At 34.2% G+C, this 72,089-nt stretch overlaps 6 protein-coding genes across 6 annotated transcripts; 1 reads left to right on the plus strand and 5 right to left on the minus strand.

The window, feature by feature from the left end:
* Positions 1-3,359: 3,359 nt before the first annotated feature.
* Positions 3,360-6,307, minus strand: LOC139432352 (uncharacterized). Its single transcript, XM_071200833.1, has 2 exons — positions 5,211-6,307; positions 3,360-4,152 (listed from the first exon to the last, which is right to left on the minus strand). Exons 1-2 carry the CDS (start codon positions 6,305-6,307, stop codon positions 3,360-3,362), a joined length of 1,890 nt encoding a protein of 629 aa, XP_071056934.1.
* Positions 6,308-24,457: 18,150 nt separating this feature from the next.
* On the minus strand, positions 24,458-27,584 carry LOC139432353 (uncharacterized). The gene is made up of 3 exons (XM_071200834.1): positions 27,530-27,584; positions 25,875-26,251; positions 24,458-24,481 (listed from the first exon to the last, which is right to left on the minus strand). Exons 1-3 carry the CDS (start codon positions 27,582-27,584, stop codon positions 24,458-24,460), a joined length of 456 nt encoding a protein of 151 aa, XP_071056935.1.
* Positions 27,585-28,002: 418 nt separating this feature from the next.
* LOC139432369 (uncharacterized) lies at positions 28,003-32,590 on the plus strand. The gene is made up of 2 exons (XM_071200868.1): positions 28,003-29,266; positions 29,331-32,590. Exons 1-2 carry the CDS (start codon positions 28,711-28,713, stop codon positions 32,501-32,503), a joined length of 3,729 nt encoding a protein of 1,242 aa, XP_071056969.1. The 5' UTR covers positions 28,003-28,710; the 3' UTR covers positions 32,504-32,590.
* A 3,447-nt stretch (positions 32,591-36,037) lies between these two features.
* On the minus strand, positions 36,038-37,615 carry LOC139432370 (uncharacterized). The gene is made up of 3 exons (XM_071200869.1): positions 37,490-37,615; positions 36,354-37,430; positions 36,038-36,299 (listed from the first exon to the last, which is right to left on the minus strand). The coding sequence occupies exon 2, from the start codon at positions 37,428-37,430 to the stop codon at positions 36,453-36,455; it is 978 nt and encodes a 325-aa protein (XP_071056970.1). The 5' UTR covers positions 37,490-37,615; the 3' UTR covers positions 36,038-36,299; positions 36,354-36,452.
* A 5,920-nt stretch (positions 37,616-43,535) lies between these two features.
* On the minus strand, positions 43,536-44,691 carry LOC139432371 (uncharacterized). The gene is made up of 2 exons (XM_071200871.1): positions 44,587-44,691; positions 43,536-44,521 (listed from the first exon to the last, which is right to left on the minus strand). Coding segments are annotated over exons 1-2 (900 nt in total). The 5' UTR covers positions 44,588-44,691; the 3' UTR covers positions 43,536-43,622.
* Positions 44,692-56,350: 11,659 nt separating this feature from the next.
* On the minus strand, positions 56,351-58,573 carry LOC139432354 (uncharacterized). The gene has a single exon (XM_071200835.1). It carries the CDS (start codon positions 58,571-58,573, stop codon positions 56,351-56,353), a length of 2,223 nt encoding a protein of 740 aa, XP_071056936.1.
* Between the last annotated feature and the right edge of the window lie 13,516 nt (positions 58,574-72,089).

Raw genomic sequence — 72,089 nt, forward strand, 5'->3', positions numbered from 1 at the left:
TATGTTGGTTTGTAGTGTATTAAGTGAGAGTTCTGGACCGCAGGAGCAAGGAGCACGCGCATGCGCAGTTCCAGCCGTGGCGTCACACGGTCGACTGAACTAAGCAGAAAGAAGAGTTCTACACGCGGCCATTGTTAAAATTTACCTGATGATCGATAGATGGCGCAGCTTAAAATTTACCTGATCATCGATAGATGGCGCAGCATAAAATTTACCGTGACAGTTCTGGATTAAAGGAGCAAGGAGCAGGAGCATGCGCAGTTCCAGCCGTGACGTCACGCTCGAATGTAGGCAGTATAAACGACTTGTCGGATACGTTGTTGATTGCTAAAATAGGGGTTGTTTATCTGATAGGTAGTAGATGGCGCTGTTGTATTTTTAAAATTTAAATTTACCTGATGGGTGATAGATGGCGGTGCTATATTTTTAAAATTTAAATTTACCTGATGGGTGATAGATGGCACTTAAAGACATGCCTTACAAAGCGCTCGCGCAGAAAATTAGGAATATATCGGAAATATGTAATACAATACCCAATCAACCCAATTTATTATATTAAAAATTACATCTCAAAAGTTTATACGCAATTAAACAAATAAACTTTAAAATTTGTGGTACTTTTTTACAAATTCAATTATATGAGCAGGCTTCGGTTTACAAACATTCATAGTACCTTTATACACTAAACATTGATCTTTTAACTTCAAAAATTTGTTGATCGGCAATATTCTTAGCGGGTCGGGTAAGTAAAAACGGTGAGAAACCCGCTTCAAACTGTACCACTACGGAAGGTCAGGGGCACCTCGTAAGACGCTTCGCATGTAGAATGGCGTCAAGTAAATCCAACTGAAGTTCGAATAAATTCCTTTTCAGTTTGAACTCACACAGGCCCAAAACACTGAGATGACGAGACATTGTGGTTTATGTTCGATACGTTGAGTTTATAAAGTTAACTGAACTATAAATTACCTTCGTATAAAAAAGTTTTTAGAAATAGTAGGTACTATTGTTACATAATAATAAATTAAGCAGTTTTTATTAAATCACCTGATTTGAATCACTGATTGAATCACTGATTTTTATTAATCAGGTTAAGTAAAGTCCAATGCACCACGCTAACGGAACTGTTAAGTTACATTGTGGTTACAATAATGCTGAGCAATAGAATTATTGAAGCAAGGAAAGTACATACCGATAAATAGAAATTAAAAACGCTAATTTTAAGGAACAATTTTAGGAAGCAATCAACTAACAGTTTAAATTTAAAATAATAGGATTTATTAACATTTAAATTGCCTGCAATGCAAATAATACAAATTAAAAAATAGATTTAAATTAAAACCGCATGAAATTTAACTTCGAATACAATGGTTGAATTCAATGCATTCTCATTAAAGGGTTTAGCCCTCCATAACCTCAAACCAACGTATTTCGAATTTTAGCCCTGGAAAAACACATCTTATCAAAAGTTTCTAGACAAATATTATGTAATAGGTAAGAACTATGATGTTATCACAATCGCAAACCAACGTCTTGTGTGTTTCAATAAAATATTTTAAATTAAAGTAAATAAACGATATTGTCTTTAGGTATCCAACTGTTATGGGATGAACCCAATCCTAACCACTTAACGGACACCTTATTCTTTATTCTTTTTAACACTTTTTCAACAAGATATACATTTCTCATTTGTTAGGTACTAAACAAATCCCTTCTTTAATGATGATTTAAAGAGGTCCCATAAAATAAACTGGTTTGATAAAAAAGTAGTCTGTTCATCAGTAGCTTTGATTGGAGCTCTGTTACTTAAATACATCAAGTAAGATATGGGGTGTTATCCAAAAACAAGGTTTCGGCGGTGTAAATTAATGAAATATATAATACTTACTTATTTAAACGAATTGAGCTGATAGCTGTAAGGTGAAATATGTATAAATACTTTAAAGGTTGAATTTGAGCGGTGGAAGACAAATAGAAACAACAACAATTATGTGTTAATATATTTATTATTTAATTTTTAAGTAAAACATAAATTTTATAATACAATTACGGCGTAAAAAATTTATATCCATACGGAGGAACATCGAATTACATATCGGATTTCTTGAAAAACAAATATCTAGAAATAGCAGGTGTTATTGCTACATGAAATGCGAATTAAGCAGTTTTTATTTTTAAATCAAAGAGGTTAAGTAAAATTCGTTCTTGTTTCAATAAAATATTTTAAATTAAAATAAATATAATTTTATTAAATAAGTTTTTTAACATTACATTTATTTAATATACTTAATCTATATGAAATTAAACAATCTAAATATAAAAAGTATAATGAATCTCTGACATACTAATTACAAAATGTATTAAAATTGTACAATAAAACTATCAAACTTAATAATTATATACTTAAAATTACATTAACATTACTTAACAAGTTATACTATAATGACTCCAAGCGAATGTATTAATTCCATTATCACAAATATATCGCTTGGAGTAGTTTGGTGAAAGAACCAATTTATTTTGTAATACAGTAAATGTACTGTGGTTAAAACTTCTAAATAATATTTGTTTTTTAAATAAAGCCGATTTGGAATTTAGACAATCTAAATAATTTTGAAAAGAGATGTGATGTTTAACAACGGCCTACTTAACGTCTTTCGATTTTTTTGGTATACCATTGACCTCAAACCAACAAATTCGTCCATTATGTTTCCACAATTCTCATCTTTCATTTTACCTATAACTGCTTTACTTTGCGAAGAGATGTCAAACCGATTATCGGGACTTGCTAAGAAATAGTCGAGACCGGCGCGGGAAAAATCTGAGACGCTTGTATAGTCACTTAAAAAACCGGGTGTTAGAAAAACTGTAAAAAAAAGGAAAAGTCTTACTGTTCTTGTAAAAAAAGTAGAAGTATCTCTTCGAATAGAAAATAAAAGCCGAAGTGCTTCTATCGAACGTGTGTATCTATTAACACAATTGAAACTACTTTTCACGAAAATTGCACGGAACGATTTATTACACTTTTTGATGTCAACAACAACTCGAGAAACAACTGAATAACAATAACTAATAAAATACGGAACGGCCGACTAATTAACTTAAATTATAAAAACTTTGAACATTACCGCCCGCCTTGCCGATTGGCAACAGAAAATTAAAAAAAAAATATACAATAATTTGAAAATTGTCCATAACTGAAATGATAACAAACTAAATAAGAAAAAATGACCGCAGGAAAACAAACTTTTACATTAAATGAAATAAGGAAATATTTAGAAAGAAATTAACAATAAAAAGACTGAATTAAATGAAACTGAAATGAAATGTGAAAAAATAACTAGAATTCAATAACATTACTAATTTGTACAATCTGGAAAAATGCTTAACTTAGTGAACGGACGAACAAGCGTTGAATTTGCGGTTTTGAGCGTTGCGACGCGAGCGTGACCATCGGCACCGGAATGAATTTGAAGAATTCTTGCTAGAGACCATTTCGCCGGAGGTAATCTTTCATCTCGGATGAGTACAAGCTGTCCAATTTGAGGAAGATTTCGTTGATTGAACCACTTCGTAGCGTTCTGAATAGATTGTAGATAAAACCTTTCCCAAATCTTCCAGAAATCATCGACCATACGACGAAGAAGCTGCCATCGAGAGAGTCTCGATATCTTTTCATCGAAGCCGGACGGCTCCGGAACAACGGTGAGAGCGTTACCGATGAGGAAGTGACCCGGAGTCAGAACATCAAAATTGTTCGGATCGTCAGATATTGAACATAGAGGTCTTGAATTTAGCACGGCCTCAATTTGAATCAAAACGGTGTTGTATTCTTCATACGTAAGAAGTGTCGATCCGATAACTTTTCGAAGGTGGCCTTTAACGGATTTTACTCCGGCCTTCCACTTTCCACTGAAATGTGGTGCTCCGGGAGGATTGAACTTCCATCGGGTGTCGTCGCCGCTCAAGAGACTAGCCATTTCTTTCCATTCTTCGGACGCTGCAGAAAACATGGAACGCAGCTCAGGGTCAGCTCCAACAAGATTCGTGCCACAGTCGCTGTAGAGATTCACTGATACCTCTTCTTCCGGAAAATCGCTTGTACTGAAGTTGAATAATCTGTGGCCACCTCTAAATGGACGGCTGAAGTGGCTAAACAAACAAACAGAATAAGATAACCTTTATACGTCTTACTACCACGTCCTCGAAGATGCTTCAAATGAAAAGGTCATCGTAATCAACACCGGTGTGTAGAAACGGGCGGGATGATATGACTCTTGAAGGCGGAAGTTGGCCCATCAACTGCTGGCTGATGACTGCTCGTTGTTTCGCACAAATCATACATCGATGAATGAACGAACGGACAGGTACTCGCCCTCCAACGATCCAGAAATTGCGTCGGATTGAAGATAAAGTTAGTTGAGTTCCTCCATGCAATGTAGCTCGATGATGTTTGTCGATCAGAAGAATTGTAATTGGCGAATCTTTTGGAAGGATGATTGGATGCTTCTCATTCCAATAAAAATTTGAAAATCGAAGGTGCCCGGTCACTCGTAGAAAACCTTTACCGTCTATGAACGGAGAAAGTCGGAAAAGAGAACTTGAACACGGCACTACATGGCCGTCCGTTAGAATTTGAATTTCGTCCGAGAAATGAAGTTGTTGACACTCGCGCACCCAGAACATTAAAGAGTCGTTCAGTTCATCAGGAGAAAGTATGTCTGAAAACTTTGAATTAGTCTTTACTTTATGAAAAAAACTCTTACACCAAGCAGTGACTCGCAGAAACTTGTTCAACGGCGAATATTTCAACTTTAAGTCCCATCCTTTTTTCATAGCAGTTGCGGTGTTGGATGTATAGAACGTGCTTTTGGAATTTCTTTGGCATCCGAATTGGGCCGAAGAGATGGCCATTCTGAGGGTGGTGAGCGAAGCCAAGACGGTCCATTCCACCATAACGTTTCGGCTTCAAGTTTCGTCACTGAAATTCCACGGGAAGACAAATGGGCCGGGTTTTCTTTCGTCGGAACGTAGCGCCAATACCATGAGAAAGCTCGTGAATTTCTGTTACTCTATTCCGGACGAAATCTTTCCATCTTGAAGGATGACTGCAGATCCAAGAAAGTGCTACCGTAGAATTGCTCCATAGAGAAATTGGAACTTCGTTGAAATCCAGTGTTGCCCGAACGCGTTATATCAACCGAACTAACAACACGGCGGCGCACAATTCAAGTCGCGGAATGGTTACGCGTTTAAGAGGTGCGCTTGAAACGCGAAGATACACTACCGCACCAAAGGCACTCGAAGCATCCGCGAACCCGTGCAATTCAATCGAAGAACAATCCCGAGTAATTCCAAGCCATCTCGGAATGCGAATTACCGGACACGTTTGAAAAGAGTTAATGTATTCGTTCCATTGAAGAGAAAGGTCATACGGAAGGATTTCGTCCCATTCGAGATTACAAGTGCACAAATTTTGCACAAAAATCTTCGCAGTTACAATGATCGGAGAAAGCCACCCGAGGGGGTCGAATAAATGCGCAATGAATGATAGACCTTTACGCTTAGTAAGGTCCCGGAAGTCAAAATCGTCATTATTGAAACAAAATAGAAAGTCATCGGTCGAATTGTTCCAAAGAATACCCAATGCGCGAAGGGAATTGTTATCTTGAACACGCAGCGTTTCTGTATCAGATAGAAGGTCTGAAGGAACATATGCGAGCGCTTCTGAAACATTTGAAATCCACTTTCGCGCTAGGAAACCGCCCGCCCTTGAAACTCGATTTAATTGAAAGATTAATTCTTGAACTTCATCAATGTCATTAGCACCGGAAATGATATCGTCCACGTAAGTGTCGCGAAAAAGAGCAGAAGAACCGAGAGGCTGCTCTTCAACATGTTCTTCCGCTAACTGTCGAATACAACGAATTGCGAGGTACGGCGCGCATGAAAGTCCGTACGTTACCGTTGTCAGGTCGTAACTTTGAAGAGGTTCCGAAGGATTTTCACGCCAGACGATTCGTTGGAACTGCCAATCATCTTGATGAACGTCAATCTGACAATATATTTTCTCTAAGTCACACGCGAACGCGACCGGATGGCGTCTCCACCTTAGAAGAACATCAATAAGTTCACTTTGATGTTTCGGACCAGTATGAAGACAATCGTTTAACGATAATCCAGATGATGTTTTTTGTGATCCGTTGAACACGACACGAAGCTTAGTAGTCGTACTAGATTCGCGAATCACCCCGTGATGCGGAAGATAGAAGTTGGGTGATTCGAGTGGCACTGTAACGGGACGCATGTGATTTAAATCGAGATATTCACGCATAAATTTGCTATACGCGGTATTGAAGCTTTCATCCCGCGCGAATCTTAACTCGGAACGAGAAAAAGTCTTAACAGCGATCATATAAGAATATTCCCAATTCACGCAGAGACTTTCGAAATGGTAAACGAACAATAAAACGTCCAGAGCTGTCACGCGAATGTGAATTGACGAAATGTTTTTCACAATCAATTTCGTCAGCAGATAAACACGGCTTAGAACTTGATTCTTCTTCTATCGTCCAGAACTTTTGCATTAAATCCGCGAATTCACGATCTATCGAACACTGAAAACCATACGGGTTGAAGTTTGATTGTGATTGATTCGACAGTACGCCAGAAAGAATCCATCCAAACGCGGTTTGCTGGGCAATCAAAGAACCATCACTACTTCGTTTAACACCATTTTGAAGAATTTTAGAATATCAAAATAACATATAGAATACCAAAAATCATATCAATTCAAGATTTTCGACAGCTTCCAAGGTGTGAATACGGTCCATCAGAAAATCCTCAAGCTCATCGAACGTTGACGGATCGCGATGATTTCCAATCGATCTCTCCCATTCTTTAACGGCGTCTGTATCTAATCTTCGTACGATTAAATATACGAGAATATAGTCCCAATGCTGAATCGGACACTTCAATACTATTAAGGCACCGAAAGCTTCTTTAATTTCCCCGACAAGACGCGCGGAAAATAAAATCGATAATTGAGTCCCAATTAATAACCGTCGATTTTCATACCGGTCAATCAATATTTGCCACGATCTTGAAAAGTTATCAACGGTAACAGAAATGTTTTTTAATAACTGACGTTCGACATCGGTAAGGTCTTCATTGTCATTGACCATCGTAGAAAACAAGTCCTGGAATTGAGCCCAATTGGCGTATTTACCGTCGAAAGTTGGAAGATCAATTTTCGGTAAATGACGTGAACGCCATGACGAATGACTGACGTTTGAAACTGGTTTTGTATCAACTTCCGGGGTCGGAGACAGCGGAAGAGGATTTAACAAATCAAGCAATGTCCCCTTAGCAACGAAATAAGCTTCCTCACATTCAGAAAAAATGTCCTCGGTGAAATATATCGTATCCGAATACTTGTCGCGATATTGTTTATGAGCATGTAGTGTATCCAAATTCATTATTGTTTAAGTAAATTACAAAACGTTTAACTATAAAATGTAGGCTCAGCAACTTAATTAATAAGTATCAGGTCATCGTCCGTTGAACCGTATTACCGTGGTAAGCATTATTGCTGTAATACTTTAAAATTGATTACGCTTTTGTAATCATCAGAATTGTACGAACCTTTGGGTAAAATACATTAACATGTAGTTGGGAAGAAACTCTTTTATTCAAAAAACCTAAAACCCTTCAACGATACCACATGGCGATCCTGCCAGTTGTGTTCATAGTGAAACACAGAACAGCGTAAAAAAAAGAAAATAAATAAATAATAAGAAAAAAAAAAAAAGAAGAAAGAAAATATGGGAAAGTAACAATCCAAGGAAGTTAAAGAAGAGATAATTATAGCTCAATCCGGAAATAGTGGTGGTCAAACAAGAGCTGCGTGTAATACAGAGAAATCTAACCAAGGACAATGAAGAGAGGCGTAAGGATATTTCAGTGATTAATCGTAAGGTAATTAAATTAGAAAGCTTAGAAGTTGAATTTAAAGATCTAAAAGAAAAATTTAAGCTAGGGAAGATATGATAGTGAAAGAGTTACAGAAATAAAAGACTTTTGCAAAGCAATTAAAAAATATTTCAATAGTTGTAATGAAGTTTTAGAAAGTAGACGTAAAGCAATCGAATCTTTATCCGATAATATAGAGTTAGGTTCTGATATAACTGTAAAAGACGAAACAAAAATGAGTTTATTTGACTTAAAAACGGCAGCTTCTTTGCTTCCATCTATGGATGGTACGGAAGATACCACCAAACAGCTTATCGACTCAATTAAATTATACGATGAATTGTTGAATGATGCAGGTAAACAATTATGAACTAAATATGTACTATAGACAAAACTTTCACAAAGTGCTAAGTTGCGAATGAATAGTAATTATAATAGTAATAATGATTTGGTTAAAGATTTAGAAAAACACTTTTTAACCAAACATTCGGCGGCTGTGCTTTCTGTAAAGTTGAATAATGCAAAACAAGGTTCTAGAACAGTTGAAGAGTTCGGCAAAAGTGTCGAAGAATTATTTGTGAATCTCACTATTTCACAAGCGGGTGATAACGCCGAGACATTAACTACATTAAGCGGAGTTAACAAAAAAATAGCGATAAATGCTTTTGCGTGTGGGTTACAAAATTCTGAATTACGTACTATCATAAAATCTCGAAATTATACTAAAATGACGCGATCCGTTGTGCTTTAGATGAAGAACCACCCTTGAGAAATCCATCAACTTTTCATGCGAGAGCTCACTTCGGTTCTAGAGGTAGATATAAATGTAGAAATCAACGATATAGAAAACCCCCTCAAAGTTTTTCTCGGCAATATACAAATAGTAATCAGTATCGCGGATATCAAAATTCAAGGAATAATTTCAGACCATCAAATAGCTTTCGTGGAAATAATCGTCGATCTAGTACTAGTACCTATAGAGGCTCTGCAAGAGGACATGTGTACTATTCCGAAACTGCTCAGAATAACTCTAATAACAACCAAAATCTTAATGACATTCAAAATCAATCTGACAATAATTTAGAAAATTTTTTTCGTAACTAATAAAGATGAAATAGTAGTAAGTTACAATTTAAACGGGTTAAATTATGTAAATTTTAGGAGTAATAATAAATGTTTTTCATTTTTAATTGACACGGGAGCTTCTGTCAGCATATTTTTTCAAGAATTTTTAAATGACGATCATGTAATAAATCCATTAAATAAACTTGAGGTTAAAGGTATTGGCGGTTCAGTAACTTCGCTTGGATCAGCAGATATCCTTTTACAAATTAATAACGAAAAATGTATAACACATCAGTTTATAGTAATTAATAATCCAAATTGACAATTTCAGGGAATATTAGGATCAGATTTGTTTTTCAAATATTTTGCCACAATAAATTACGAAACATTTTTACTACCTCTTTGGATTGACAATGTTAAAGTTTCTGTACCCATTAACTCAGATGCGTCAGTATACACAATTTTACCAACTCGATGCGAAACAATTAAGTATTTTCCAGTTAACTTAAAAGGAGATTTAGTTGTACATAGGTGATGGTGTTTTTGTTGCAAATACTGTAGTTAAGGTCAATAACGATAATAAAATACCAGTTAGAATACTAAACACTAACGATCAAAACATTAAATTAAAAATTTTTGTTCCAAAAGTTGAAACTCTAGAGAATTATAATATATGCAACATTCAAACTAATAAAGCTTCAATAGTGAATAGGGCAGATACTTTGCTAGATTTAATAAGAATGGATCATTTAAATGCGGAAGAAAAACTAACATTACAAAGAGTGTGTGCAAAATATTCCGATGTTTTTCATTTAGAACATGATACTTTAGGTGTTACTAATGTTTACAAACAAAAGTTATATTTGCAAAACTCAGTAACTCCATCTTACGTAAAACCATATCGCCTCCCTCATGCCCAAAAAGATGAAATTCATAAACAGGGCAATAAAATGCTAGAAGACGGTATTATTGAGGAAACTCGATCAGAATGGTCAGCACCTTTGCTCATTGTTCCAAAAAAGGAAGATAAAAATGGTAACAAAAAATGGCGTGTAGTTATAGACTACCGATTATTAAACAAAAAGATTGAAGATGATAAATATCCATTGCGTTCTGTCTTAGAAATAATAGATTCTTTATCAGGTGCAATGTACTTTTCTCATCTTGATTTATCACAGGGGTACTACCAAGTAGAATTGGATCAAGCTAGCAGACCGTATACAGCTTTTAGTACAGATAGAGGTCAATTTCAGATGACGAGATTACCAATGGGACTTAAAGTTAGTCCTAGCGGTTTTAGTCGTGCAATGACTATAGCAATGTCAGGTTTAACATATGACATATGTTTTGTTTATCTTGATGATCTGATTGTTTTTGGAAATACATTACTAAATCATAATATAATATCCCGTTCCCAAAGATGCTAATGACACAAAAAGATTCGTCGCATTCGTAAACTACTATAGACGTTTCATTAAAGATTTTGCTCATATAGCTGCACCTTTGAATCATTTAACACGTAAAGGTGTAATCTTTAAATGGGATAGCGCGTGTCAAGACGCATTTGATAAATTAAAAGCCACCCTTATCTATCCACCTATACTACAATATCCAAATTTTTCCAAGGATAACACTTTTATTTTAAAAACAGAGGCTTCAGGTTATGCTGTTGGTGCTATTCTTTGTAATGGAGATGACAGACCTGTAGCGTATTGTAGTCGTAGCCTTAATAAATCCGAGAAAAATTACAGTACAATCGAAAAAGAACTAACAGCAATTGTATTTGCGGTAAAACATTTTAGACCTTATCTATTCGGAAGGAAATTCCAAATATTTACTGACCATCGACCACTTGTTTATTTGTTTAGAATGACTAATCCTTCCAGTAGATTAACGAAATTCAGATTAGTTTTAGAAGAATATGATTTCGATATTCAATATATAGTAGGAAAATATAACGTGGCAGCAGATGCTTTGTCCCGCATAGAAATTTCTTTAGATCAACTTAAAAGTATGACAGATAACGCAGTAAATGTAAATGTTATAACTAGAGCTCAACAAAAGAAACTCACCAGTGATCTTAAGGATAAAATTAGCAATCATTTACAAGAAAGGATTGGCCACCCTGGTATTGTAGAAATGTTAAAATGTCCTGAGAATTCCACTGAATTAAAGTTACTAAACATTAATCAAATTAATAAAATAATAAAAGGAAAAGAATACGTAAAATTTAAAGACTTTATTTATGTAAAACAGTTAAAAACTCTTTTTATGATTGATAATACCCGATCAGCGTTGACATTAGGTACACCGCTGGGGGATTTAAAGAAAATATGCATGCAAGAAAAAATAGAAGAGTTAGTAATTATAAAAGACAGCGCGCGAGAAAATCTATTAAAAGAACTATTAAAACTATCTCATGAGATGATAAAAAGATTAGGTATAAAGATAACAGTTGTAAAAGATAAACAAAGTGTACACGATTTAGAAACTAGACAACTTATCATTAACGACTATCATATGCTTCCTACTGGCGGATATGCGGGCATAAACCGGACATACAATAATATAAAAAAATGTTACGCATGGCCAGGAATGCAAAAACACGTTGAAAATTTCATTAAACGTTGTGATGATTGTCAACGTTATAAATACCCGAATTGTAAAAAACATCCATTAACAATTACAACAGCTTCCTCTGCTTTTGAGAAAGTATTTCTAGATTTAGTAGGTCCACTAGGAGTAGATGAAGAAAATAAACGTTATATATTAACATTGCAGTGCGATTTAAGTAAATACGTTGAAGCATATCCAATTGAAAATAAAGAAGCTATAACAGTTTCTAAAGCATTCGTCCAAAATTTTATTCTAAGATATGGGATACCATCAGAAATAGTAACGGATCAGGGTACTGAATTTCTATCAGAAACTTTTAAAGAAACTTGTAAAATTTTAGGAATCACTCACTTGAATGCTACAGCATATCATCATCAAACGTTAGGTACTCTAGAAAATTCGCACAAAAGTCTAGGTAGCTATTTGAGAATGCAGATAAGTAAAAACGTAAACTCGTGGAGTTCATGGGTTTCATTTTGGTGTTTCTCTTACAATAATACAGTTCATACTGAAACAAAATATACACCTCATGAACTCGTATTTGGAAAAACTTACAAATTGCCTTCATCTATTCTAGAAACCATTGAACCTTTGTATAATTTTATTGATTATCCGTTAGAATTAAAATACCGATTGCAAAATGCATGGTCAGACGCGAAAAATAATTTAATTCAGTCGAAAACAAAACGTAAAGAACATTATGATAAGCAGTGTAAACCAATTAATTATAAGAAAGGTGATCAAGTGTTACTTAAAAATGAAAGTGGTCATAAAATGGATTGTTTATATAAAGGACCTTATGAAGTAAAAGAAGATAAATTTTCAAACGTTGTGTTAGAAAAAAACAGTAAAGTGATTACAGTACATAAGGATAGAATAAAACGTTATTACCAAAGCACTTAAAAATTATATTTTAGTTCTAAGTAAAGTTGTGTATTTTAAAATAGAAAAATAAAAATAAAGGGTTTATGTTAAGTTTTAGGGTAACAATAGGAATTTAGTATTTAAGTTAGTATAAAAAAAAAAAATTGTAAAATGTTTAAAATTTTTTTTTTCCTTCCCCAGGGAGATGTAGTGTATCCAAATTCATTATTGTTTAAGTAAATTACAAAACTTTTAACTATAAAATGTAGGCTCAGCAACTTAATTAATAAGTATCAGTAGTATAGCTATGTGCGTTCTAAATCAAAATCCCATAAGATTTAACATTGGGGTCGAAAAGTACTTTTTATCCCCACCACTACCCCCTTTCGAGGGTGTGGCCACGCCCACATTTTAAATTCAACCAATCAGAGCGCAGCATTATCTAAGAAATTTGAATGAGTCAACCAATCAGAGCGCAGCATTCTCCAGCTCCCCCTGCTCCTTAAGGGTCGAAGGATCGGTCGACGGTGACGCCACCTGTAGCATCCTTAAGGATCGAAGGTTGCTCCCCCTGCTCCTTAAGGATCGAAGGATCGGTTGACGGTGGCGCCACCTGTAGCATCCTTAAGGATCGGTCGACGCCCCTTCAACCCCATCTTAGCGCCCTAATGACCCCCTTCAACCCCAAGCATCCCCCCTACGATAGGGGGTAACGCTCTAGTACCCTAACGGTCAAGTAGAGATGACGATGTGGAGCGATGACAAATACGACGACGATGACGTCAACGCCGTATGCTTATCAGCGGAAATTGCTCCCCCGTGAAATAATATTAATAATAATAATAATACTTACCTTAAAATAGGTTCTCTATTACTGATTGAGGGTAGGAGGAGGAGGAGGAAGAGAAAATCACAAAAAATTAAAGTTAATACATATATTACAAATTTAAATTAAACATGTTCAAAATGATAAAAATATACAGAAAACGCTTGTAATAACAACAACATCGATTAAAGTACATAGAATTTCAGCGGAAAAAAAAGATAGTACTTGCGTGAAACGTATCACCCGATACAACACCCTATTCTTCTCTAACGACGACGACGACGACGACGACGATTTAGATTTGTTCGCGCTTATACTTAAGGCATTTAATAAACCTTGTATCGCAACAATCAAATCGCGTTGGTACATATCGTAACGCTAGACGTCGACTGAAATGTAAAACGGTAGCGATATATAATATAATATATATAGGAGGGAATAATAGGAGGGGATATCTACTTTAAGGATCGAAGGATCGGTCGACGGTGGCGCCACCTGTAGCATCCTTAAGGATCGGTCGACGCCCCTTCAACCCCTTCAACCCCATCTTAGTGCCCTATTGACCCCCTTCAACCCCATCTTAGTGTCTTATTGACCCCCTTCAACCCCTTATTTGATGAAGTTTTATGAAATTGTGAAAATTTCAAATTCAAAAAGTTGAAAATCAACGTAGTAACCACAAAAATTTCAATAATAACAACATCACTTTATGAAACTTAACCGCAGAACGTTAATAAGAAAGTTTAGTACAAGAAAACTACTTCAAAACTTCAATTTTAAGCCTTATTCTTTAACAAAACTTAATTTTTACAAGAAGTCTAATAATGATTCAAAAAATTTAATTGAAACTTCATCAAATCTTCAAATTTTAATAAATTATTTGTATTTATTTGATGAAACTTCACCAAAACTTGAAAATTTGAGAATTAAAAATGTGAAATCTTAATAACTTCAATGATAGCGATGTTATTTTATGAAACTTCATCAAAAAAGTTAATGTTTTAGTAAAAATTTGAATTTAATGCGAAAGAATCACCTCAAAACTTCAATATTTATCCCAATTTTGGGTTATACGTCAAGAAAACTTTGATAAAATCAAATCAACTTCATCTAACTTGTTATAATTTTAATTTTTTTATAAGAAGTTTAATAATAAATCAAAAAACTTCATTTAATCATCAAGTTTTAATAAATAATTTGTATTTATTTGATGAAATTTCACCAAAACTTTAAAATTTGATGATTAAAATCGTAAAAACTTCAATAATATCAAAGATTTTTTTAAACTTCATCATTAAGGAAATTTAATGAATGAAGATACGTAAAAGCTTTAATTTTTAGAAACAACAACAACAGATATAGAAACAACAACAGATGTAGAAACAACAACCGATGTAGAAACAACAACTGATGTAGAAACAACAACAGATATAGAAACAACAACAAATGTAGAAACAACAACCGATGTAGAAACAACAACTGATGTAGAAACAACAACAGATATAGAAACAACAACTGATATAGAAACAACAACTGATATAACAACTGATTTTACAACTGATATAACAACTGATTTTACAACTGATATAGAAACAACAACACATTTTACAACTGATATAGAAACAACAACAGATGTAGAAACAACAACCGATGTAGAAACAACAACTACATCAGTTGAACTGGGGTTGAACCGGTCGGTTGAACAGGGGTTGAACCGGTCGACCGGTTGAACAGGGGTTGAACTCAATGTCCGTCAACAATTCATCAATCAGCTTCATCAATAAGAAAATTTAATGAATGTCGTTTAACCCTAAATAAGTGTCGCTATAGACCGCCATTTTGAAAAAAAAAAAAATAAATAAAAGAGAAAAATTTCATCAAGACTTTGTTTTAGAAAACGAAAAATCATTTTATTTGAGCCCAAACATGATGGGTTTATCTCAAAAAAATGTTGTTTGAACCTAAATAGATGGCGCTATAAAACCGACATTTTGAAAAAAAAGTTTGAGATAACCCTATCGTGTTGGTACTCATTCTAAAACATTTTTTATCGCGGAAACGAATTTTTATACAAAACTTTAATAAGTAATCATTTTTCAACTCAACCTATCCAAACATAACATAACCTAATAAATCAAAAAAATTTTCATTAACATTTTCTTGTAGGAAATGAAAAATCCTTTTATTTGAATTTCAGCGGAAAAAAAAGATAGTACTTGCGTGAAACGTATCACCCGATACACCCTATTCTTCTCTAACGACGATGACGACGAAATTGGAACTTTAGGTTTGTTCGCGCTTATACTTAAGGCATTTAATAAACCTTGTATCGCAACAATCAAATCGCGTTGGGACATATCGTAACGCTAGACGTCGACGACTGAAATGTAAAACGGTAGCGATATATAATATAATATATATGGGAGGGAATAAAAGTCACATAACCACCATCTATGTTCCAATAGTTCATACATAAATTTCAAATAACGTCCAATGAGAGACGAAGGCGACGCTCGTATGCTTATCAGCGGAAGTTACTCCCCCGCGGAGCGATGACTTAATTAAAATAATAATACTTACTTTAAAAAATATGTTATTTATTACTGGTTCTTTATTACTGATTGAGGGTAGCAGGAGGAAATCACACACCCAGTGTTAACATCCATGTTTCATCAAATTCAGTTGTACACTGAATAGATTTATTTTTTAATGATATGATATATTTCACATTTCATTTTAATATTTTATATTTCATTTTCCTTCTCACAATAAATTTTACAACTATTATAATAATAATAAAACTACAATCAATTTTTTATTTAAAAATTATTATATTTACGACTTAAATACAAGTAACATTATGTTGATTACATAAAAATTTTTGTAAAATTAATACATTGTTTTGTGAACATACTGCTGGAGAGCCGGTGTGGAACCATGTTTGATCGTAGGAGGAAATTAAGGTATCAATAAAAGAATATTAAATAAACACATTAAGGATGATTTTACTATCGTTTATGTTAAAGATGTTAAAAAAGAAATTTTTATTAAATTATATCATTTTTATTAAACCATTTTGTATTAAAAAATTAGAGTACATTTATAATAATTTATTATTTAACAGTACATTAGAAGAGATCTTCGTTATAATCTATGAAAAAAAGAGATATTAGATACATTGTTTTTTGTTTTTAATTATTACTTACACTCCAATCCTTCGAGAATGGTGTCTATAAATTAAAATTTAAATATTAATAGAAGTATTAATAGAAATATTAGTGTTTACAACTTACCGAAATATGTAAAATAAAATTCCATCCTCGAAGGAATGCCTAGTATAATAATATAATCCCCCTCCGATGGATTATACACGCCGTTGTATACCACGTTTAACAAAAATAAATAAAACTCACTATTTTCCATTATTCCGAGTATTACCATAAAGATGCGTGAAGAAGTGACGCTTTTCTCCACCAGTTCGCTTAAATACATAATGTGAATCAAAGGACCCTCTGTGTGTAGAAACCGCTACCACTAGCACTCGCTGGGAATATATACATCTAATGCATATCTCTGCTGACCTTATACTTTTATGAAACGTATCGTTATGATAATACAAATTATCAAAATTAATAAAAATTATTATTTCAAATTTGATTTCAATACGTCTCTCGTAACCTATTATTTACCGGGAAACGTGTAATTATTATAATATAAATTATCTAAAGGTAAATTAATATGTTGAAGTTTAGTTACGTTACAATGGTTTTATTCAGTCCATCTTCCTTTGCGGATTTAGCCCTTGATAAAATAAATTTAAATATAAAAAACCGTGTAGATGTATCATGACTCTATCGAGAACTACCATGGATTTTAGTTTTAGTTTTATGGGACACATGGTTCAATATAAATTAATTTCTATAATGTGCAACATAATTTTTCTTATTAAATAAATTCGGAATTAATCACTTTCACATTTACCGTTAGGTGGTAATAGGTTTACAGCTATTAACGGGAGATCATTATATAGATCATGTAAAATTTCGGGGTATTCAATATCAACGTTTAAAATATATCCAAAATCGGAAATATCTGATATATTATTATTAAAATCTAAATTTTCTATTTGGTTTTCAGATAGTCATTTAAAATCGGAAACGGACATAAATTGAGACATTGAGACCCACCCATACAAATTATCTATTACTTAAGGTCATCCTTAAGGTCACTTCCGGGCCTGGAACATCACGGACATCACGAGCATCCTTAAAGATCATCCTTAAGGATCGAAGGATGGGTCGACGATAGTGCCACCTAGCGATGCATCCTTAAGGATCGAAGGATCGGTCGACGGTGGCGCCACCTGGCGGTGCATCCTTAAGGATCGAAGGATCGGTCGACGGTGGCGCCACCTGGCGGCGGACGGCGGAACTAAAAAAGCGGTGGGTAGCGGAAATAAGCAGAAATAATAATTTCACACGCAGCCATTTTTTTTTAAATGTACCTGATGATCTATAGATGGCGCTGTCATAATGAGAAATCAATCAGAAGGTCTAAATGTAATTGATACCTTAATTTCCTCCTACGATCAAATATTTGTTAAGGGAAATCAAAAGAAGCAGTTTTTGAAAATACGTAACAGCAATTCAATACTAATAACTGATATTGCATTAGAATTTGCGGAAGAGGATGGGGTTAAATTAAATTCAACCGCCAATCAATGTTGGTTCCACACCGGCTCTCCAGCAGTATGTTCACAAAACAATGTATTAATTTTACAAAAATTTTTATGTAATCAACATAATGTTACTTGTATTTTAGTCGTAAATATAATAATTTTTAAATAAAAAATTGATTGTAGTTTGGAATTAAAACGTAAAGAATCTAATGAAGATGACATAAATCTAAATGAATCAACAAATCTTAATTTAAAGAAAACATTTCCAACAGATTTGTCTTCGCTAATTACCTTATCAACCAACACTCTTTTACTAAAACTAATGTATCTCTCTTTATTATTAGGTAACACATCAAGCCCATCTTTATCTACATCACCCATTTCTTTAATAAATAAATGACAATCATACCCGCTAAAGTTATGAAAAAATATCGGAATAAAATTTTGAAGTTTGAAATTTAGATTACAATTTGAATGGGCGGGGCCTCGGTATGAAAAACTTTTTAAAAAATAGAAATTGATAATAAAAATATAAAAGGTATCCGTGGAGGTATTTCCCAATGCTCCCTACGACATGCTAAAGCGAACAATAAATATATATATATATATATATATATACAGGTGTCTCAGCGAGACCGGTCATTAGACGTTTCTGGGGTTCTGGCGAAAATAAAAATTTGAGAATTCAGACTTAAGTATTATCAATTACGACCTCTTCGACTAAAATATTTTTAGATTTCTTGCACTTCCGGTTATACCGGAAGTCGCCACCTACTTTATTTTTTTAAATGGAACACACTGTATATTTTTACATATTTGGATTTGTCTGTTTTCAAAGTTTATAAATAACTTTACTTTTTGCAATTTGATTCGGCCATTCACGAGTTATTCGAATTTTTCTAGAAAAATCTGCTCCAGCAGACATTTGTTCAAAAAATCAGAGAACACTCGATTTTTGGGAAATCAATTTAGGATTCAGAACATGCTTAACCAACATGATGGAGTATGTTTTGGTGCCGAGAACGGCTGTCTAGAACGTTTGGTCACTTTACTATGGCACGTTAACTTTTGGAAGTACCATAACTTCATTTTTTTAAATGGCACCTCCCATATTTTATTACTTAGTCGTCTTCGGTGTCTCATTCTACATCTTTTATATCCCATGTGTCCCATACCTAACATTAATATTTTGGGAGATAATTAGGGTTTTTTGAAAAATGCACACATATCATAAGGATATTTAGCCTAGTGTGCCATGAAAAACAAGCCTTTTCAATGAGTTTTTGTCAAAGACTCACTTGTTTACGTCACTTGATGCATGTGAGCTAATAATTATCTGTTAGGTCCCTTAATATTAGTTCTGAAAAGAGTTAAAATCGATAACAATAACGAAAGTAACATTTATACGAATCAAGAAATTCTTAATTTATTTTTTATGCATAAAAAGCGCAACAAAGTTCGTTATGATTCCCAGATCTTCTTTGGCAGTTCGAATTGAGGTGTTGCGACTGGGCTCGAAATAAGCCAAGGTACTCACCTCTTCCGTTGTATTATCTACTACATTTTTTGGTCAGTTTAACACGTGATTAATTCGTCCAAAATGCAAAAAATTTTCTTCTATTCTTCTAAATTTACCTTTTGTCATCGGAGGTAAATGTGGATAATTTTCATTAAGCATTCTGCAAGTTCTACTAAGAACTTTGTCGCACTTTTCGTGCACAAAAAATAAATTATGGATTTCTTCATTTCTATAAACATTATTTACGTTATTAATATCCATTTTAACTGGTTTTAGACTCACAAGCATCAAACAACGTAAATCAGACTTTGACGTTTGTCAATAAGTCATTAAACATTTGTTTTCCATTTCACACTAGGTTAATATCGATATGATATGTGAGCATTTTTCAAAAAACCCTAATTATTTCTCAAACTATTAATGTTAGGCATAGGACATATGGGTTATAAAAGATGTAAAATGAGGCGCCGAAGACGACTAAGCTATAAAATATGGGGGGTGCCATTTAAAAAAATGAAGTTACGGTGCTTCCAAATTTCGAAAAGTTAACGTCTCATAGTAGAGTGATCAAACGATCTAGACAGCCGTTCTCTGCACCAAAACATACTCCATCATGTTGTTTAAGCATGTTCTGAATCCTAAATTGATATCTCAAAAATCGAGTGTTCTATGATTTTTTGAACAAATGTCCACTGGAGCAGATTTTTCTAGAAAAATTCGAATAACTCGAGAACGGCCGAATCAAATTGCAAAAAGTAAACTTATTTATCAACCTACAAAACAGATAAATCCAAATATGTAAAAATATACAGGGTGTTCCATTTAAAAAAATAAAATAGGTGGCGACTTCCGGTATAACCGGAAGTGCTAGAAATCTGAAAATATTTTAGATGAAGAGAACTTGATTGATAATACTTATGTCTGCATTCTCAAATTTTTTGTTTGGCCAGAACCCCAGAAACGTCTAATGACCGGTCTCCCTGAGACACCCTGTATATACAGGGTGATTCATAAGTAATGGGCCAAATTGTAAATGTACGTTCAGGAGGCCAAAATAATAATATTTTCATTAACAATAATGGGTCTTAGTCTGCTCCTTACTGAGATACAGGATGTTAAAGCGAAAAAAATAAAATAGATTTTTGTTAATAGATCAGCTACTTTTCTACATAATGACTCATAGTTGACTTATAGTTTTTGTAAGGGTAAACAATGTGTGAGAGGATTTGAGTTAACTCGAAGATGTCGCCACATGCGCCATATCAATTTATTGTACGCCAGTTAATAAAACGAAATACAACATTAGAACAGACTTGAACTAAGACCACTTACGACAACTGTTATCAAAACCTACATGTTATTGTTGTGCGAAGTTAAATTAAATTTAAGCTTAATTATGAGCTACTGCAAAAGGTTTTCAACATGACCACCACCAGCATTTATACACGCATTTAACCGTTTGGTTAAGGATTGTCTGACTTTAAAAAATGTAGCAGGATTATTTCGTATTGAATTAGCTGCATCTTGAATTCTATTCCATAACTCGTCTCGTGTATTTATAGTAGGTTCAGCATAGACCATTGATTTCATGTAACCCCACACATAAAAATCAAGTGGATTAAAATCGGGACTGCGAGGTGGCCACTGAAATTCACTACCACGTCCAATCCAACGGTGAGGGAATGTTTCATTCAGATGTTCGCGCACAGCACGTGAAAAATGTGGAGGAGCACCGTCTTGCATGAACCACATATTTCTTCTTAGTTGTAATGGAAGATCTCCCAAGAGGTCGACTAAGTCATTATTTAAAAAAATTAAATATGACTCTCCATTTAAATTAGGAGGTAATTCAACTGGGCCCAGTAATGTATTGACTATTACACCGCACCACACATTTATTTTAAACTCGTGCTGGAAATGTCTATCTTTTTTTAAACGAGGGTTTTCGGTTTCCCAGGCATGACTATTTCGCCAATTAAAAACTCCGCGTCTGGTAAAGGTTGCTTCATCCGTGAAAAGAATGTTATTTAGGAATGTTGGATTATTATTCAATTTTCCTTTTAGCCACTGACAAAATTGAACTCTGATTCGATAATCTGTTGGAAGTAAATTTTGCACAGGTATAAAATGATAGGGATATAAATTTTCCTTGTGTAAAATTCTAGTCACGGATGGTTGGCTTATTCCAGTTGCTGCAGACAATCGACGAGTGCTTATTTCAGAATTTTGCGCAATTCTTACCAAAATTTCATCTTCTTGCTGCGGAGTGATAATCTTAGGACGTCCTGTATGATATTTTGGACGAAATGAACCTGTTTCACCCAATCGATTATAAATATTTTGAAATATCTTCCGGTTTGTCTGCCTTCTGTAAGGGTACATTTCACGATATTTTCTGGATGCTGCTTGCCCAGAAAAACGTTCTTGTGCGTAAACGCATAACATGTCTCTCATTTCTTCGTTTGAAAAGTGATTATGTCTCGGCATTTTGATTTATGTTAGGACAAGAATGATTCAGTTTACTTAACAATAAAATGTTTTAAACTATTCATTAAACGTAAAAGCTCATTGACGTTTCATAATTCATATGGCGCATGTGGCGACATCTACGAGTTAACTCAAATCCTCTCACACATTATTGTTTACCCTTACAAAAACTATAAGTCAACTATGAGTCATTATGTAGAAAAGTAGCTGATCTATTAACAAAAATCTATTTTATTTTTTTCGCTTTAACATCCTGTATCTCAGTAAGGAGCAGACTAAGACCCATTATTGTTAATGAAAATATTATTATTTTGGCCTCCTGAACGTACATTTACAATTTGGCCCATTACTTATGAATCACCCTGTATATATGGAAAATTATGATGCTAATTCACCCTCTAAATTTTCAGTATATTGCAACGCTAATAATTTGTATGGGTGGGCAATGTCTCAATTTATGTCCCTTTCCGATTTTAAATGACTATCTGAAAACCAAATAGAAAATTTAGATTTTAATAATAATATACCAGATATTTCCGATTTTGGATATATTTTAAACGTTGATATTGAATACCCTGAAATTTTACATGATCTATATAATGATCTCCCGTTAATAGCTGTAAACCTATTACCACCTAACGGTAAATGTGAAAGTGATTAATTCCGAATTTATTTAATAAGAAAAATTATGTTGCACATTATAGAAATTAATTTATATTGAACCATGTGTCCCATAAAACTAAAACTAAAATCCATGGTAGTTCTCGATAGAGTCATGATACATCTACACGGTTTTTTATATTTAAATTTATTTTATCAAGGGCTAAATCCGCAAAGGAAGATGGACTGAATAAAACCATTGTAACGTAACTAAACTTCAACATATTAATTTACCTTTAGATAATTTATATTATAATAATTACACGTTTCCCGGTAAATAATAGGTTACGAGAGACGTATTGAAATCAAATTTGAAATAATAATTTTTATTAATTTTGATAATTTGTATTATCATAACGATACGTGTCATAAAAGTATAAGGTCAGCAGAGATATGCATTAGATGTATATATTCCCAGCGAGTGCTAGTGGTAGCGGTTTCTACACACAGAGGGTCCTTTGATTCACATTATGTATTTAAGCGAACTGGTGGAGAAAAGCGTCACTTCTTCACGCATGTTTATGGTAATACTCGGAATAATGGAAAATAGTGAGTTTTATTTATTTTTGTTAAACGTGGTATACAACGGCGTGTATAATCCATCGGAGGGGGATTATATTATTATACTAGGCATTCCTTCGGGGATGGAATTTTATTTTACATATTTCGGTAAGTTGTAAACACTAATATTTCTATTAATACTTCTATTAATATTTAAATTTTAATTTATAGACACCATTCCCGAAGGATTGGAGTGTAAGTAATAATTAAAACAAAAAACGATGTATCTAATATCTCTTTTTTTCATAGATTATAACGAAGATCTCTTCTAATGTACTGTTAAATAATAAATTATTATAAATGTACTCTAATTTTTTAATACAAAATGGTTTAATAAAAATGATATAATTTAATAAAAATTTCTTTTTTAACATCTTTAACATAAACGATAGTAAAATCATCCTTAATGTGTTTATTTAATATTCTTTTATTGATACCTTAATTTCCTCCTACGATCAAACATGGTTCCACACCGGCTCTCCAGCAGTATGTTCACAAAACAATGTATTAATTTTACAAAAATTTTTATGTAATCAACATAATGTTACTTGTATTTAAGTCGTAAATATAATAATTTTTAAATAAAAAATTGATTGTAGTTTTATTATTATTATAATAGTTGTAAAATTTATTGTGAGAAGGAAAATGAAATATAAAATATTAAAATGAAATGTGAAATATATCATATCATTAAAAAATAAATCTATTCAGTGTACAACTGAATTTGATGAAACATGGATGTTAACACTGGGTGTGTGATTTCCTCCTGCTACCCTCAATCAGTAATAAAGAACCAGTAATAAATAACATATTTTTTAAGGTAAGTATTATTATTTCAATTAAGTCATCGCTCCGCGGGGGAGTAACTTCCGCTGATAAGCATACGAGCGTCGCCTTCGTCTCTCATTGGACGTTATTTGAAATTTATGTATGAACTATTGGAACATAGATGGTGCTTATGTGACTTTTATTCCCTCCCATATATATTATATTATATATCGCTACCGTTTTACATTTCAGTCGTCGACGTCTAGCGTTACGATATGTCCCAACGCGATTTGATTGTTGCGATACAAGGTTTATTAAATGCCTTAAGTATAAGCGCGAACAAACCTAAAGTTCCAATTTCGTCGTCATCGTCGTTAGAGAAGAATAGGGTGTATCGGGTGATACGTTTCACGCAAGTACTATCTTTTTTTTCCGCTGAAATTCAAATAAAAGGATTTTTCATTTCCTACAAGAAAATGTTAATGAAAATTTTTTTGATTTATTAGGTTATGTTATGTTTGGATAGGTTGAGTTGAAAAATGATTACTTATTAAAGTTTTGTATAAAAATTCGTTTCCGCGATAAAAAATGTTTTAGAATGAGTACCAACACGATAGGGTTATCTCAAACTTTTTTTTCAAAATGTCGGTTTTATAGCGCCATCTATTTAGGTTCAAACAACATTTTTTTGAGATAAACCCATCATGTTTGGGCTCAAATAAAAGGATTTTTCGTTTCCTAAAAGAAAGTCTTGATGAAATTTTTCTCTTTTATTTATTTTTTTTTTTTCAAAATGGCGGTCTATAGGGACACTTATTTAGGGTTAAACGACATTTTTTGAGATAACCTCATCTAACTGTGCTATTTAGTACTGTCATTAAAACTAACACAAGACCTAGAACTAGAATCATTCGGGTTTAGCCGTCTTGAGAGACGTGCGGCTAAATCCGAATGATTCTAGTTCTATGTCTTGTGTTAGTTCTACTGCTAATATAAAACTAGAACTAGTATAAAGCTATATTACTATGTTGCATATTTTTATTGCACTAAAACTAGAACTAACACTAGACCGATTACTGAAAACATTCTGGTTTAGCCTTAAGTCTCTCAAGACGAAAATATTCCTCCTTCGAATACATTTTTAACATTTTGATGAAGTTTTATTAGATAATTTGAAGTTTTCATAAAGTTTCCTAGATTTTATTATGTTCCGATGAAATTTTCGGGTTAACATTAAACTTCGTGATCAAAACTAAAATTTTATTATAATAAAGTTTTTTTAATTTGATTGAAAGTTCCTTTACTTGATACTTAAATTTTTGGTTAAAGTTTGAAATTTTAATGAAGTTACATAAAATAAATACAAAAATTTGAGAATTGATTGAAGTTTCTTACCCAAAAATAAGTTTCAAATAACTTCTTTAAATAATTATTAAACGTTTTTTGTAAAAAAATTAGATTATAACGAAGTTAGATGAAGTGCATTTAGTTCCATTGAAATATAATCCAAAATATGCCTAAAAATTAAAGCTTTTACGTATCTTCATTCATTAAATTTCCTTATTGATGAAGTTGATTGATGAATTGTTGACGGACATTGAGTTCAACCCCTGTTCAACCGGTCGACCGGTTCAACCCCTGTTCAACCGACCGGTTCATGATGTAGTTGTTGTTTCTACATCGGTTGTTGTTTCTACATCTGTTGTTGTTTCTATATCAGTTGTAAAATCTGTTGTTGTTTCTATATCAGTTGTAAAATCAGTTGTTATATCAGTTGTTGTTTCTATATCAGTTGTTGTTTCTATATCTGTTGTTGTTTCTACATCAGTTGTTGTTTCTACATCGGTTGTTGTTTCTACATCTGTTGTTGTTTCTACATCTGTTGTTGTTTCTACATCGGTTGTTGTTTCTACATCTGTTGTTGTTTCTATATCAGTTGTAAAATCAGTTGTTACATCTGTTGTTGTTTCTACATCAGTTGTTGTTTCCACATTGGTTGTTGTTTCTACATCTGTTGTTGTTTCTATATCAGTTGTAAAATCAGTTGTTACATCTGTTGTTGTTTCTATATCAGTTGTAAAATCAGTTGTTATATCAGTTGTTGTTTCTATATCAGTTGTTGTTTCTATATCTGTTGTTGTTTCTACATCAGTTGTTGTTTCTACATCGCTTGTTGTTTCTACATCGGTTGTTGTTTCTACATCTGTTGTTGTTTCTATATCTGTTGTTGTTGTTTCTAAAAATTAAAGCTTTTACGTATCTTCATTCATTAAATTTCCTTATTGATGAAGTTTAAAAAAAAATCGTTGATATTATTGAAGTTTTTACGATTTTAATCATCAAATTTTAAAGTTTTGGTGAAACTTCATCAAATAAATACAAATTATTTATTAAAACTTGATGATTAAATGAAGTTTTTTGAATTATTATTAAACTTCTTATAAAAAAATTAAAATTATAACAAGTTAGATGAAGTTGATTTGATTTTATCAAAGTTTTCTTGACGTATAACCCAAAATTGGGATAAATATTGAAGTTTTGAGGTGATTCTTTCGCATTAAATTCAAATTTTTACTAAAACATTAACTTTTTTGATGAAGTTTCATAAAATAACATCGCTATCATTGAGGTTATTAAGATTTCACATTTTTAATTCTCAAATTTTAAAGTTTTGGTGAAGTTTCATCAAATAAATACAAATAATTTATTAAAATTTGAAGATTTGATGAAGTTTCAATTAAATTTTTTGAATCATTATTAGACTTCTTGTAAAAATTAAGTTTTGTTAAAGAATAAGGCTTAAAATTGAAGTTTTGAAGTAGTTTTCTTGTACTAAACTTTCTTATTAACGTTCTGCGGTTAAGTTTCATAAAGTGATGTTGTTATTATTGAAGTTTTTGTGGTTACTACGTTGATTTTCAACTTTTTGAGTTTGAAATTTTCACAATTTCATAAAACTTCATCAAATAAGGGGTTGAAGGGGGTCAATAAGACACTAAGATGGGGTTGAAGGGGGTCAATAGGGCACTAAGATGGGGTTGAAGGGGTTGAAGGGGCGTCGACCGATCCTTAAGGATGCTACAGGTGGCGCCACCGTCGACCGATCCTTCGATCCTTAAGGAGCAGGGGGAGCAACCTTCGATCCTTAAAGTAGATATCCCCTCCCATTATTCCCTCCTATATATATTATATTATATATCGCTACCGTTTTACATTTCAGTCGACGTCTAGCGTTACGATATGTACCAACGCGATTTGATTGTTGCGATACAAGGTTTATTAAATGCCTTAAGTATAAGCGCGAACAAACCTAAAGTTCCAATTTCGTCGTCGTCGTCGTCGTCGTCGTTAGAGAAGAATAGGGTGTTGTATCGGGTGATACGTTTCACGCAAGTACTATCTTTTTTTTCCGCTGAAATTCTATGTACTTTAATCGATGTTGTTGTTATTACAAGCGTTTTCTGTATATTTTGATCATTTTGAGCATGTTGTTACGTGCCAAATTTTCATTTACCTTTGTTTTGTTTTGTGTTGTTACTTTGTGTGCTGAGGTGAAATATGAGTTGCATTTCGCGTTTAGGGTTTTGAATTTATTATTTTGATTTATTGTTTTTTTATTTTAATTACACTTTATTTCAGTGACGATCGTAACGGAGTTTCCTTTAATCCTTTTTTTTTTTTTTTTCCTGAACTAAGTTTTCCTATTATTTAATTCTTTTCTTTAATTTCTTATTTTAAACTTGTTATTTTTCGTAATCTTTCCTTCTTTTATATTCTTCCGTCTTTTCTTTTCTTTGAGCGTTCCGAGTTTGCGTTAAGGATCTGATAAGGTGGGGGTTGTTAGATATCGGAAACGGATAATTGACATCTTGATTATTATTGGTCCATCGACGATACGTTGAAGAACTGTGTGCATTAGTAGTATAGATTCGCCGATTCAAGAACCTCCTCCTCGAACCTGCGTTCTAGGAGGAGGTTCTTGAATCGGCAAATTTTTTGGGGGTCAGAGGAGGTTCGATGAGGAGAGGAGGTTCTTGAATCGGCGATTCTTTTGAGGGTCGGAGGAGATTCGATGAAGAGAGGAGGAGGTCAATTAACTTGAGAAGGTCATGTTATTTTGACGAAATTATTAAAAATTTATCTTTATTAAAAATGTATCTTTATTTAGGTTATGTTATTAAAAATTTATCTTTATATGTAACCTGTTTACCTAGATGAAAACAATTACTATGTTTATCCTTCGACGCTTCTCAATGAACTGGTAATGTTTTCGATATATCTCTTAACTTATTGTACACAAAGGTATACGGTTTTGGGACATGTAGGTATACAAATAAGTGAGTCATGATCTACCTGCGGGATATTTTTTAAAATTTATTGTGTAAAGGTATACGGAGCTTTAAAATATGCGAGGAGGTTCTTGAATCGGCAAATTTTTTGGGGGGATACGTTCGAGGAGGAGGTCAATTAACTTAATACTAGTAAGTGAGTCATGATCTACCTGCGAGATATTTTTTTAATTTATTATGCAGAGGTATACGGAGTTATAAATATACATGTATACAAACGCACTCGATGCATCCTCCTCCTCCCCAATAAGTTTCAGGAGCGGTGAGGGTTTATAAACGCCTGCGAAATGTGGTATTGACGTAGTTCTTTCATAACAAGTAGAAGTGTACAACATTAAATTGTAAAATGGTCGTGTGTGAGGATTGTGGAAAAAGTTTTACTCGAGTTGACAATTTAAAAAGACATCAACGATTATCTTGTATTGGCAAGAGAATCAAGCTTGACGCACCGCAAATTCCAAAAGCAGTAAAATGTGAGGCTTGCGATGATTATGTAAATAGACAATGTTACTCTGCACATTTACGAAGCAACGCACACAAGCGTAACGCTTTTGTTATAATCGATGACGGAGTGGAGAGAATAGCTGGAGCATTCGGTGACAAAATTGTCAGTTATCGAATAAGTGAAGAAGGTTTTTTTGTGGATTTGGATGAATTTTCTCATAGAATTCGAGAAAAAATACTAAATCTAATACAAAGCGCAATCGATATTCACCGAAATGTAAAATTAAATATGGAATGTTTTGGTTTGTATTTTTTACAATCAAAGGAAGACTGTGAAATAAAATCATTCAATACGAAAAATAAGGTAGTATCATTAGCGTCGGATCTGTATAAAATATATAAGGAATTTATTGATGAAATTTCATCAAAAATGTCAGAATTCCAGGAACGAGATTCAGGTAAGCGTAATGTGACATAATATACCTATATATTATAAAATAAATGTTTCAATATTTTATTTAGGATGGACTTTAATGCAAATTCTCTATATGGAGTTAAATTTAAACAAATATAATCCTATCAGAGCATCTAATTACATCGATCTACCATCACAAATAAAAGCAAAGCGTGCTGTGATAAATATACAAAACGCGGATGATGCATGTTTTGCATGGGCTGTAACATCCGCACTACATGAACCGAACGGTTTACCACAGAGGACATCTTCGTATCCGAATTACCTAGACTGCGGCTTAGACTATTCAAATATTGTTTTTCCAGTTAAATTACGAGATATACCTGTATTTGAAAAGCAGAACAAACTATCTATTAATGTATATGGAATAAATGAGTATTTTAAAGACGGTGTTATGAATTATGACATAATTACAATGTATATATGTCGACAAAAAGAAGAAAGACATATAAATTTATTATTGGTTACAAATGATTCCGGGAATAGTCACTATTGTTGGATAAAAAATCTGTCTCGATTACTATCATCGCAAGCATCGCAGAATGGTCATGAAAAGTATATTTGCGACGGATGCTTGGTATTCTTTACGTCAGAAAATAAACTTATCCGTCATCAAAGTGACGATTGCAGCAAGGTAAGGGCAATTTTACCAACAACAAATTTGAAAATAAATAAATATGGAAATGAAGAAAAGGAAAATATACTACAGTTCGAAAATTTTGAACGACAATTAAAAATACCGTTCGTGGTGTATGCAGATTTTGAAGCATTACAGAAACCGATCGCCGATGCGGAAGCAACAGAACTTAACGATGATAATTCATACTCCGTCAAATGTTTCAAACACGAACCTTATGCATTTGCATATTATATAAAATGTTCATATGACGAATCATTGTCGAAGTTTGAAATATATCGCGGATGTAATGCTGCTCAAATTTTCATGAGCAAGTTGGAACATGACGTTCTGAATATATACAAAAATTATTTAAGCCAACCAAAAGAAATGCTCCCATTACCACCTATTGATAGATTAATACATGAGATGCAGGATATCTGTCACATTTGTTCGCACAAAATAAAAGAAGGTAATAAAGTGTGCGATCATGATCACCTAACTGGGTTGTATAGAGGACCCGCACATGCTGTATGTAACATCAATTATCAATTACCAAAGTTCATACCGATATTCTTTCACAATCTTTCGAACTACGATTGTCATATGTTTGTGAAAGATATGGCATTAAAAGAAGAAGACGTGGACGTTATAGCACAGAATAAAGAAAAGTATATATCATTTTCGAAAAAAATTATCGTAGGAGAAAACATTGACAGCAAGGGAAAGCTAAGGCGGGTTCATATGAAATTGAGATTTGTGGATTCATTTAGGTTTATGGCTTTATCGCTAGAGAAGTTGGGTTCATTTTTGGAAGACAACCAATGCGTTCAAATCAGAAAATATTTTAGGAACGAAGAACAGTTTCGACTTATACGTCAGAAAGGAGTTTTTCCGTATTCCTTTGTGGATTCATTCGAAAAGCTGAATCTTACCGCTCTGCCAGATCGAAGTAGTTTTTACAATACTTTATGCGACGATAGTATAACCGAAGAAAATTATTGTCGTGCACAAACGGTGTGGAACTTATTTAACTGTCGCACTTTAGGCGAATATAGCGACATTTATTTAACGTCTGACGTTTTACTTTTGGCGGACGTATTTGAGAATTTCCGAACCATCTCGATGAAGTATTACTCTTTAGATCCATGTCATTACTTCACAGCGCCGGGCTTCGGTTGGGATGCATTATTACGAATGACAGGGGTAAAATTAGAATTATTAACGGACATAGACATGTTACACTTCTTTAAAAATGGTATTCGCGGTGGATTAAGTATGTGCACTAAACGCAGTGCGAAGGCTAACAATAAATTAATGATGGAATTTGATGAAACCAAAGACCCATCTTATATTTTGTATCTCGACGCTACGAATTTGTATGGACACGCAATGAGACGAAAATTACCGACGGGGGGATTTCGATGGCTATCAGATGAAGAGATTCAAAAGTTAGATATTTACAATACGGAAGACGATTCCGAAAAGGGTTACGTGTTCGAGGTAGATTTAGAGTATCCGGAAGCAATACATGATGAACACAACGATTTGCCATTTTGTCCAGAACGGATTGTACCCCCAGGTTCAAAAAATGCAAAGTTAATAGCAAATTTGGAAAATAAAACAAAATACATCATTCATTACGTGAATCTAAAGCAGTGTATCAAGTTCGGATTGAAACTAACGAAGATTTACAGAGTATTAGAATTTAAACAATCCAACTGGATGCGGAGCTACATCGATTTCAATTCCGATAAACGTGCGAAAGCTAAGAATGAATTTGAAAAAAATCATTACAAAGCAATGAATAACATCGTATACGGTAAGACAATGGAAAATGTGGAAAAGCGAGTGGATATAAGACTAGTTACCCACTGGGAATGTCGTCATAAGAAACCGGGCGTGGAAGCCCTAATAGCTAAACCAAATTTTAAATCTTCGAAAATATTTTGCGATAATTTGATAGCCGTTCAATTGAACGTCGCGGAAGTTCGTTATTGCAAACCGCTGTATGTGGGTTTCAGTATATTAGAGCTTTCGAAAACCGTAATGTACAGCTTCTTCTATGATTACTTAAAACTTAAATATGGAAATAACATAACACTTTTATACACCGATACTGATTCCCTAATCCTAGAAATTACTACTCCCAATGTATATGAGGATATAAAAGAAAATATTGAATTTTTTGACACGTCCAATTATCCGTTAGAGAATATACACAATATACCTCGCGGTCGATCTGTGTTGGGAAGAATGAAAGATGAATATCCAAACAGGTGCATAACGTCATTTGTTGGAACAGGAGCTAAGGCGTACTGCATCACCTTGTTGAATGATAATGTAAAGAAGGCTAAAGGAGTAAAGAAATATGTTATAGATAAACATTTAAGCGTGACCGATTATAAACGTGTGGTTGAATGTGGCGGATCGGTTCATAAAAAAATGTACATTTTTAAGTCAGAATTTCATACTATGTATACCGAATTAAAGAATAAAATTGCTCTTTCATCGTGCGATGATAAACGATACATATTACCGAACGGATGTAATACTTTGGCGTGGGGTCATTGGTTGATAAAAAGATTGAATGCGAATAAATGAATTTAATTTAAAAAAAAATTGTAAAGAATAATAATAATAATGTATTTGTAATGTTCGATTGTTAATAAAGTCTTGTAAACTTTTAAATAGGTCTTTATACGTTTTAAAGAACGTTAGTTTTTGAGATCCAAGAATTATGAGACGGACCTAATCCTAACCATTTCACAAACACTTGATTTCCTTTTCGCCGTAGCACTTTTTCCACCAAGTAGACGTCAGGATATTTAACTTTTTGTAATTCCTCTCGATAAAAACCACCCATAATTTTTTCATTGGATGCATCTTTGAGCAGATATGTTGTTGGGAAAGTATTACGAACAGAATGTATTGTAAACACTTCGTTAGACCAATTGGGAGTATAGTTTTTGGTGAAGGCGTGTCGATGCTTGCTCACTCTGACGTGATCACCGACATTAAATTTTTTGGTATAAGGATCGACAATTTTTATGTAATTATATACAGTTTTTAACAGTGTCGATGCGTTTCTGTTATTTACCTCGCTAGGTTTCATTCCTATCGTCCTGTGAACTTGGTTGTTATAATCCAGAATTAATTTGGGAAGCAATTCCAACCAACGATAGTTACCTTGCATACTAAATTCTTTCCACATTTTTTCTTTTATTGTTCTATTAAACCGTTCAACAATAGAACTCTTTAAATTGGAAAATGAACTGTAGTGATTGATGTGATATCGTGACATGAGCTTTTTAAAATCCTCATTGTAAAATTCTTTTCCGTTATCCGTTTGCAGATTCTTCGGTATGTTTTTCCGCTTTTCCGATAGAATTGTTTCCATAGCTCGCGTAACTTCTTTGCCAGTTTTGTTTTTTAGTGGTACAGCCCATCCATACTTTGAGAAAGCATTAATAACTGTTAGAATATATTTAAAATTACCATTTGCTTTTGAATAAGGTATCATCTCCACTAAATCAGCTTGAAATAAGTCCGTTAAACCTTTTATAATAACACGTCTGCGTTTATACTTTTTCCTCGCGGACGCGTGCAACTCGTTTACGACGGACCTTTTAATATCGCTCATTTTCTGGATATTTCAATGAGCAGTTCTACCATAAATGGTTTCTTGAGTAAAGTGGTCTTCGTTGTGGGTTTGCAAACTATTTTATCTCCAAAGAAGAGAACATTTAACTTTTTATTTGGATCGAAGATACTCCCGTTAATAATCATTTCAACGTCTCCTTCAAATCGGTATTTCACTATTTCACCAATATATAAAAAGTTTATATATTTACTTACGTAACCTAAATTTTGAATAATGTAATAATTATCCGTTGTATCCGTAGTTCCATCTCCGCTAAACGTAAGTATAGTTGGTTGTTTGAAATATCGTTGTAAGTTTTCACGTTTATTAAAATGAGCAGCAATGTTGTGTCCGTGTACGTGTTTACCAAACTTATCGATCGTCATACTAGACGAATGTTTTCCGAACTTGCTTAAACTCATCTGCTCTAGTTCACAAACGTCGGTGTTTTAAAACAAAAAATGTGAGAGACGTATATTTATGATAATATTTTAACGTATAATCTCGGCCTCTGTTAGCTCCGATATTATTGATGATATTTCATTGACATGTGCAGAATGACCTGCAGTTTGCGAGGCCATCAACAAACGCAGTCTGTCGACAAGTTCGTTGGGATCGTCCCAATACTCGTATTCGATAAGAGCCCCAGGAACGACTTGTTTTTGTAATGCACCACCGACTTTTTTCTTCGGATTCGGCCAGTATTTAGCCCAATGCACCTTGGGTTTGTTACCTTCAACGATAGGCTTGATAATATTCTGAAATTTCCCACTGTCGTCCTCAGTAGTCATACCTGCCTCTGGAATGTAATTAATGTACGGAGCATTTGAACGTAGTAAGATATCTTTGTAGTTGCGCATGTCCTGAATTGTAAATTTGCCCGGTTCGTTTTTAAATAGTAAATCATATAAACCAACGGTTCCCGTATATTTGAAGTTTCCAACGTGAATATCCTGATCCTCAAAGTGAACAGGACTGACTCCAATGTAGAAACCTTCGGGAGTTTCGCGAACACCGTATAAACGATCATAATCATCTTTTAAATCAGTTGTTAAACCAACAATATACGTTCTGGGCAAAGGATGAAACTGACTCAAAGCGGCTTGTACCTCTGGAGACTCCAATCTTTCTTCTATTTCATCTTTAAGTCGTTCTATTCGATTATGTGCGTCCGAAATAAGAGCTCCGGTATCCTCGCTAGAATCGAGGAGTTCTTCTTCTTCGCCCGGCGGAACTTCATATACTTCTTCTTCTGCATGAGCTAATGGACCAAGAGGAGAAGACGTGGGAGAAGATACCAACCTTTTTTCAGGAGTCGATGTAGCAAATTTTCGTCGTTGTTCTTTTAATGGAACTTTCGGTTTTCGAATAAAATATTCGGTCTCGGTTTTAGCTGGTACGTCAGAAATATCCGGCGAGTAGCGTTGTATCTTAGATATCAATTTTTCTTCTTTTGGAGATAAACTTCGTTTTGGAATGGATAGTAAAGGCGCAGTGTCAAGTTTTGCGACAATATCCTGTAAGGGCCTTGCGATGGGTGCATATGCGGTTTCCGACCGAATCCTTGACTCCTCTAAGTCTTCTTTTAAAGAACGAATTTTGTCTCTCACGACTTCTCGTGCCGCGATAAGTTCTGCAGCTATCGTCTTGTTCATTGTATGATGTATGTGAAGTTACTACGAACTGTACAGCTGAAGTCGTTAGTTTTAAACTTCAATGAATTTATCAAAACCCTTACGGTAACGTCCCTTAGATACACTACAATCTAAATCAATAACTAGGATGCCGTGTCTATTCTCCCAACAAGCATCGCTAATTTCCTTTAGCCGATGAAACTCCATATCGCTCATTATGTGATCTTCAAATACGTGTTTTAAATTTGTTAAGTCTTGTTTAAATAACACCAAAAAGTTACAATTATCGCGAACTAATTGTTTTGGAATTGCACTATAACTTTGACAAATTAGAAAACAATCAATGTTTTTATGTCGACCATACGAAAAAAATTCCTTAATGACATTTTGACCTGTACAGGAAACATCGTCAAATACGACTACCGAATATTCTTTCGCATCTTCCGGTCGAATGAACTCGTCTATATTAGAAAATTCATAGTAACCGCAATCTTTTATAGGTTCAATTAAACGTCTTAAAAAATCGTACTTATTTTGGTATAACGAATTAGAGCATAAGTACAAGTTTAGGAAGCGCAACCCATTACGTGCAACTAAAAGCGATAACATAGCATTTGTTTTTCCGACACCTGAGGGTCCTACAATTAAACCTCGCTTACATTTTCCACCAAATAAATTGCTGTGTCTTGTAAAGTGTTCTTCGACCGAACCATTACTAAAATTTACTATAGGCAGTGTTAGAAGTTGCGGTAAACATTTTAATTTCTCGTCGATCATGATTCTCGTACTAAATGAATTGGATAAGACTGAATGAAAATATAGCAAAAGAAACTATATATACATATATTTAAGAAGAAGAATAATAATAATAATAATAAAAATAAGTATAATACCTTAACCATTTAACCTAACATAACCTAACCTAACCTAACCTAAGGAAGAGGAGGAAAAATGGTTACCACTCCTCCTCCTCTTCCTGTTCATCCCGCACTTCATACGGGGGCGGAGGCGCTGCAGGTGTCGGTGTCGGAGGTTCTATCCCAGTCGAACAATGGTGTATGTGCATGTTTTGAACATGCACCTGCCCTCTCACCACTGCCGACTCTGAGACAATACTGTTTACCTAAGAAGATTATGAAATTAAAAACGTGCAAAAAAGATTATAGATATAGCCTACCAGCTGAAACAGGGTATCTACTTTGACCTCCAAAGACGCAACTCTTCGCTCCAACGTGAGCACCCTCCCGAAGTTGTTGCTACCGGACATCTTTTTTAGCTAGGAAGGGAAGTTATTAGTATGTAAAGAAGACAAAATGAATTCTGCTTTTTTCATTTCAACGGTTAATGTTGCAACGGTGATGTCGAGTGACGTTGTTAAAGAGTGGTTAGAACTCGACGCCAGCCCTTCCCTAAACTGTGCAAGTTCTCTCAAAGAGGTCTGCAATTGAAGTACCTTTGCATGAAGGTCTTTATAAAAATTTTGATACAAAATATTAATTTCGGTCAAAATCTCCTCTTTGGTTGTTTCTACTGCTGCACACATTGCATTTGAAAAAAGGCTGGCAGGTACATCGGAAATGACTGAAGTAGCGGGAATTGTGTCCACCCTTAAGATTTGTACTTTCGGGCTTAATGAGGGAACTTCTATGGTAGGAATGTTTATGTTAGTAGGGGGAGTGGGAATCGACGAAGCTTTAGAAGAAGAAGCCTTAGAAACAAAAGCTGCATTAATAGCTTTAAGGTATGTCCGGTTTTCGGTGCAGTGTTGGGATACCGCCATTAAAGAAAGAGAGTCGTTGGACTCATCGCCGCTAGCCACTTCCGAGTGTGTCACTTCAACCTTTGACAGAGTCGCAGGTTCAACTGACACACGCTTGTGTTTGGTACTTCGCGAACGAGCACGGGTCTCCCGTCGAAGCTCTCTATACTTATCTGGCGGTAACCACACACCTGCACCCTTCTTCCGGTGTTCACGGTTCCCCGACTTTCGACGAAGTGAAAGTGAAAGGTGTTTCACATTCTTATCGTCGACTTTCGAGGAACCTGCGATGTTTGGAAGCGCCGTAGCTTGCTGCACATTAGATTCAACGTTTGGATCCATCGGCTGCTCATTAGGCTGCACGTTTGGATCCAGAGCCTTCTCAACAGTCGACATGTTCAACAGGTTTATGTCAAAACTGTTTAACAGAAAGGATTCCTGGCTGGCGAAACCCGGAGCAGTTAAATCAATTTGACTAAAACCGTCTTGAGACATCTTGATAAGAAAAGAAAATTAATTAATTTTATTTTAATAAAAAAAACATGTATACTTACATCGCTTGATGAAAAATACAGTTGCACGTTAAAATCTAACTGCAGAGGGTGCTTGTCAACAAAGTGCTGAATGATAGGATATGAATGATAAAACGTTCGAAAAAATAAAGTTATGCTTACCAATAAAAGTTAACTTGAAAAAATAGAAGGAGCTATAGGAATGAAAAACACAAGATTAAAAACAATATATGTCAAGAAAGGAGACTATACTTACCAGAAAAAAGTTGCAAAGTTGCTGAAATTACGATGTTAAAAACTGATCGGTCTAATCGAACTGATCAGCAGTAAGCTCCTGTAGGAATTGGGAAAAAAATATCAATTTAACATAACAAACAAATAAACAAGTTGTACTCACAAAAACAAAGTAGAACGAGCTGTCATGATGAAATAAAGCAAGAATATATTATATAAACATGGAAGTAGAAAAGGTTACTTACCAAATAAAACACAGCAAAAAAAGAGAAAGCTGAATGAACAAGGATGTCTAGGAGTGGAAAAAAACAATTTTAAATATTATATAAACATGCAAAACAAATATAGTTTTACTCACCAAAAAAGAGAAAGTTGTAGAAAGAGCTGTAGTGATGGAGAGAAAATGAACGTTATATAAACATGATAATAAAGAAGGTTGTACTTACCAAAAAAAGTGAAGAACACAAACACTTAAGTGACTTTCAAAGGCTGGGAGGTGCCTTCTTATAGTAGAGTAATGAAGGGGGGCGTGGGGTGGGGCGTGACAAGGGGGAGGAGTGGGGAATGGGCGGAGTTAGAGTGGGGGTACTTTTTTTCTGGCTCTACTTTCCTGGCAACCGGGGGGGGGGGGGGGGGGGAATTTTAGATTTCCCCCACTCCCATCCCCACTCTTCCATCTCCACTTTGGGAGGAGCCTGAGGAGGAGCATGGGAGGAGCATAGGAGGAGCTTCAATAAACAATCCTTTTCCCTTTTTCTTTTCTTTTTTTTTTTTTTTTTTTTTTTTTTTTCTTCCTTTTTTCTTCCTTTTTTTCCCCTTTCTTTCTTCCTTTTTTTCTTCCAATTTAATACTTTTTCAATGTACAACCCAAGTCATACCAACCCAACCCAATGTATACATACCATGTATTCATTTAGATTAACTATTTTTTCTTTTAAATTAAAACAACTTTTTACACTTTTTACAATCTTTTATTATTATTATTAATTTACAATCTATAACTGACAATGTTTATATACTAAACCATACATAAAGAACAATCCTTTCTTGCCGATGGTGGACCATCAATATGCGTTTCCCAATGAGGCAAATTATAATGTTCAAAACAGGGCAGCTTGCTTTGTAATCGCTCATCGTTTCTATACTTCAACGGTAATTTAAACCAAACCGCCGCCAAATCTAATGGCTTTACTTTATTGATATAATAATCGATTGGTAAATAACATAATTCGTAGTTTTTAATATTCGCAAAAGATAAATCAGATTCGTATCTTTCCATAATATCCCACACTTTATTAATTATAAAAGTTGAAAGTCCCAATCTGGTAACTAACCGCCAAAGACGTTCCATCTTGAACTGCTCTACCGCTACTACCCGTCTGCCTTTCTCAATTCGTTTACATATAGTTATAGATGTCTGAATACGTATGAAAATAAATAAAAAACATTCGATAAGGAGCACATACTTGGTCTCTTTTTATGATAGGGACACATCGGCGCACCAACCTCCAATTTGCATTCATTTTCCGGCAATTCTTTTACCGGTATTGTTAAAATTCTTCTTAAAAATGTAGCTTTCTCACGTCCTTTTACGTACGCTACTTTTGTCGAACGACACAAATAATAAACGATCTCATCGAAACGAGACGTAGGAACAAACCCGTCGTTCCAATCAATACAATGATGATGACTCATTAACCAATTCGCCGTATTGCGAAATTTGGTAGATAGTGAAGAAAAGCTTCGACTAGGTTGAAACACGTAATGACTTATACAATGATTACTGTCGTAAGAAGCCAGTTCCTTTGGGATAAATTCTTCATCGTTTATCGTGAAACCTTGAATGTCCAAAATAATAAAATCCCTTTGAAAAACCATAATATCCATAATATACCACTATATGCAAACGTTTCCTTCGATGTTTAGAGATACACTAAATGACGTTGCTTCAACAGTACCACTATATTAATTGCTTAACCATTTTCGTAAGAGGCGAATACACAAATGCTCTGTCATGCAGAATTAATGCGTAAGCTGTCGTACCTTCCGGAATTGGATTTTTCGTTGAATACTCGATTTTTATTTCTACTCCGCTTTTATGTGTTGCTTCCTGTTGATACGTGCAATCGATTCCAATTAACGGCGCGTAAGTTTTAAATTCTTCCGGTGAAAACAAAGGTTCGCTTTCTTGATAGTAGTATGCTTGCTGAAATCTTGAATACATATCATACAAAATCGCATAGTGATTGTTATCAAAATCCACATTCAAATTATCGTACGGAAAACGTTCTCCATTCAAGAAAACGGTTACGTTCGTTAAGTTTATATTATCAAATAATGCCATGTTTCCTTTAAATATACCCTTTCGATTTGTTTGAAATCCGATGATTATAAATCTAGGCGTTTCCAATTGTGGAGCAGTTTTGACGGCCCAAGATTGCTTCGTAGTTTGAGGTAATTGAGGGTACTCGTGTATTTCCCACGATCGAAAAGGAACGTGAATGTCTACGTTTCTTTCTGATAGTTTTGTTAATGCCAACTGTTCGCGTAATCCCACCGCCACGTGAGGAACTCTCCATATAATTTTATTAATGATCAATTTCAATTTTTCGTCGTTCGGAGCGGCTGCTGGTTGAAAGATGACGTCCGTATCATCGTGTCCGCGAATTAGCACAAGTTCCTGTCGAACGTTCATCATGATCTTTCTGAAATCTTCTGCGAATCCTAGCAACGTTTTTAGCGGAACGCTAAGACCGAAATTTCCATTTTTATCTAAAGCCTTTGAAACACCCGCTATATCATCTTTCCAAGGTTTTATGTGCCAACCGGCGTTCTCTAATTTCACCACCTCGTTCTGCGTAGATGAGAAATAACCCTTCATGCATGAGCTTATACCGACGTTCCGCACACCATCAACATGTACTCCGTTAATAAGATATCGAATATCGCTAAACATAAATGCAACGGGATTGTTAACCAATTGCCCCGTTGCGCTGGCATCTTTTGTTATACTTCCGTCCGCGGCTAACTTACGAACGCTACCCTCGACGTATAGATAACTCTCGCTCGGTAAAGTATAATTATCTATTTCCGGAATTGAAATTCTAATTTCGTCATTGTTATCGAACGTGGTCGATCCAAACGGTTGATGCGAATGGAATTCATAACTTACGATAGAGTGATCTGTTTTTATCTTATCCGTTACTTTTAAAATGTCCATTACTTTAACACTTCGTATCCTAACTGAACTAAATACCTTCGATTGACTGGTGATAATCGATGAATGGATCGTCTTCTACTGCCGCTACGTTGACTGATGACGCGCGCTTTATAGTTTTCTCCATTAAACAATTTTCTCGCTCTGTCTCTTCTTGACCACCGCATTCTTTTGTTTTGATATAACACTGTCATAACGTTAGTCAAATTTAAATAATTCAATTTATCGATCTCAGGTGAACTCTCACTGTTATTTCTTCTTCTCTGAAGTCTACCAAGTTTCCGTCCTGATCAAGTATACGTACTGTTAAGCTACTAATCACGTTCGTTAAAACCGGTAAATAAATAGGTAGTTGTGGTGATTCGATTATTTTAAAACCTGCCGGAACGTTTGGGAAAAAATGATATAAAACGTGCACGGGAACTCCGTTATTATACGATCCCGTCACTAAATTACAATAAATTTGTAAGGCGTTCGTTTTATTTATGTTTACTACGAAATCGGATTCCACTTCCGTATCTCTAGGTAATATTTGAGGCTTGAAGCCAAGTAACGGCCCTATAGAATTATCGCATGCAAAATTAATTCGACGGGTACTTTTTATTAAAGAATGTTGTGTGTTATTATTCCCCTTAATCCTTATTACGACACTTTTAGCGTGTCTTTTGTCTAGCTGTTCATTCACGAACTCGGTAATATCATCAATATCGTACGTTCCAACAGGTACTATTATATTGTTTTTAAAATGTCCTGTCTTATCTTCGTATTGGATTACGTTGTTGTTTTTATTAACGTTTGCTAAACTATTAAACGTTTCGAAATTCAAAAGAGCCAACTCGTAACTACCAAATTCGTTCAAATAGATCGGAGGATTAAAATTACAAGTCAATTCAGATGACTTTCCAGTCAACGTAAATGTATATGTCGTGTGTATTGCTTCTTTCTCCATTACTTCTGAACGTCTAAACGTCTCTAGACTCTAATAGGTTCTTTTATTACTTAGAAACTTCAGACACAACTGTCCGCAATTTTGATCTATTTCTCTTTGATATCGACAGTAATTATACTTTACTTGACCACCCCTACCGTCTGACAGCAAATATTGTTCAATTTCTAATGGCGGTCTTAAATCACCGTAACTGTCGAAATAGTATATGTCTTTGTCGTCTTTCTTATAGGCGACCCAATGAGTCCCTCGTCCTTTCAAGTTATCCAAGTTAACAATACCTCTTTCCTTCTTTTTAATCTTACTCGGGAGATTGTCTCTCATAAATATACCCCGAAAATGTGGAATTTTTAGTACTTTCGCAAACTTTTCCAACTCGACGTTAGTTAACGCACGACGAGGTATTCGAACTAGTTTTTTGAACTAGTGGTTATACCGCAACCTTTCTTATAGGGCTTATTGAAGTAACCTGTGCCGCCAACATTATTCCCCTTTCCTTCAATAAACAAACCGCAACCTTTCTTATATGGTTTTATATAAAATCCGCTACCTACGGCCTTTGCTTCCATAGCCTTGTTATGTCTTCGTTCTTCATCTAATTGCTCTCTAGCTGTTTTCGCGTTGTTTATAGTTCTTGCAATAGCGGCAGCACCACCGCCGATACTACCTAGGGCACCTAAAGCTGCGAACAGGGGAATTAAAGGTAAAAATCCTCCCGTTTTCGGAATTCGAATAACTCGACCTCTAGGTTCGGAAATTCTTTTTCTTATCTTTTTCAAAGCTCCGTATGCCGCTTTAACGTTTGTCAACAAATTCTTAGCACCTGATCTCGATATTGCGTTGCGAGCGAATCGAAGTGCATCTACAAAAGATATAGCTCCACCACGCTTTACACGCGTTCGGACTTTTTTTAAAGGTCGTCGACCCGTACGATTTCTTTTTCTACCTACGCCCATACCGACCGCTACTTTTGCTTTCATTAAGGCGGCAACTGCGGACGATGCCACTTTTTCTCCAAGAGTAGACTCTTTATTTCGTATTCGTTCTTTCGCTGCTTTATATAATGCTCTGTCTGCGTCGTGTCTAAATTTTAAATTTGAACTGACCGTATATGCTATATCGTGTTTCTTACACGCTTCGTCTAATGGATTCACGCCTCGATCTCCTCTCGATAATCTCTTTTCCAACTTGGTACCCGGTCCACAAAAATTATATCCTGGCAAATGAAGTTCTATCGGAAGTTTATCTATCAACTTGTTAAAAAATCCTCGACCAATTCGTTTGCCTGTCAAACGATAACTGTTACGATTAGGTTCTAACAAATTCATTTTATAATTTCACTCCTTCTTCCTTTTCTTCACAGTTAAAAACTAGAAATGAAGCTCTGCTGTTGTGCTTTAAGCTTTTATTCCTTTTAAATATTTTACAAAAACAGTTTTGCTCTTAATTTATACTTAAATCTATTAATATTATTATTATTCAGCTACACTTAAATCTACTAATATCCTAAAAATTAATTGTTACTCAGTTAAAAACATTTCGATTACTCTACAATGCTAAAACGTTCTTGATATATATTTAATCTATAATCTACATCTAAATATTTTTCTAATAACTTATTTACGTTTCTTATCCTAGTCTTAAATCTAATTCCGTCCAACATCTTTTCTTCCCAGTCACTTATCCTTGATTGTCTGTAAGCAAACGTCCAAGTGTGCATTCGGTACACTCTATTTTTCGATTCGCAAAACGTCACTTTTTTTTCCATTTTATTCACTTCACATCTTCATTAATGCGTGCAAATCTAAATCCAGTAATACCTTATCCATACCGTATACGAGCAGTTCTTTAGTTACGCACAAATGTTCACTTGGTGCACCGTTTGAAGCAACCAATATATTCGATTTTATATCACCTTGCATTGTTGATACCACATCGATCACGCTATCGTAATAATTTTTATATTCCATACACTTTAATACTTCTACCCTACTCGAAACTAAATCGCTAAGTTTCCACAATTCGTGTAACGAGTCGTAAGCCAGGTAAAATATTTCTGACCCCCTTTCCATTTTCAACACTTTTCGTACATTTTCTATCCATTGGCTGCTGCAGGTCACGCCGCTTACAACGAAATGTGGTGGTGCCGATAAATCACCAACAAAACTATTCATAATCAATTGTCTGCTATTAATCACATTTTTCCATTCGTCTTCGGTAAAAGTTATGCATTGTCCTTTTCCCATTAATCTTATAACCGGATCAAAATGTAGATTGGCAGACATGCCAACCGATATCCATTTCGTTCGACTTTTATTTAAATAATATGTACTCTCGGAGAATAATGGCGCTTGATTACCTTTTTGGAGATTATTTTTCACTGCCTCATTTAATACTACGTTACTTGTGAAAGGTAACTTTCCACAATTTTCTACATAATGTTGTTGATTGCTAGGAAATACGTACTCCGCTAAGTCGGAAGCCAACAAATTAATTCCATCGAATACCACATCCTTTTTTCTTTGATTATCACTTCCTACCGACACATTTGTTGCAGTTGTCTCATTACAATTACCCTCCATTTTGATGTTTCGGGCAGGTTTTTTATTTTCACCCTTTTCAAATGAATTTACAGCAGCTCTCTTAGTTGGACATTTGGGGTTCGGTCTGGTTGCCACTAAACATCAATATTATTGTTTACATTAGTACATTATCTACTTGTATTACATTTGAATTACTTACTCGTTACGTTAAAAATCCTCTGTACTAAATGCACCAAAAATCTACACGATATTTTTAATATGTACTAAATACACAAAAACCTTACTCTGAAGCACAACACTCTGCGGTACAACTTCGACCAACGTTTGTATTTATAGCAATACATAAGGTTGCTGGTGGGGGGAGTAATATTTCACATCATTACCGAATATATCTATTATACATGTTCTAACACGTCATTATATCGTGAGACGTCAGACAAAACGCATGACAAATTTATTAAGAAGCTCTTAAAAAATATCTCGCAGGTGGATCATGACTCATCTACTAACAAGTTAGTTGACCTCCTCCTCAAACCTGTCCTCCCAAAAAATTTGCCGATTCAAGAACCTCCTCGCATATTCTTAAATACCCGTACACCTTTACATAATAAAATAAAAAATATCTCGCAGGTAAGTTATGACTCACTTATTTGTATACCTACATATCTCAAAACCGTATACCTTTGTGTATAATAATAAATTAAGAGATATATCGAAAACATTAACAGTTCATTGAGAAGCGTCGAAGGATAAACATAGTAATTGTTTTCATCTAGGTAAACAGGTTACATATAAAGATAAATTTTTAATAACATAACCTAAATAAAGATACATTTTTAATAAAGATAAATTTTTAATAATTTCGTCAAAATAACATGACCTTCTCAAGTTAATTGACCTCCTCCTCTCTTCATCGAATCTCCTCCGACCCTCAAAAGAATCGCCGATTCAAGAACCTCCTCTCCTCATCGAACCTCCTCTGACCCCCAAAAAATTTGCCGATTCAAGAACCTCCTCCTAGAACGCAGGTTCGAGGAGGAGGTTCTTGAATCGGCGAATCTATACTACTTGCATTAGTTGAATTTTGGTGACGCCATTACGGCATTTTGGAAATTAGTAGCTTTTCTCCGATTTTCGGGATTTTACACAGTTTCTTTGCTGTTGGAAAACGAAGTTTTCGTTATTCCGATTACGGATTTATCCGGATATATATCGTATTTGATTATAAATTTTTTTTTTGGACCTAAGCCTCGTTAGATCTTGAGGTGAGTTGTTTTTTTTGCATCTCGGAACATTTCTTTTTTTTCTTCTCTAATTCGTTTTTTTTTCCTTCTATTCCTTTTAGGCTTTTTAGTTACGGTTATCGTAACATTCAATCGTTTCCAATTTTTCTTCGCCCATCAATTTTTTTTTTTTGCTGGGAGCATTTTGGAACCAAGGAACCCATCGCCATTTTGACGTTTTCGAAACCTTTCCTAACTCCACGCGACGCCACGGGAATAAAGGAAAAGATCTGTTATCAAGGTTGGGATAAGGTCAGATATTTTATTTTAATGAAATTCGTCGGCGGAAATTTCATTTTTAAAAATTCAAGGGAAACAAAGAATTGGAATAAGAATTTTGCGTTTCTTTTTTTGGATATCGTTTTTTTTTATTAATTTTTTTTTTGTGTATTAAGCGCTTCACGCGTTTTTCTTTTTTTTATAATTTATAGTTACAATTTTTTTTTGTGCTTCCAACTCATTATTTTTTTTATTTGTAATGTTAAATTTTATTGGCCCGTTTTTTTTTTATTTTCTCCGTTGATTTTGATCTTTTTTAAAACGCTTTCGGAGAAAACTTGAGCTCAGGGTACTCGGGAACGTACGCGAGTTCAATTAAGATTTTTTTTTTTTGATTTGAGTTTTTCTTGTTTAATTTGTTTTTTTTTGGCTAATAATTTTTTTTATAATTTTTTTTTGTTGTTATTGGAACACTCATTTTTTTTTTATTCAAATATTTACCTTTTCCTTTTTATATATATATTTTTTTTTGCTTTATTTAATAAATTTATTTCTTTATTGCAACTCATATTCGCTTCTTGATATTTTTTTTTGTCTTGTTTTGTTGACTTGTTGTCAATGTATTATTTGTTACAACTTTCCTTTCCACCACACTTCTCAGTTAGTGGACATCGTGGAAGAAACTGAGTGGCGCCTTTATAAATCGAACCACCCATCTTCACTGAACAGGCCGTGGATCCGCGATTGTTGTTTTAAAGTTGTAAACATTTGTTTTGGTCAGTTTTGTTGTTGTGTTGTAAAAGGCGTTACAAATTTTGGCGCCCAACGTGGGGCCCGATTTTTTTTTAGGTGGAGCCCCTTTTCTTTCAGGTGGAGCCGTTTTCCTTTTAGGTGGCACATTTTCTTTTGGGTGTAGCTATTTTTTCTTTTAGGTGAGGCCATTCTTGAAAAGTGCGTTATAGTGGAGAGCCGTAGATACGCGAAAATCTTAATTTTGATTTATTTTATTTTCGAATCGTTCGAAATCTTGTCTAGGTATACCGGGTGTCCTATAGTTTTTTTTTGGGAAAAATTTGCGAGTTTAATAGTAGTAGGTCGGATAGATTAGTCGGTATGATGGACGGGAAAATAGACGTCGGAAGATTAAGCGCGGACGCGTTAAGATATGAATTAAAGGTCAGAGGAGTTATTAGTCAGTTGAAACACGACGAAATGCGTTGTACTTTAAGAGAGTTAATCCGTATGGAGAAAAACGAATCATTTGTTTTGCCAGATTACCCTTTTTTGTTTGAGGAGGATTCGAAAGTTATTAGTGACGAATTGATAAAAATTACCGACACAGTAGATAATTTTGCGGGAAGCACGAGTTCGTCTGAATTTAAGAAAATTAATACACATTTAAATTATTTATTCGGTCGAGTACAGCGGTCTGTACCTAAAGATAAGGATGATCAAGATAAAAAGTCTACATTTATAAGTCAAATTGTTACGTTAGCGTCGCGATTAAAGGTAAAAACGCGGACAACTTCGACTCCGAAACGCTCTACTGCAAGTTGGAGTGTGGCAAACCTTGCTGGTGTATCTGTATCTAGTAGCACGTCGTCGGACGATACCGAAGAAAGTGACGATAACGCGAGAACTTCTAAATTTGTCTCAATAGCGAAATGGGGACTTACATTTTCAGGGGACGGCAAAGGTTCCTTAAACGCCTTTTTAGAACGCGTGACCGAGTTAAGAATTGCGAGGGGTGTTTCGCGGCAGATATTGTTTACATCGGCCGTAGATTTGTTTACAGGCAGAGCATTGATTTGGTATCGCGCGAATAGGGATAATTTTACTACATGGGAAGAATTAGTAAACGGGTTGAAGTCGGAATTTCAGCCAATCGACTACGATGATAGATTATTCGAAGAAATTAAAAATCGTACACAGGGTCCTAATGAATCTGTTGGAATATACGTGGCAGTTATGAAAAATTTATTTGCTAGATTAAGTACGCGAATTTCTGAATTAAGTCAGGTAAAAATAATTTTGAGAAATTTAACTCCTGCATATCAGCGTCAATTATCGTTGGTTGAAGTAAATTCGGTTGATCAATTACTACAATTGGGAAAAAAATTAGAGGCAACAAAACTTTCCGTGGAATCATATACACCTCCGGTTCGTACAGCAAGAATTTTAGAGCCAGATCTCGCGTATGTACAGTCAGATTTACTTGACGTTGCGGGCGTGTCTGCGACAAGTTCAGTAGTAACTCCCGTGGTTAAAGAGAAGTTTGTCCCTCAGACAGGACAAAATGCGTTATTGTGTTGGAATTGTCGAAAGGTAGGCCATCGGGCAGTTGAATGTCGAGAACCTCGTAAAATTCATTGCTTTCGCTGTGGAAAACCAGGCGTTACGTCGCGAAATTGCGAAAATTGTTCGGGAAACGGGCGAAGGGGGCGACGGTAGGTCGGTGTCTGCTCCAAGCCGTTAAAAAGCCGATCGGTGTTTTGCTTGATTTCGTTTTGAGTTGCGTTCGGGACGATGAGAGACCCTATTTAACTGTTGATATATTTGGAAAAAAGATGGTTGGATTGTTAGATTCGGGCGCGAATCAAACTGTAGCAGGGCTCAAGGGAACTAAAATGTTAAAGAATTTAGGACTTCCGATACATTCGACACAGAAAATAATTACGGTCGCAAACGATGAAAAATGCGCGGTGGAAGGAATTGTAAGCGTACCCATAAAACTAAAAGATCGTAGTATTGTTGTTGAAATATTATTAGTACCGAGTATTAGACACGAACTTATTTTGGGAACAGATTTTTGGCATAAGATGGGGATTGTTCCTGATCTTAGACGCGGTGAGTGGACGTTTTCTAAAGAGCCACCTAAACTCGAAGTTTCTGCCATACAGTCGCGATCAGAACTTTCTTGCGAAGATGAGCATAAGTTAAAAGCCTTAATTGCCGAAGCGTTTGATAATACTTCCGGGGATGAATTGGGTTGTGCAATATCGGTAGAGCATCAAATTCGTACAGATTCAATGCCAATAAAACAACGGTATTATCCCATTTCACCGGCTATACAAAAGATAGTAGATAAAGAGTTAGACGAAATGTTACGGTTGGGAATTGTGGAAAAATCTCGAAGCGCGTGGGCATCACCCATACTATTAGTTCCGAAAAAGGATGGCGGTTACCGTTTTTGCGTAGATTATAGGCAGCTTAATCGCGTTACTCAGGCGGACGCATATCCTTTGCCACAAGTCTCGTGGACGTTAGATCGGTTGCGGGACGCAAAATATCTTTCGTCGATAGATATCAAGTCGGCATACTGGCAGATTCCTATGAGTGAGACTAGTAAACAATACACAGCGTTCACGGTTCCGAATAGAGGTTTATTTCATTTTAATAGAATGCCTTTCGGTTTAGCCAATGCCCCGGCGACATGGCAAAGATATATTGATGAAGTAATCGGTAGCGACTTGGATCCACACGTCTTTGTTTATTTGGATGATATAGTGATTGTGACAGCGACTATTGAAAAACATTTTGATGTTTTACAAACGGTCTTTAAGAGATTAAAAGCAGCTAGACTTACATTGAATAAAGATAAGTGTAAATTTTTCCGCGAAAAATTGAATTATTTAGGCTATGTAGTTGATGGGAATGGTCTACATGTAGATCCCGAAAAAGTAAAAGCGGTTCTTGAAATTCCAATTCCGAAAAAAATATCTGATGTAAGACGTATGGTCGGCATGGCGTCTTGGTATAGACGTTTTGTTCCAAATTTCGCAACGGTTATTGCTCCGTTGACTGCATTATTGAAAAAGACTTGTAAAACTATTTCGTGGTCGATAGATTGCCAAAATGCGTGGGATATTATTAAAGATAAACTCGTAACAGCTCCAATTTTGACACGTCCTGATTTTGACAAAGAATTTATTATTCAGACAGATGCCTCGGATTTCGGGTTGGGCGCGGTATTGACGCAGATGATAGATCAAAATGAAAAGGTTATATGTTATTTGAGTCGCTCGTTGACAGCTCAAGAACGCAAATACAGTACAACAGAGAAAGAGTGTTTGGCGGTACTCTGGGCCGTTGAAAAATTAAGACCTTATGTCGAGGGAACTCATTTTAGGGTAATAACTGACCATTATTCGCTTGTATGGCTTAATAAACTAAAATCACCGAGTGGACGTTTGGCTAGGTGGTCGATCCGACTTCAGCAGTACAATTTTAGTATCGAGCATAGAAACGGAAAAGATCATGTCGTTCCGGACATGTTATCGAGATCAGTACCTGTAGTAGTTGACGAATTATTGACCGAAAATGCAAATAGAGATCCGTGGTTAGATCAGTTAAAACAAAATATCGTGAATAACGAATATAAATATCCCAATTATAGAGTTGAAAACGGTAAAGTATTCAAACGTGTAAAGGTGAATTATTCGGAATTGTCGGGTGATGAGGGTTGGAGAGAAGTAGTACATAAAAAGGATAGATCGGGTTTAATTCATAAGTTTCACGATTTGCCTGAAACGGGAGGTCACTTAGGGGTTTTTAAAACGATTTCTAAATTAAATCAATTTTTTTATTGGCCTAAATTAAAAAGCGATGTAATGAAATATATAAAGAACTGTAAAATTTGTCAGCAGATAAAGGTTGAACAAAAATCTCCTGCGGGTAGAATGAATAGCCATCTCGATGCGAATAAACCGTGGAAATATATAAGTATTGATCTTATTGGACCTTTACCTCGGAGTACAAAGGGATTTTCGTACATACTTGTAGTACTAGACGTTTTTAGTAAATTTCCGGTGTGTTTTCCCTTAAGGAAAACCACTGCTTCGCATGTTGTAAGATGTTTAGAAGATGGTGTTTTCCTAACTTATGGAGTACCTCTAACAGTTTTATCGGATAACGGAGTCCAATTTCGTTCTAAAGAATACCAAAAATTATTGAAAAGTTATAATGTTAAAAGTAAATTTACTCCCTTTTATCATGCCCAAGCAAACCCCACAGAAAGAACTAATCGCACCATTAAAACGATGTTAACAGCGTACGTTAATGACAATCATAGAGGTTGGGATACGTTTTTAAGTAGGGTGGTATGCGCGTTAAGAACTGCTAAGAATGAAACAACTAAATATACTCCGTACTTTGTTAATTACGGAAGAGAGATGATTCTAGACGGGGAATTACATAATAAGATCGGGGATAGGTTTAAAACTTCTATTGGGGAAAGAACGAAAGACTTTGGACGTTTATTTCGAGAATTGTATATGCGAATAGGATCCGCGGCGGAGAGAAGTCAAGCGCGTTATAACTTGAGTCATAGAGAGGTAAATTTTGAACCCGGTGAGAGAGTTTGGAAACGTAATTTTACTTTATCAGATGCGATTAAGGGAATAACGGCTAAAATGTCAAAGAAATATGTAGGGCCTTACCGTGTGCGAAAGAAAGTATCGCAGGAAAGTTATGAGTTGGAGGATGATGACGGTAATGTTTTAAATGGACACTGGCATGTTTCGCATTTGAAACCATTTAATAACGAATAATTGTTTACGTATAATCTGTATGTGTGCGATTTCTATTCTGTTGTTCTTGTGATTCTTTTCTTTCTCTTGGGGAACTTTTGTACAGATGAAAGAAATTTTGGGAAAATTTCTTTAGGCGGGAAAGAGGGGGATTGTTACGTGCCAAATTTTCATTTACCTTTGTTTTGTTTTGTGTTGTTACTTTGTGTGCGGAGGTGAAATATGAGTTGCATTTCGCGTTTAGGGTTTTGAATTTATTATTTTGATTTATTGTTTTTTTATTTTAATTACACTTTATTTCAGTGACGATCGTAACGGAGTTTCCTTTAATCCTTTTTTTTTTTTTTTTCCTGAACTAAGTTTTCCTATTATTTAATTCTTTTCTTTAATTTCTTATTTTAAACTTGTTATTTTTCGTAATCTTTCCTTCTTTTATATTCTTCCGTCTTTTCTTTTCTTTGAGCGTTCCGAGTTTGCGTTAAGGATCTGATAAGGTGGGGGTTGTTAGATATCGGAAACGGATAATTGACATCTTGATTATTATTGGTCCATCGACGATACGTTGAAGAACTGTGTGCATTAGTTGAATTTTGGTGACGCCATTACGGCATTTTGGAAATTAGTAGCTTTTCTCCGATTTTCGGGATTTTACACAGTTTCTTTGCTGTTGGAAAACGAAGTTTTCGTTATTCCGATTACGGATTTATCCGGATATATATCGTATTTGATTATAAATTTTTTTTTTGGACCTAAGCCTCGTTAGATCTTGAGGTGAGTTGTTTTTTTTGCATCTCGGAACATTTCTTTTTTTTCTTCTCTAATTCGTTTTTTTTTCCTTCTATTCCTTTTAGGCTTTTTAGTTACGGTTATCGTAACATTCAATCGTTTCCAATTTTTCTTCGCCCATCAATTTTTTTTTTTTGCTGGGAGCATTTTGGAACCAAGGAACCCATCGCCATTTTGACGTTTTCGAAACCTTTCCTAACTCCACGCGACGCCACGGGAATAAAGGAAAAGATCTGTTATCAAGGTTGGGATAAGGTCAGATATTTTATTTTAATGAAATTCGTCGGCGGAAATTTCATTTTTAAAAATTCAAGGGAAACAAAGAATTGGAATAAGAATTTTGCGTTTCTTTTTTTGGATATCGTTTTTTTTATTAATTTTTTTTTTGTGTATTAAGCGCTTCACGCGTTTTTCTTTTTTTTATAATTTATAGTTACAATTTTTTTTGTGCTTCCAACTCATTATTTTTTTTATTTGTAATGTTAAATTTTATTGGCCCGTTTTTTTTTATTTTCTCCGTTGATTTTGATCTTTTTTAAAACGCTTTCGGAGAAAACTTGAGCTCAGGGTACTCGGGAACGTACGCGAGTTCAATTAAGATTTTTTTTTTTTGATTTGAGTTTTTCTTGTTTAATTTGTTTTTTTTGGCTAATAATTTTTTTTATAATTTTTTTTTGTTGTTATTGGAACACTCATTTTTTTTTTATTCAAATATTTACCTTTTCCTTTTTATATATATATTTTTTTTTTGCTTTATTTAATAAATTTATTTCTTTATTGCAACTCATATTCGCTTCTTGATATTTTTTTTTGTCTTGTTTTGTTGACTTGTTGTCAATGTATTATTTGTTACAACTTTCCTTTCCACCACACTTCTCAGTTAGTGGTCATCGTGGAAGAAACTGAGTGGCGCCTTTATAAATCGAACCACCCATCTTCACTGAACAGGCCGTGGATCCGCGATTGTTGTTTTAAAGTTGTAAACATTTGTTTTGGTCAGTTTTGTTGTTGTGTTGTAAAAGGCGTTACAATGTTTAATTTAAATTTTTAATATATGTATTAACTTTAATTTTTTGTGATTTTCTCTTCCTCCTCCTCCTCCTACCCTCAATCAGTAATAGAGAACTATTACTTATTTTAAGGTAAGTATTATTATTATTATTAATATTATTTCACGGGGGAGCAATTTCCGCTGATAAGCATACAGCGTTGACGTCATCGTCGTCGTATTTGTCATCGCTCCACATCGTCATCTCTACTTGACCGTTAGGGTACTAGAGCGTTACCCCCTATCGTAGGGGGGATGCTTGGGGTTGAAGGGGGTCATTAGGGCGCTAAGATGGGGTTGAAGGGGTTGAAGGGGCGTCGACCGATCCTTAAGGATGCTACAGTTGGCGCCACCGTCGACCGATCCTTCGATCCTTAAGGAGCAGGGGGAGCAACCTTCGATCCTTAAGGATGCTACAGGTGGCGTCACCGTCGACCGATCCTTCGATCCTTAAGGAGCAGGGGGAGCTGGTGAATGCTGCGCTCTGATTGGTTGACTCATTCAAATTTATTAGATAATGCTGCGCTCTGATTGGTTGAATTTAAAATGTGGGCGTGGCCACACCCTCGAAAGGGGGTAGTGGTGGGGATAAAAAGTACTTTTCAACCCTAATGTTAAATCTTATGGGATTTTGATTTAGAACGCACATAGCTATACTACTCGCGCGGTTTACGTTTGACACGTTCGGTTTCTAAAACTGATTATGAGTTACGCGATACAATGCTTTCCTCGCCGGGCGGAAGTGTCAACTTACACAATCGACGCGGCGCATCGCCAAGGTGGTGAAGTGCAATGCACCTCGCCGGCGAAGTGTAAAGTTACATAGCGGCTGCAAAAATGCTGAGCAATGGAATAATTGACCTAAATGAAATGCTATATATAATTAATATTAAGGAAGTAAAAAAAATAATACAAATTATAAAATTGTTTTAATGCATTTTCATTAATAAAAATTATGTACGTGAAAAAAAAATACATTTAAATAAAAGACGGAAAAGGTTTAAATAATACAATTTCATTTTCCCAATTAACCCAATTTAAATATATTGAAACATTTTAATATAAAAATTACAAACACATATGCATCTTGAAAGTTTATACACAATTAAATATATATACAAAATTTAACAATCGGTAAAATTAACAAATATAATATTTGCATTACGATAAACATGCCAATAGTTATAATTGTAATAACAATCGTTAATATATTCAAAATCATTAACATTAATATGTCAACAACTAATTTAGCTGATTCATTATCAAGAAAGTATCCATTAACTTTTAGGAAATCTTTAAATTTTCGATGATCTTCAAAGTCTTCATCACTACCAACATACAGAATATCACCCTTGCGATAAACTCTCCATATGGTATTTTCAAATTCACAAAACTGAACAAATTGCGAATCATTTATTTTATCACCATCGATGTCTCATATGTCTACAAGTACCAAATCGACCTGGGTAATTTCTTCTGGGAAATCGGTATTTAAACACTGCTTCAGTTTAAGCCGAAAGTCAGTGAACACTTCGATTTTTAAAAGGTAACTGAGACACATATGATTTAAATTTACAATTAAACATAATTTTTAAAACTCAACTAATTAACAGCAGAATTTAACATACAACTAAAATGGATTTACATCAAAAATTTAAATAATAAAAAGGATTTCGATGGAGTAATGTTAACAAATACCTTAGTGACTGAATTGAACTTGCAAAATAAAGGGAACAGAAAATTACATTCAAACGCGATTCGCAATTCGACCATCGAAATCCTTTTTTTACAATTATATAATCAAAAAATATAAACTATTTATGATAATGGAGTGTTGATACGATAGTGACCCCACGTTAATGTACTCACCCCATCATCATTAATATAACGTTTCGAATCACGTGATGAAAGAGCCAATTTATTTTGTAGCATGGTATATATGCTATGCTTTTGACTTCTGAACAAGTATTGTTTCATGTAAATACCTCTTTTTGACGTTAAACATTCCAAATAATGTTCAAAGGTAATTTTGCGTTTAACCACAGCCTTCTTTACACCTTTAGCCTTTTTAGTGATACGGCCGGAACACACCCTATTAGCGTACAACTTAGAACGTAAACCAATAAATTCTGACATGATTCTAAATGAATTTTCATCTTACATCAACCCCAATACCGCATTATTTTGTAGTGGGATGCTAAACTCATTATCCGGAAGATAATTTGACGTATCGAAGCGTTCTAAATTATCTTTAACGAATGCATACACATCATCTGTGGTAATGGACACAGTGAAGCTGTCGGTATCCATGTAGCACAATTGAATTTCAGAGCCAAATTTAGGTTTCAAAAAATCATAATAAAATTGGTACTTGAGTAATTTAGAAATTTCCAAAACTGCAAACCCTACATATAAGGGTTTATCGTAAACAACATGCAGATGTTCCATTTGAATAGCTGAAAATGTTTCCGTAAAAATTTTTATATTCTTAAAGTTTAATTTAGCAATTAGACTACGTGCCCCTGATTTTGGTCTACCCGTTCTCTTACGTATATCTTCCCAACTTGTTACCAACCTCACATCGACCCTTTTATCAACATTTTCCATAGCTTTACCGAAAACCGCATTGTTCATTAATTTAAAAAAGTCCTTTTCAAAACTATTTTTGGCAGTTTGGCGTAAATGTGTGTTAACGTCGATGTAAGGTTTAAGCCAAGCTGATTGTTTAAAAGATAAAATACGATTAATTTTTCTAACTATAAGACCGTGAGTGACGGCATGCTTTAAATTTCTATAATGAATTACATAATTTTTCTTATTAAATAAATTTGGAATAAGTCTTTTATCGCTCACGCTTTTAGAGTTTGGCGGGCATATATTTTCGGCTAGAAATGGTAGGTCGTTATGCAAATCGTGTAATTCGCGCGGATATTCAATATCAACGTCCAATATATACCCGTAATCTGAGGTATCGGATACGTTTCTAAATTCGAAACTTCCAATTTGGGTCGCATCCAACCAAACAAACTCATTAACGGGCATATATTGAGACATTGCCCATCCATAGAGGTTATTTGCATCCCAATACATCAAATAATTTTAAGGTAAATCGGTATTGAAAGTACCATCGGTCATATATTTATTATTTCCCTTAGCGTAACGATGGCTGCAAAACGAGATGCCCCCGCGAATTCCCTTTTTAACGAAATGTACCTGATCTATATCTGTTAAAAGTTCGAGTTTGATCTGCGTGAACTTAAGCATAGCATCCCAAGATAAACCTGGCGCTGTATAATAATGGGCAGGGTCTAACCCATAAGTACTATAACAAACCTCTCGAAACTTTTCAAAGATGTCTGCAAGTAAAAGTACATCAGTCTTTAGATATAGATCAGAATACTCACGTAAATTTTGACACCCGAATGTACGCCAAACAGTTTGCGCATGATTGTATTCATCTTCACTTATACCATCGAAGCTCAGCTTATTCATAAAAGCATCTTTAGAGGGTAATGATGTTTCACCCAATCTACAAATAGAATCAATATACTGATAAGGAAAAATACCCTTTCTTGTTAACAATTTAAATTGTTCGTGACGTATGAAAAATTTTTTAACGTGGATAAAGTCATCCTCCACAAGATTGCTGGCGAGCGAATCGAGAGAGGATGCCATGAACCTAAATGAATCTACAAAGCGCATTTTCATGTAGACGTTTTCAAAATCATCTTTGTGCTGTTTTTTAACGCGATCAACTAAAACGTTTTTACTAAAGCTAATGTATTTTTCCTTGTTGTTGGGTAAAACATCGATACCACCCTCCGAGTCGATATCAGCTAATTCCTTTACGAATAAGTGTGAATCATAGCCGCTAAAATTGTGAAGAAATATCGGAATGAAATTAGGGAGTTTGAAATTAAGGTTACACGTTGAATGTGCGGCACCTCTAAATCTGCCAGTAATATGGCAATGGTCGTGAACCTTATTCTGATTACAACCATCAAACGGTGACTTACAAATATGGCATAACGAAGCTGAATTAAATTTCAATTCCTCTTCAGCGGTTAGAGGTAGCATTGGTTTAATACATTTTAAATATTTGTTGTAAATAAATTTAACGTCCTCGATTAATTTTGAAACAAAAACTTTACCACAATCGAGGCCCGTATACGTTTCGAATTTATAATATTTAACATCGGATGTTGAAACGATATAATAAGCAAAGCTATACGGCATGTGTATATCTACCGCTTCGGTGAAAGATGTTGAAGTACTAGGTTCGCAAAACTCTACCGGCTTTAAAATCGATTCAAAATCCGCATATATAACAAAGGGAACGTTTTGAGTATTTTTATAATTATTAAATTGTAAAATATTTTCAGGTGTATACGAACCTAGAAAGTTTGGCCTTGAGCGCACATTTTTCGATGGCAAAATGGTTTTAATATGATTACAATCATGCAGTTGATGATCGTTTAACAACTTTTGTGTGGAAAAGCGTGTTAAACAACCATCGCAAAGGTGTACAGAATGACCGTGGTTGTATACTTGTTTAGAAATCAAACGTGATAGATTTACAATTAAAACGTATTGTCCGTGTCCATTTTCATATAAATAAAGTAAACTTATATGGGTATCCTGTCGATTTTTTGTAAAATAAATTGGTCCTTCCACCACGTATTCTTTCGATGATTTAACTAGTTCATAAATATTTATACTTAAATTATTTAATTGTTCAATTTTAGGAATGTCTTTTAAATGCACGGGAAAGTTTATATCCTTTAAATTTAATATGGTTGAAAAGTGTGGGTACGATGATGTTAAGTTTCGACGACGTTCAGCCGGCCGCAGATAAGATACCAGACACCAAGCTAAGCAAGCGTTGTCATCGTAGTTTTTGATGTTAATGCACGCTTTCTTAGTAGCGATTGATTCAGGAAGCGGGATGTACGACGAGCCGGGTATTGGTTGGAATTTGTTTATGTTTAGAAGCAGGTATGAAATAGAAAAGAAGGCCCAACCGGACCCCCTCTCCTGAAACTCTTCAGCTTGATGGTTAATACTAGCCACCATCTCATCATAAGTTTTATTAAAATCGGCGAATTGCGTAATAACTTCGAATTTAGTATTAATTTGACGCTGAGGACCAACTTCTAAACCATGCACTAATCTTTTATGTCTTTGAAAATTGTCGAATCTCGAAAAAGATTGATCGCATAAAGAACACTCGTTCCTAGTGTTATTAGTATGCGAATGTCGCGTGTGCCGATCGAGACTCCTTTTGGCGCTGAATGACTTTTGACACTTATCACACGCGAACATCTTCAAAGAGATTTGAAATTGAGAGATTCAAATATAAACAAGAGCAACCGCTTATTAAAACTGTTGATGTTGTGAGTACCACAGATGAATGTGAAGTAAAAAGTTTCTAGAAATAATAGGTATTAATATTACATAAAAATGCAAACTAAGCAGTTTTATTAAATCACAGAGGTTCAGTAAAGTTCAATGCACCACGTCAGTGGAATTGTTAAGTTGCAATAATGCCGAGCAATAGAATTATTGGTGTAAATGAAATACGGATAAATAGAAATTTAAAACGTTAATTCTAATTAATTATAAGGAAGTAATAAATTAAAAGTTTTAAATAAATAACAGGATTTATTAATATTTAAGTTGGCAATAATGCAAAGTAAATATACATTTTATTTAGAAAAAAAGGAAAAACATTTAAACCTAAACGATATTGTCTTTCGGTATCCAACTGTTATGGGATGAATCGAATCCTAACCACTTAACGAACACTTGATTCTTTCTTCTCTTTAACACTTTTTCAACAAGATACACATCAGGTTGTTTGGATCTTTGAAGTTCGAATTCATAAAAAGCTCCTTTAATAGGTTGTCCATTCATATCTTCTAATAAATAAGAAATTGGATTCGTAATTTGTGTTTTAATTATTTTAAATAACTCAGTGGTCCAGTTGGGTAAATATTCCTTATCGAAGACATGCTTATGCTTGCTAATGCGAACTACATCTCCAACATTAAAGTTTCCCTTACCGGCAATTTTAATATGATTGTACACCGTATTGAGAGGTTTATTTTCTATAGATTTCGAATTTATTTGAAATGGTTTAATTTTCGTGGTTGAATGCTTTGAATTGTTATATTGAGTTGTAATAGCATAATATCACGTTTTGGGCACATTTTGTTTTTTATCTCCAACATGCTCCAACATGTCATTTGGCGCCTGAATATCACATATATGGTCGATAGAATTATCGGAACCAAAAGTGATAGAAAGTTCAAGCATGGCTCAGAACGGCGTATAACGTCATAATATCACGTTTTGGGAACATTTTGTTTTTTATCTCCAACATGCTCCAATATGACATTTGGCGCCTGAATATCACAAGTATGGTCAACAGAATTATCGGAACCAAAATTGATAGAAAGTTCAAACATGGCTCAGAACGGCGTATAACGTCATAATATCACGTTTTGGGCACATTTTGTTTTTTATCTCCAACATGCTCCAATATGACATTTGGCGCGTGAATATAACAAATATGGTCAACAGGATTATCGGAACCAAAAGTGATAGAAATTTCAAACATGGCTCAGAACGGCGTATAACGTCATAATATCACGTTTTGGGAACATTTTGTTTTTTATCTCCAACATGCTCCAATATAACATTTGGCGCCTGAATATAACAAATATGGTCAACAGGATTATCGGAACCAAAAGTGATAGAAAGTTCAAACATGGCTCAGAACGGCGTATAACGTCATAATGTCACGTTTTGGGAACATTTTGTTTTTTATCTCCAACATGCTCCAATATGACATTTGGCCCCTGAATATCACATATATGGTTGACAGAATTATCGGAACCAAAAGTGATAGAAAGTTCAAACATGGCTCAGAACGGCGTATAACGTCATAATATCACGTTTTGGGCACATTTTGTTTTTTATCTCCAACATTCTCCAACATGTCATTTGGCGCCTGAATATCACATATATGGTCGAAAGAATTATCGGAAGCAAAAGTGATAGAAAGTTCAAACATAGCTCAGAACGGCGTATAACGTCATAATATCACGTTTTTGGCACATTTTGTTTTTTATCTCCAACATGCTCCAACATGTCATTTGGCGCCTGAATATCACAAATATGGTCAACAGAATTATCGGAACCAAAAGTGATAGAAAGTTCAAACATGGCTCAGAACGGCGTATAACGTCATAATATCATGTTTTGGCACATTTTGTTTTTTATCTCCAACATGCTCCAACATGTCCTTTGGCACCTGAATATCGCGTGTATAGTCGACAGAATTATCGGTTCCAAAAGTGATAGAAAGTTCAAACATGGCTCAGAACGGCGTATAACGTCATAATATCACGTTTTGGGCACATTTTGTTTTTTATCTCCAACATGCTCCAACATGTCATTTGGCGCCTGAATATAACAAATATGGTCAACAGGATTATCGGAACCAAAAGTGATAGAAAGTTCAAACATGGCTCAGAACGGCGTATAACGTCATAATATCACGTTTTGGGAACATTTTGTTTTTTATCTCCAACATGCTCCAATATGACATTTGGCCCCTGAATATCACATATATGGTTGACAGAATTATCGGAACCAAAAGTGATAGAAAGTTCAAACATGGCTCAGAACGGCGTATAACGTCATAATATCACGTTTTGGGCACATTTTGTTTTTTATCTCCAACATGCTCCAACATGTCATTTGGCGCCTGAATATCACATATATGGTCGAAAGAATTATCGGAAGCAAAAGTGATAGAAAGTTCAAACATAGCTCAGAACGGCGTATAACGTCATAATATCACGTTTTTGGCACATTTTGTTTTTTATCTCCAACATGCTCCAACATGTCATTTGGCGCCTGAATATCACAAATATGGTCAACAGAATTATCGGAACCAAAAGTGATAGAAAGTTCAAACATGGCTCAGAACGGCGTATAACGTCATAATATCATGTTTTGGCACATTTTGTTTTTTATCTCCAACATGCTCCAACATGTCATTTGGCACCTGAATATCGCGTGTATAGTCGACAGAATTATCGGTTCCAAAAGTGATAGAAAGTTCAAACATGGCTCAGAACGGCGTATAACGTCATAATATCACGTTTTGGGCACATTTTGTTTTTTATCTCCAACATGCTCCAACATGTCATTTGGCGCCTGAATATCACAAATATGGTCAACAGAATTATCGGAACCAAAAGTGATAGAAAGTTCAAACATGGCTCAGAACGGCGTATAACGTCATAATATCACGTTTTGGGCACATTTTGCTTTTTATCTCCAGCATGCTCCAACATGTCATTTGGCGCCTGAATATCACATATATGATAATTGTTTTTGGTTTTTCTTAACATTGTGTTGATTTAGATGAAAATACTTTTTTCTATACTTTTTCAATGTTATATTTATTTAAGTTCTCTATTCAACATGTTTCGAGGATCCAGTCCTCATCTTCAGGAAAATTCCTGTACATGAATACAAGATAATCAAATCAAAATTAAGTTTGAAATTCAAAACAGTGTGTAAAAGAAAAGAAAATTAAAATTATTTTTAGGTTATGTCTTAAAGAAAAATTAAAAATTATTGTGTCCTTATTTCTACTTACGTCAATTTTTGAATAAAAGATAACCATATCCCTCGGATTACAATTCAAAACTCTCACGACTAAACAATTAAAACAGAAATAAACTATTAAAATTGAATCGGAAGATTCTGGAATTCATCGGCGTGTATTATGGAACCAGTTTTGGATGACGTATTATCGTTATGCTATATATAACAAAATCAAACTTAAATTAAGATTAAAATCAAATACAATTGGCGACACTGAATTCGGATGGTTAAATGAATCAAATTTAAAAATTTTGTTTTAAAAACTTTCTTTAAATTGGTGTTGGGTTTGTGATGAGTTGTGATGGGAAGTTTGTGAGTTTTGTGAATAGGATGGGAATAGTAGCCAAGGAACCAAAATATTGCAGAATCAAGTCGCTACTTTATCTTGATACTCTCGTTTATTTTGGTGTTTAGTAGGTGTGAACGGTTGTTTTAGGAATGAATAAATTGGTCTATGGAAAGTTTGTACTTGTTCGTTAAGGCATACGGTATTGGGATTGTTAAATATAAATTTTTTAATCTCGTATCCTTCCAGTAATTCCATTAAATGTATTAATATTGTGGAGTATGTGTGCATCATTGTTTTCATTGAATTCGTGGTCATGATTAAATATTAGGTGTTCACCAAAGTTAGAATTGTCTCTAGTTTTATGTTCTTTTATTCGTCTTTTTAGTGCTCTACCTGTCTCACCTATGTATGTTGCGTTGCAAGTTGTGCATTCCAATTTATATACTCCATTTTTGTCGAGTGTATTGAACGATTGTTTATTATTTATCAAGGAATTAGTTAAAGTGTTGTTCGTTTTGAAAGTTATATTAAGATCATATTTTGTAAAAATTTCTTTATTTTAGTAGTTAAATGTCCTGGGTATTGTATTAAAGAACAATATGTAGGTTTATTTCTTTGATTACAGGGTATCAATGATGTAGTGTTTTGCAGGTGGCACTTTTGTTTTTGTTTGTCAATCATTTTGTCAATTAAGTTTTCTGGGAAATTACTGTTTCTTATTATCTGTTTGATAATGTTCAATTCCTTTTTTAAGCTTTCCGGTTTTAAATATGTATTAAAGGCTCTATGTAAGTATGTTCTAATTGCTGCCATTTTATGAGTGTTTGAGTGAAATGAGTTATAGGGAATAATGGAGTCTGTTTGTGTGGGTTTTCTGTAAATGTTGTAATGTACGTCATTGTCTATTTTATATATTTCGACATCAAGAAAGTTTATTTTATTATTATTTTCAATTTCTGTGGTGAATTTTATGTTGGGGTGTAGTTTATTAAGGTATGAGTGCATATTTTCAGCTATGGAATGGTCTCGGGTATCAAATATTACTAAAATGTCGTCTACATATCGTTTCCATGTTATGATCTTGTTCCTAAAAGGGTTGATATTGTTCATTATATGGTCGTTTTCTAGTTTATTGAGGAAAATGTCAGCTATTAGTCCACTGAGGGGTGAACCCATTGGTAGACCTTCGTTGTACATATACATTTTATCATTAAACAGGCAAAAGTTTTGTTCGATGCATAGTTTGAACAAATTATATATTGTGTCTATTTCTCCTTTATCCTTTAGTTTAGTTTCCAATATGGTTCTGATAATTTCCAATGATTCTCCAGTAGGTATGTTAGTGTATAGATTGGTTATGTCATATGAAACTAGAAGGTAAGTTTCCTTTAACGTTAAGCTGTTAAGTTCTGATCAAATTGAAAGAAATCCCACTGTCACTTTTAATAATAAGGTTAGGAGATATATTAACAAAATAAAAGAAACCCTATCTAAATATGAAAAATACCCCAATAAGTTACTTCCGATGAACCCAAAAATACCACGACTATACTCCCTCATTAAACTGCATAAAGAAAATCATCCCATACGACCAATCATTACCTCAATAGACTCTAGCACTTATAAAATAGCAAAATTCCTTATAACCTTCATGAAAAATGTCATTCAATTTTAACCAAATCACACAGTTAAAAATAGAAACGATTTACTGACAGAACTTAACAGCTTAACGTTAAAGGAAACTTACCTTCTAGTTTCATATGACATAACCAATCTATACATTAACATACCTACTGGAGAATCATTGGAAATTATCAGAACCATATTGGAAACTAAACTAAAGGATAAAGGAGAAATAGACACAATATATAATTTGTTCAAACTATGCATCGAACAAAACTTTTGCCTGTTTAATGATAAAATGTATATGTACAACGAAGGTCTACCAATGGGTTCACCCCTCAGTGGACTAATAGCTGACATTTTCCTCAATAAACTAGAAAACGACCATATAATGAACAATATCAACCCTTTTAGGAACAAGATCATAACATGGAAACGATATGTAGACGACATTTTAGTAATATTTGATACCCGAGACCATTCCATAGCTGAAAATATGCACTCATACCTTAATAAACTACACCCCAACATAAAATTCACCACAGAAATTGAAAATAATAATAAAATAAACTTTCTTGATGTCGAAATATATAAAATAGACAATGACGTACATTACAACATTTACAGAAAACCCACACAAACAGACTGCATTATTCCCTATAACTCATTTCACTCAAACACTCATAAAATGGCAGCAATTAGAACATACTTACATAGAGCCTTTAATACATATTTAAAACCGGAAAGCTTAAAAAAGGAATTGAACATTATCAAACAGATAACAAGAAACAGTAATTTCCCAGAAAACTTAATTGACAAAATGATTGACAAACAAAAACAAAAGTGCCACCTGCAAAACACTACATCATTGATACCCTGTAATCAAAGAAATAAACCTACATATTGTTCTTTAATACAATACCCAGGACATTTAACTACTAAAATAAAGAAATTTTTACAAAATATGATCTTAATATAACTTTCAAAACGAACAACACTTTAACTAATTCCTTGATAAATAATAAACAATCGTTCAATACACTCGACAAAAATGGAGTATATAAATTGGAATGCACAACTTGCAACGCAACATACATAGGTGAGACAGGTAGAGCACTAAAAAGACGAATAAAAGAACATAAAACTAGAGACAATTCTAACTTTGGTGAACACCTAATATTTAATCATGACCACGAATTCAATGAAAACAATGATGCACACATACTCCACAATATTAATACATTTAATGGAATTACTGGAAGGATACGAGATTAAAAAATTTATATTTAACAATCCCAATACCGTATGCCTTAACGAACAAGTACAAACTTTCCATAGACCAATTTATTCATTCCTAAAACAACCGTTCACACCTACTAAACACCAAAATAAACGAGAGTATCAAGATAAAGTAGCGACTTGATTCTGCAATATTTTGGTTCCTTGGCTACTATTCCCATCCTATTCACAAAACTCCCAAACTTCCCATCACAACTCATCACAAACCCAACACCAATTTATAGAAAGTTTTTAAAACAAAATTTTTAAATTTGAGTCATTTAACCATCCGAATTCAATGTCGCTAATTGTATTTGATTTTAATCTTAATTTAAGTTTGATTTTGTTATATATAGCATAACGATAATACGTCATCCAAAACTGGTTCCATAATACACGCCGATGAATTCCAGAATCTTCCGATTCAATTTTAATAGTTTATTTCTGTTTTAATTGTTTAGTCGTGAGAGTTTTGAATTGTAATCCGAGGGATATGGTTATCTTTTATTCAAAAATTGACGTAAGTAGAAATAAGGACACAATAATTTTTAATTTTTCTTTAAGACATAACCTAAAAATAATTTTAATTTTCTTTTCTTTTACACACTGTTTTGAATTTCAAACTTAATTTTGATTTGATTATCTTGTATTCATATACAGGAATTTTCCTGAAGATGAGGACTGGATCCTCGAAACATGTCGAATAGAGAACTTAAATAAATATAACATTGAAAAAGTGTAGAAAAAAGTATTTTCATCTAAATCACATATATGGTCGATAGAATTATCGGAACCAAAAGTGATAGAAAGTTCAAACATGGCTCAGAACGGCGTATAACGTCATAATATCACGTTTTGGGCACATTTTGTTTTTTATCTCCAACATGCTCTAATATGACATTTGGCGCCTGAATATCACAAATATCACGTCGTGGGGCTCCACCTAGCGGTGGATGGTGGAACTTAGCGGTTTAGAGTTCTGTAGGGCGCAGTAAGGGGGTTGGGTGATAGATGGCGCGCGTAAATTTAAAATCGTTAAAAAAAGGTTTCGAACAACGTGGTGTCACCTAGCGGTGGAACGTATATCTGTTGAGTGATAAATGGCGCGCGTCTGGGCTTTCTAGCCCAAAATCGCATAAGATTTAACATAGGGGAGTCGGAAGTCACATTTTATCCCTACCACTACCTCCTTTTGAGGTTCTGACCACGCCCACATTTTAAAGTCCCAAGAACCCTCTTTTTGCTGGAAAATTTGAATGCTGCTATCTAACCTTACCACGATGACGTCATCGTAGCTGCAAGGAGAAATCTAGAAACTTTAAAGTCAATAAACCACCAAAACCTTTTCAGTTTAATGCAGTTGAACAGAACAAAAAAAAAACAAAAATTAATATTAATTTATTAATTAAAACATAAATTTAATAATACAATAAGGTTAATAAACCTCCGCGATACGTTTTGATAAAAATACGAATAAACCATCCTACAAATCAACAACTGATGGCCATGTAGATGATGGTGAAGCGGATTACGCTTCACAGACTTAAATCACATATAATTTATTCACTTCTAATTCAGATATGTTCTTCTTCGGGGCAAATTGATACTGCTCTATAACTGATTTAAACGTGACATACTAGCTTAAGTTGCTTTATAACGTGAGCGAGCGGTGTGAGCAGTAGTAGAAGGTAACAACTGACTTCTATATGAAAATTTTAATCGTTCATACCATCGGGAACAACCTTGAAAAATGTTAGAATGTGTGTTGCGCAACAACAATAACTTAAACGTTTATACGTAATTAGACGAATATAAAGTTGTTATACAATGCAAATAATATATTATGCATTGTATTTTCTCGAATCTTCGCCGCACCCTTGATTTATTGACAGTGTATGCAAATAGAAATGCAAATGAAAATAGAACTTTAAAATGCAATAAAATAAAGTTGACTATAATACAATGTATGACGTGTTTTAACTGGAATAAATATGAAATCGGTTCGATTTAAGGAAGAGATTGAGATTTATGAAGTAGAGTGTGATGATGTAGAGCTCTGTTCAGATTTAATGCGAATCGTCCGCTGTCCGACATGATCCTGGTACTAGAAGAAGACGGAGACATCTTTTGTTTCTATTCAATTCGATTTCTGAGACTAACGGAAGAGGGTAACTTCCTTAACCCAGGTAAAACCGTCCCAGTTTGATGTGGGCCGAAGAATGGATCACCCTTTTTTTAAATGTGTTGATTTTATTTTATTTTAAATCTTTTTTGATATTTTTAAGAACAACAAATACACGATTTCTTATATGTTCCTCTAATAAATGATTTTAGTGTATTTCTATAAATAAAACGTCGGATAAAAATCTCAGTAATATAATTAATATAATATAAAACTTATAAATAAAGCTTTATGAAACTCTCCTTCAAATTTTAATTATATTTAAAATTTGAAGGAGAGTTTCATTTTAAAATTACGTGCATTCAATTTGTCCGTTTTCTTAAATACAATGCCTTGTGTTCCTTGTCAACGAGAGTCAGGTTTGACTACGAGGCGAGCAATTATTGCACTTCATCAAGAAGGAATAGATAAACGGGAAATTGCCGAACGTGTAGGCTTATCAGTAAGATTTGAAGAAAATGGGAAAGTTGGCCTTATAACATCTAGATCAGGCCTAAGACTTATTCTTAATAATGCTCAACGAAGGGGAATTGCTGAATACGTCACCTCCAATCCATTTACAACGTCCACAATTATCAAGGATTTAATTCGATATATTTTTGATATCATCAGTAAAAACCTTGTATCTAGAAGGGATCATCACGATTGTCCAAGACAATTCACCCGTGCATTCTTCAAGAATTGTTGAAAAACAGTTCAATAAATATGCCAACTTTCCGATTCGCAACGTAAAATCCGTAATTATTTTCATTTACTACAGAAATTGTGTAAAGTAAATGGATTGCTTATACTTATTTATTTTCTTAATTTTTCTTTGTGATTCAGTCATCTTGGCCATAAATCACATCACTCCGCTAGCCTGTTCGGAACTTTTACAACACTACAGAGCAGGTAAAACCTGGATTGAATGCCTCGTGAACGTAGGTCGTTTCTAGTACAATTTTATGCCTCTACGAGCGGCTCTTTTCGCATTATATCTGAACAGAACTGTACATAAAAGAGCAAGAAGTGGACGGGAATGGTTAGAGGCGGTAATTGATAGACAACGATTTCCAAAGACGTATTAAAGAAATTGAACGAATTCTTAATAAAATATTGCGTGAAAAATTGTTAAAAATGAAAGAATAAATAAAACATAATAAAATGTATTGTTTTAATTACTTTAGTTTTAGTATAGAGTTGTATAAAACCTATTGTATAAAACGTGTTTATAAATTAAATTTTATGTATGGTTGAATTAAATTCAAAGCGTCAGTGTAATCCTGAGGATTCTTTGATGGCCAAATTACTGAATCAGGTCCAGATAACCATCCAACTGGATCTCCTCTATTTCCGTTTCTTACATTATTTGTTAACCAATTTAATACGTTTTTATGTGATATACGTGAGAATGGTTGCAATTGAAATTCACAGTTGAACTCTGATGATAGATCTAAACATTTCTTTACAAATTCATTATCTGCACAATACAAAGCATCACAAATAAGTTTATTGTAATAGTAGGAAAAGTTGTTATATTTACATGCTATATTAGAAATTGAAATAGTGTTTTTATTTTTAAATACTTTTAATAGTAAATACTTTCTATACATTTATCGACAATTTTACTATCAAGTTTATCAGCAATCAAATCGAAATCTTTAAGATTTAAATCATTTTGATTGTCGTTTTCAGTCAGAAGATTTATAGAGTGTTTAAACAAGTGATCGAGATTAAGTTTCTCTTTTAAAATTACTTCTAAAAGGTTAATAGAGATTAATCGTAAATTTGCATATGATAATAATCGATCAGGAAGCATTATTTTATCAAAAATGGTCTGGACTCCAGCAAGATTGTCTTCTCTTATAAACCTTTTCAAATGATGAAAGTAAATATGCTCCAACTCTCTATAAAAATCACATTGAATTAAAAATAAACTTGATTCAACTGCCATAATGACAACAATAACACTACTATCACAAACAAGATTTCAGTTAATTCTGTGGTAAAGATTCAATTGCTCATTCTTTATTATCTTCATCCCCACCACCATCACTACTACCACAACAACTAGTCTCATAACCTCATGGAACATACTTACTTATTTACTGAGAATGCTTATCGCAAAATACTTGGGAAACGTTGATGCACAAAAGAAACGTTTAAACAAAACATGATTTGAAGGCGGAGGAGATAAGTATACTACTAAAATAAGGGCCAGATAATATATTAAAAGAGTTGTTTTATTTAAAAAAATCTAATTACTACTACACAATATCTGATTTCTTAATCCAACTTCTTTCATCTATTCCAAACCACTTGACGTACATTCTGTTTCCTTTTCGTTTTAGAATCTTTTCAATCAACTGTATGTCAGGATAATGAGTCCGTTGTAATTCTTCAGTATAGAAAGCTCCTTTAATGTCATCACCTTTCAAATCTTGTAATAAATACGTCACTGGATTACTATATTGAATCTTAACAATTTTAAAAACTTCATTGCTCCAGTTAGGAGTATACCCTTCGGTGAACACACCACGATGTTTAGATATTCTTACAAAGTCATTCAAATGAAATTTTGTGTGTAAAGTTTGACTTTGATAATGTGTTTTTCTATTATAATCAGTACGCAATAGCTTTTCCTCATCCGCCTCTATTGGTTTCATACCTGTAGTGGAATGCTTGCGGGTATTATATATTAATAAAATTTTAAACATTTTTAAACAATTTTAAATAATTAAACCTTTTAAAGTTCTATTTAAACGTTCAACGATAGATGCTTTTAATGAGCTAAACGTAGAGTAATGATTAATTTTTAATTTACTCATAAGTGACATAAAATCTTTATTATAAAACTCTTTTCCTTGATCGGTTTGAAGGTTTTTTGGTACGTTTGCATCCTTTAAAATACTTTTCATTGCTTTAGTAACATCTTTACCTGATTTAGTTTTTACCGGAACAGCCCATGCATATTTGCTAAAGACATCAATTACAACGAGTATATAACGATAACCACTATTTTGTCGTGCATAAGGTATCATCTCTACTAAATCAGCCTGGTATAAATCATTTATCCCTTTAGTAAGTACATGTCTTCTTTTAAAATGTATTCGAGCAGGTTTATGAAGTTCTTCAGCTAATTTTCTTTTAATATCAGAGGACATGTTAGTACGATTTCTACAAACAGTGTATTAATCGTCGCAGTAGGAGATGGAATGAATTTTAATCTGTCACCTTTCTTCAATTTGATACCCTTCCCATTTGAGCTATCATAAATCCTATTGTTTACTATAAGAGTGGTGTCCGATGGCACAATAGTGATAGAGTAAATTTCTCCTGATTCAATAGGAAAAATATAATATCTGTTGAAATTACTCAGCGCATAACTATGTCCAGCTGTCGCACCAGTCAAAGTAATATTCAAATAAGAATAATAGTTATGTTCTATTGAGGAGGAGGAAGAAGAAGAAGAAATATGATGTCCGAACTTGTGGATAGTCATAACTAAAATGATATAATGTATTGTAGGTTTATACAATTATATGAGCTTCTCGTAACTCTTCTATAATACTATTAATTTCATTACCATGTGACGTATTACCGGCAAGCTGAGAGACTATTAAAAGTTTTAATCTATCTACTAATTCATTAGGATCATCCCAATAAATAAAATTTGACCGTTGATTGTACTGCTGCTGCATGAGACCTTCACCAGTTCTCATACGAACAGGAACGCTTTTTACTCTAGTCCGTCGTACAACTCCTTCCGTTGTATTTAAAACAGGTGCAATTATTTGACGATACTTGTCCGACTTGTCACCTATAATTTGTTTGCTTTTATCTTGATTTTTGTTTAATGCTGCTGTTGTTTTAAGTATTTCAACGTAATTCTTTTGATCATCACTGGTATATTGTTCTGGTTCCCTCTTGAAGATTAGCTCATACAGACCTTTCGTACCCTTATAAGTTTTATTTGCAATGGTTATATCATTCGTTTTACTACTAAAGAATATTTCACTATTTCCAATGGTATATTTATCAGTTAAAATATCAACATGAACTCCCTTGTTGCTGGAATCGAATTCATTGCTATCATCTCTAACATAGCCTTCTTGTTAGAGGAGCAAATTGTTCCAAGTATAAGAAAAATGATTCTTCAGGAATATTCATAGTTTCTGGTAATGGAGATACATCTGCTGCTGTCGCTGCTGCTGCTGCAGGTGGTGATGTTTGGGTTGGTTGCGGTGGTGGTGATGGAGATGTTGCAAAAACATCGTCATCATCATCGCTTAATATTGATATTGTTGGTGATTGAGGCGCTTGTTGTTGTTGTTGTTGTCGATGAAGTTCTGGTAGACGTGATGCTTGTACTGCTTCAGATACTCTTCTTTTCTTTGTAGGTATTACTGTTTTAAATTCTTCTTCTTTAATTTCCTCCGATTTAAGCTCCTCCTCCTCCTCCTCCTTCTTAACTTTAATAGGATGTTTAATTGTGGAAATTATTTTTTCTAAAGGGGTTGTTACTGCTTTATATTGCTGTTGAAGCAAATGTTCAGATTTATGTTTCCTTGCTTTTAATGTATCCAATTTCTTTTTCACATTTGCTCTTGTTTTAATAAGCTTTCGTGTTAATTGTTTTGAGTCCATGTTTTCTGTACAATGAATGAACGGTTACTGACTAATGCATGTGCTTACTGTAGAGTTTTATTGAAACTATTCAGGCCGGTTTTAACCGATCCGTTTTATCCGACCGGTTTTAACCGATCTGTTTTATCCGACCAACCGCATTTATCGGTTGTAACACC

The sequence above is a fragment of the Onthophagus taurus genome, unplaced genomic scaffold (genome assembly GCF_036711975.1).
Source record: "Onthophagus taurus isolate NC unplaced genomic scaffold, IU_Otau_3.0 ScKx7SY_15, whole genome shotgun sequence".
Classification (NCBI taxonomy): domain Eukaryota; kingdom Metazoa; phylum Arthropoda; class Insecta; order Coleoptera; family Scarabaeidae; genus Onthophagus; species Onthophagus taurus.

Excerpts from the sequence above, each read along its gene's own strand:
- LOC139432370 (XM_071200869.1), bottom strand. The coding sequence starts at position 37,430 with ATGTCTCAAGACGGTTTTAGTCAAATTGATTTAACTGCTCCGGGTTTC.
- LOC139432352 (XM_071200833.1), bottom strand. The coding sequence starts at position 6,307 with ATGCGTCCCGTTACAGTGCCACTCGAATCACCCAACTTCTATCTTCCG. Across the intron at positions 4,153-5,210 it reads GAATTGTGCGCCGCCGTGTT|CCACTTCAGCCGTCCATTTA; the intron begins GTTAGTTCGGTT and ends TTGTTTGTTTAG.
- LOC139432369 (XM_071200868.1), top strand. The coding sequence starts at position 28,711 with ATGGTCGTGTGTGAGGATTGTGGAAAAAGTTTTACTCGAGTTGACAAT. Across the intron at positions 29,267-29,330 it reads ATTCCAGGAACGAGATTCAG|GATGGACTTTAATGCAAATT; the intron begins GTAAGCGTAATG and ends TATTTTATTTAG.
- LOC139432353 (XM_071200834.1), bottom strand. The coding sequence starts at position 27,584 with ATGCAACTCATATTTCACCTCAGCACACAAAGTAACAACACAAAACAA. Across the intron at positions 26,252-27,529 it reads CAACACAAAACAAAACAAAG|AAACAACAACAACAGATATA; the intron begins GTAAATGAAAAT and ends TTTAATTTTTAG. Across the intron at positions 24,482-25,874 it reads ATGTAGAAACAACAACAGAT|GAAATGAAAAATCCTTTTAT; the intron begins GTAGAAACAACA and ends ATTTTCTTGTAG.
- LOC139432354 (XM_071200835.1), bottom strand. The coding sequence starts at position 58,573 with ATGTTCGCGTGTGATAAGTGTCAAAAGTCATTCAGCGCCAAAAGGAGT.